This window comes from Spea bombifrons, chromosome 2 (assembly GCF_027358695.1).
Source record: "Spea bombifrons isolate aSpeBom1 chromosome 2, aSpeBom1.2.pri, whole genome shotgun sequence".
Classification (NCBI taxonomy): Eukaryota; Metazoa; Chordata; class Amphibia; order Anura; family Pelobatidae; genus Spea; species Spea bombifrons.
Genome location: NC_071088.1, coordinates 70,790,963 through 70,863,051, shown reverse-complemented (window position 1 = coordinate 70,863,051; position 72,089 = coordinate 70,790,963). Strand labels below are relative to the sequence as shown.

At 36.8% G+C, this 72,089-nt stretch overlaps 1 protein-coding gene across 1 annotated transcript; it reads left to right on the top strand.

The window, feature by feature from the left end:
* The first annotated feature begins 32,433 nt into the window (after positions 1–32,433).
* On the top strand, positions 32,434–52,347 carry RUNX3 (RUNX family transcription factor 3). The gene is made up of 5 exons (XM_053454712.1): positions 32,434–33,699; positions 36,229–36,385; positions 38,758–38,862; positions 45,083–45,247; positions 51,282–52,347. Exons 1-5 carry the CDS (start codon positions 33,442–33,444, stop codon positions 51,797–51,799), a joined length of 1,203 nt encoding a protein of 400 aa, XP_053310687.1. The 5' UTR covers positions 32,434–33,441; the 3' UTR covers positions 51,800–52,347.
* The last annotated feature ends 19,742 nt before the right edge of the window (positions 52,348–72,089 follow it).

Genomic DNA, 72,089 nt, shown 5'->3' with positions numbered 1-72,089 from the left:
GGTGGATAAATTCATAGAAAATTATATATCTTCTTAATTCACAAGCAGTGAGTCAGCTGGGCTTGAGTAAGAAAGTTTGAAAAGTAGACTTTGTAGGGTTGTTCATATCACATCATGTGATCTTTTTCTACCAATCTTATACTGTCTTTCTCTGTTCATTCTCTAGCTGAGTTGAGAGGCTTTGGGGCCTTCCCCACAACCACACAACCACAAACGTTGCACTGTTAAACATTTATAAACTACAATGTACATTATCCACATATGTATTAGTCTGTCATAAAAAGGTAAAGCTATCTCATTTTTTTCTGATTTTTAGAAGAACACTCTATTCTTTATTGAATCCATGTCTTCTTTGTCTTTTAATCTTTGGAAACAAACTATGTTGCAAATTAGTGGTTACACATTCCTGTGGCCATGCAAATTCAGAGACTCTCAATGTCTATGGGGAGCTGTCTCCTTTATTCCAGTCAATTTATATTTCCCCCTTCTCTCTGCCAGCTTGGTCTAAACCACAAGGAATAAACTGTCGCCTTCGACGAGGCCACCATGATGGATTCAAACAAAATCATTGAACCATTTGTTGCATTTTCCAATGGCTTTTTCCATGGTAAGTAAAGCACATGTAACTTGTGGGCACGTTTTTAGGGGCTGCAAGATAAATGATTGAGACTTCTGACTTTTGCATCAATGTATTTCAGTGTCTGAAGCTGCTTTGTAGATTGTGCCAGTTTGAGGTTTAGGAAGTGGTTGAAGGTCCAAGAGACTTGAAGCAAAAGTTACATTTTATTCAGATTTTGTTTCATCCACAGCTATTTTATTAATGTCAGAAACAAATCTAAGTAATTAATGTTCACATGCATTTAACCCATAAAGACTGGCTACTACACTTTGTGTAGCCCCTTTAGTATTTTTCCAGTCGATAACAAAGGTATTTCTGTGGTAGGTAAGGTAAAATGTTATATTATTAAATTAATCCAGATGATTAAGTATAGCTTAACACAACACAAATTGTATTACTTGATTTTGTAAATTATATAGCCGGATAAAATATGGAAATTGTATAAAAGGGGCAGTGGAAATAAAGGGTTTGTTGGCAGGCATGACTCATTATAAATACTGTATTTTTGACTTGTCCTTTTTATTATTTTAATATTCATTAATATAAGTTCCTTTTGTAAGGGAGGCTTTTTGGAAAAAGTACCTATCTTTCCCGCTTAGTGTTCAGTCAATTACAAAAATCATAAATCTTTTTTACTGAGAGAATTATCTTGGCATGTGAGTTATTATAAATCCATTTGCACATGTTTTACCTAATTTTCACCTTAACAATCTGTGTGTCTAGAACATTAACAGTGTGTACCATTAAAGCTGCTATTCTAAATAGATTATACAGTCATTGTATTATCTAGTATGTTATTATTATTATTTGTTGTTTTATATAGCGCCATCAAATTCTGTATCGCTGTACAATGGGTAGACAGGACATAACAACTAGTATGCAACATAACAAATTGACTTACAGAGACAACAGGTGAGGAGGGCCCTGCTCAAACGAGCTTACAGTCTTAATACAAGTGCCTTAGCAGATCTGTCATTTTTATTCTTTCACCAGAAGGTTGAATTACATAAAATACATAGAAATTGAATGAGCTTTTTCAATTTTTGTGATAACAGAGTATCAGTACCTGCCTTTGTATCAAATAGCTATTAAATGTTCCAGGCAAAAATTAAGAATGTAAAAATATAATATTGCATGACTAAATAATTATTTCTAGGCACTCAACAGCGTTAGTAATGATTTTCCAAAGCTACATTTAATCACCAATGTTATTTGTGTTTTCATAACCCACACAAAAATATCAGAACAATATGAAAGCATAACACGTATTTTACCCCTTGGTTTAGGTTTGGTATCATGCCATTTTGGCATGGATTTATTTTTTTATTCTAAAAACAGGCCATAGGATATCTCTGAGATAACATTATTTGTGGTTTCCCAAAACTCTCCATGAGGTTATAATCTACTGTAATATAATGTTATTAAAATAAGACCTAAAAATAGCATCTAGCACAGTAGTTTTGCTAATACTAAAACAGTTTCTTCAACAATTTTTTTATATGTTATGTGGTATTATCATGGAAAACTACTGGTCATTTTAGATTAACTATATGAATGACTGCCAACTAATAGACAGTATTAAGTTATGAAAACAGAGGACAACATGGCCACCCAATCTATCCAAGCTGTCAATGTATCAAGTGCTATAACATAATGAGTATAGCTGTAGCGCTGCAACAGAAAATTGTCTATAGGTAAAGGTGATTCCTTTTATTGGGCCAACCCTTGCACAAAAATGTGAAAGATAATTGTTCAAATTGTTCTTCTCAATCTATGTTACCTGTATGATAATGTAGGGATATTATAGTACCTGTTAATGGTATTTAGTGGTTAACACTTACAAGTGGGGCTACTCATTAAAACTGCTGGTTGACAATAAGATAAATGTATGAAACATAAAAAAAAATCTGATTCATTTTTGCAACTGAATGTACTTACTCCAAAACATTGCTGGTACGATTATGGCACCCAATAACAAGAGTATAGTACGACAAACCCTTGTCTCCTGTTGCTTTTTGGGAACATTTGTCTGGTTCAATAGTCCTAGTTAACTTTTTAAAATGCAGTTGCAATATATATGCATGTGTGGCATATTGCTTACTTATCAGGGGTTAATCTTTCAATATAGACACTCAATCTAGTTTCCCTTCTAATACAACAGACGTGTCATTTCAGCCACAGACCACAGCTGCCTATGTTAAACTTAATGTAAATTGATGACTGTTTTCATCATTGGTTAAGTCCTAACACCTGACCTTACATTAATTATTATCATTCTGTTTTTGAAATATTTTACTGTGGAATCCACAACACATTTTAGAGCATAAATCAGAACACAATCTTATAACTTATGTGTGCTAACATCTATCGATGAGTTGATTCATGCTTGATTCATTCATATTAATGTAAGTATAGATATGTTGATTGTGTAAATACTTATTATACAACAGTTTATTTTTTCAAATATTATCAAACTCTATATGGTCCTTTGTAAAAAAAAGTTATTGCCCCCTTAGTTACAAAATCAACAAAATTAATCAAATGTAATTAATATTCGGGTTCATTTTACTAGATACTAGGGCTGCAACTAACGATTATTTTATTAATCGATTAATCGGGCCGATTATTTTTTCGATTAATCGATTAATCGGATAAAAAAAAATATTTAATAAAATGCCCTGCACCCACCCACACTCTGTCCCATCAGTTTCCCACCGGCAATCATTCTCTCTCTCTCTCTCCTCTCTCTCTCTCTCTCTCTCTCTCTCTCTCTCTCTCTCTCTCTCTCTCTCTCTCTCTCTCTCTCTCTCTCTCTCCTCTCTCTCTCTCTCTCTCTCTCTCTCTCTCTCTCTCTCTCTCTCTCTCTCTCTCTCTCTCTCTCCTCTCTCTCTCTCTCTCTCTCTCTCTCCGTACGTACCTCCGCTACCGAATCCTTCCACTTCCAACGTGCAACCGCAAAACTTTATTCAAATCTTCATCGTACACGCGCGTCACATCCGTCATTACGTAACGTCAAGCAGACGGACACTACAGAGCTCTGCAGCAGAAACGGGGGAACGCCGGCGGAGGTAAGTGAAAGGAGCCGAGCGCTCCAACGACGAATCGATCACTCGATTAATCGATAACGGAAATCGTCGACAACGATTCCCGTTATCGATTATTATCGATTTTATCGATGCGTTGTTTCAGGTCTACTAGATACAATCAGGCACGATCGCTGCCAACCCTGTTGAATCTAAACAACCCTGTTGAATCTAATCATCAATTAAATGGAACTTGTCTTGCAACGCTAAAACATCTAAAAAAAAGAAGCCCATGATGTAAGAATCTAAACAAATTCAAGAACATTTAAGAAACAAAATCATCAACATTTATCAGTCTGGAAAGGGTAATAAAGTCATTTCTAAGACTCCAGTGAACTATGGTGAGAGCCATTATCAACAAAAGGAGAAAACTTGGAAGAGTGGTAAACATTTTAAAATCTGTGCTCCTCGGCTCACAACACATGTAATCCGCAGCCCGTCCTTCAAAATCAAACAACAGAATTTGGGTCCACATCTCCAGAGAAAATAATATTCAGACAAAGTGATGTTTGTGAATATATAAATATATAAAGTAATGTTTGTGTGGGATCAGTCAACCCATAGGCCAACGCCTTACGTTTCACACCTAAAGATATTGCTTAGTTGACTTTACTTTTTCTGAATATTATTTTCTCTGGAGTTGTCGACCCAAAGACTCTTTTGTCAACAAAAATCTTGATTAGTAAAAGGCTCATTGCCAGTTTTCTCAAATGTTTGCTGCAGTTGATGCTGCCAAGAGTAGCACAACCAGTTACATAGTTACATAGTACATAAGGTTGAAAAAAGTTCAGTCCTTCTACCTAACCTTCCTAAAAGAAGGCAAAAAAAAACCCTAATTAAGCTACTTTGAATTCTGCCATCAGGGGGAAAAATTCCTTCTGCGTGTGCGTGCGTGTTAGTGTGAGTGTCTGGGTGGGTGTGCTTTAATGCGGTTGTCACATAGTGGATGTGGGTGTGGTTTTGGTGGGCATGGTTTTGTTAGGGGCAGCATTTCATTCTTGGACCCAGGCAGCACAATGTCTTCTGCTGTGGCCACTGTGGTAGTGGTTTAATTCCATGCTTCATCTGTTCAGTAAATGTTATTTATATAAATTAATCATTTAATTAATAATTTAATTAAACATTTGTGAAATAAACATTCCTGCCAACATTATTTTTTGTGTGTGTGTTGGGTGGGGGGTTGCAGCTGCATGTGGCTCGTAGTAGTGCAAGAAGGCTTCAGCTTATTTGTGCATGGTGTACTAGGGTTCATCTTACTGCTTTTTTCGTACCTTTTTCATATGTTAAAATGAATCTGTAAATCTTAATTTATAACTTAACTTAATACATACCCCCTCCCTTCCACCTGTACCTCCTTACTACACCTGCAGCTTTCAGTCTTCTCCTGTGCAAACAGTCTCGGTTTCACTTTGGGATCACATAACCCCGCTGGTTCAAAATTGTTTATAAAAGGCCCTTCCGACCCTAGACATTTTACACTTGTGGATAGCAGCGTTTTAAAGATGTCTTCTATGTATTTAGCACATGTACAGATATATATTCTTTTTTCAGAAGGGCTTTGTTTTTAAATCATATTAATCTATTTATTCCACCATTTAGAATGAAAAAATACTTAAAAAGTGAAACATTTTGCAAAAAAACATAATGTTTTACAGTTTTATCTGTTACAAATTGTACTCAGCTAGTCCAAATGTTTTTGGATACACCTCATAGGATTTTCATTTATTTTGGCAGTAATAGGTCAAATACTAAAAGGTGTGCATGTGTGTTTGGATATTGTAATGTTTTCTATAACTCCAATAGGTCTAAATAGGGACACAAAACTATACAATTCTGAAAAGTAGATAACCCAGGGTATTGTACTTTGGTCATTTTGATATACTGATATTCACATATACACATACTCAGCACATTCAATAAAGGTGTCACTGATTCTCCCAACCCTTATTATTAGGGGAAACCCAAAGGCAATGCGTGTAATCTTCTACAAACAAATACATTAAATATTATTAACAATGGAGTATAATTACCAAACAAAACAAGCGGATTTGAAATGAATAACACCATCAAGAATGTTAGAGTGGCCTATGAAATGTATATTTTGGTGGTAATAGAATTTAGGTTTCCTAAGTTTGCTCTTAATATTATAAAAATGTATATCAAGTAATGCTGTCATTGGCTATGTCCTTCTGTGCATATTTTACTGAAATCATGAAATATGCACACATCATTTTTTTAAAATTTAACAAACGTTTGATTTAAAATAAAAAAACTAAAAAAACTAAAGACACTTTGGCTTAATATTAGCCATTACAGAGGTGATGCAAAAGGTTATTTATTGATATACATTTGGAAAGGAAAAAGATCTATCCAAATCTAATGGATAATTTGTGATGAGTGATTGGTAAATGAGTGATGGGTAAAAAAGATCCAAGCAGCATGAAATCTAAATGAAATCCTGAAGATCCATCTTTGGGAGTAACTCGTTTTAACCCTGGGATACTGTTTTTAAGATTCTGTTCCACCACCATAACCTTGATTTTGTTTTGTTGAGTTTTGAACTTGCAATTCCACAAGCAGCCAACAGTGTGTCTAATGTATCTAACTTTATCTGTTTATTGTGCAGCCTCTTTTAGTGAAAATGTGTTGGGCAAGGCTGGTGAGTGTACATTGGGGTAACTTTGAGGCAGGTGTGCTTTGTTCTACTATATTTATGGGCCACTTCAGGCCTCCACCGGAACCTTTTTTCCATGAAGAACAGCTGTTTTCTAATTCTTCTTATGAATAAATGTACTAAAATTGCAATTTATAAATACTGTATTTGCTCAAATATAAGACATGGTTTTAATAGAGGTCTGATCCAGATACCGCACAGTGCTGCAGGGGACCTGGATCCTCCTCTCTGGCAGCCAGTGGACCTCTGCGCGATGCACGCAGACAACCTCCGCTGCTGCCTGACATTTCCGCTAGGCTTCTATGACGGAGCACTGGCATGACGTGACTTTCCGGTGCTCAGTCATAGAAGCCCCAGCAGAAGTCCTGGGTAGCAGCAGAGGTTGTCTGCATGCATGACAAAGCCCCAGCGGAAGTGCCGGGCAGCAGCAGATGTTGTGTACGCGCATCTTGCAGATATCCACCAGCTACCCCCACTAGACACCAAGGAGTCTGGAGCATGGGGGCCAAGTCTGGGGATGCATTGGTAAGCCTGGGGGGGAGCAGAGTGGCATATCTGGGGACAGAGTGGCAAGCCTGGGGCAAATAAAAGGAAATAAAAACAAGAAATGGATTCTTCTCAATCATAGTTTTTGTTAAATATGAAAAAATAGTTTACATGTGAATTATTTACTAGTAAAACTATTTTTCCTAAATGGTAGTCTTATATTCAGACATTTTCTTGGGACAAATTTAGGAGGGGGGGCCATCTTATAATCGAACAAATATGGTATGTGAGAAGGTACTGCTACTTGACAAGCCAGTGGATTCATGGTACACGGTCAGTCATAAATGCAAAAGTAGTTGTGAAAAAAATATTAATGTATGGTTTTGTGTATTGTAGGGACAGGAAAAAGTAATTATATTACTTAGTCTATAAAATAATATTTACTATATTAAATAATCTGAAAATAGACTCGAAAAATACAGAAAAATCGGGGGGAAATGCTCACAGGTACACTTCTGTCATTCTTCAGAGGATATTCAGTAACTTCAGTTAGAATAATTTGCAATAAAGTGGTGATACATTTGTTTTAAAGCTCTTTTATAGTAACATTTTAAATCTGATTATTTTTTAAGATATTTATATGCTAGATAAAATGTTAAATATTTTTGTAGATATAAATGGGGGTGCTTATCCTTTGTTTTACATAGATTCTGTGCTCTGTAGAGACTCAATACAAAACGTGTGAATAATATAGAAACCTTCAATGTATGTTGTATGTAAGAAGCTGTTCTCAGAATTTTAATGGATTTCCCATTGCTCAGTGCATCATTTCCTTTATCCGTCTGACTCAGTTTCAGCAAAATCTGGGGGGGTGTTGGGACATTGACAATGCATCTTTACACGCTACCATGAATGTTTATTTAAATATACCTGGCACAAAAAAATACAAAATAGAGGAGCGCACACAAAAAGCATACAAGGCATAAAAACTGAAGGAAAATCTGACAGTTTCGAAAATACACATAGCAACATTATTGGGTAAAATCATGATACATTTCTTTGAGATAAATATATAGGAAACGGCAGAGCAAAGGGAAATCCAGGAATGGATTACAGCAAAGGGGGAACGGTAGAAAGGCAGGGGAACGGTAGCGAGGCAGGGGAAGCTAGAGATAAGCAGCTCCGCAGCCTGAATGGGGCCTGACTTTGCTGAAAGGTTTTGTTGGGGTAATTTTTTTTAATTTATTTCACTCGTTGCTGGTAATGTTACCAATATGACATGTTTTAAAAGTCATTATAAGTCCTTCAGAAAGACTCAGCAACTGGTCTTCAGGTATGACAGTATGGTCTCATTTGGTTGTTTTACTTGTGTCAGTTGTGTGTCATCTATACATCATGAGGATATACACAGCACTTGTATGTAGGTAGTGTGTACCGTGTTCTGACACCCAACTACCACCAAGACCCACCAAATAAGGGCACGGAGACTGAATTTGATAAAACAGGCCACAGCACACTTTATTAACAGAAACATAAACAACAAAACTGTGTTTTCCTTCAAACACAATGCATAAACTAACATGAACACACAATAAACAACCAAACAACAAAAGTATAACTTCCGCTGTCCCAAAACCAATGCTAACCACCAGTCGACCATAAGCTTGGTGCTCCACCACAGAAGCCCTGGCAGAAGTGCCGGCAGCAGCGAAGGTTGTCTGTGTGCATCCCGCAAACGTTCACCGGCTGCGGGATGCGCAAAGACAACCTCTACTGCTGCTGGCACTTCCACCGGAGCGTCTATGGTGGATCACCGGAAGGTCATGTGATGCCGGCGCTCCATCAAAGAAGCCCTCAGAGGAAGTGCCGGCAGTAGCAGAGGCTGCCAGAGAGGAGGATGCGGGTCCCCTGCAGCACTGCAGGGGATCTGGATCTTAGTCTTGTAATCAGACCTCTATTTGAGGTCTGATTAGAAGACGACCTCGAATATACGACGAGGGATATTTTTCAGAGCATTTGCGCCGAAAAAAACCTTGTCTTATAATCGTGCAAATATGGTGTATATATATATATATATATATATATATATATATATATATATATATATATGTTGTTTTGTAAAAAAGAAGTAAATAAAATTATAATCAAGCCACAGCATTTCAATCAGGTTGAAATCTGGACTATGACTGGGCCATATACAAGACCTTGATTCTTTTCATTTTCAGCCATTCTGTTGTAGATTTGCTGGTGTGATTGGAATCATTGTCATGTTGCATGACCAAAGTTTTCAAGCTTTAGCTGTCACATTTGACTCCTTTGGTATACAGAGGAGTTCATGGTCAACTTAATAACCGCCAGACTCCCAGGTCCTATGGCTGCAAAACAAGGCAAACATGGCAATTTGACTTGGAAAAACAATCTTACAATCTAGACAACGTTTTCCACTTTTAAATAATCTTTCTCACTGTAGTATGATGGACTTGAAATTGTTTGGAAATGGGCATAAACAATTGCTTCTCTAAGATCATTGCTGATGTATTTCCTGCTATACTTCTTGGCATTGTGTAAACACACACACTTAAATGTCCTTGACCAGGAACCGGCTAAAACTTCTGCTTTTATAGAGGTGTTCACACTTGCTGATGATCAATTAATCAAGGGCATGTGTATTTACTGTTTCACACACGGTTTCTTTATTTTTGTTGAATAAATCACGACACAGTGTAATATGTCATGTATTGTTTTTCATCTGAGTTTGTACCTAAATTTTAGACCTGCTAAGGAACACATGATTATTATCATGTCCCAATATGTAAAACCATAGAATTCTAAGAGATTATACATTCTTTTTCACACAACTGTATATATACATATCTATGTGTACAGTATATATATATATATATATATGTACAGTTTATATATATATATTTACAGTATATATATATATATATATTAATATATATATGTATTTTTATATATATATATATATATATACATGTAGACACTGCATGTCTAGTATCAGAGTCCTGCATTTTTTCTTCCAAATGTTAAAGTCACGTGTAACCTTCATTTAAAAGTTTGAAGAATCAGATTAAAATATAAAATAGCACTGAAATCTATATATTCATTGGAATCAAAACAATTCTAGAATATAACGTTCTTGCATTGACTGTGTCTGACTTTCTAATGACTTCAAATGGTTCCTTTTAAAAAAAAAAAAAAACATTGTTACCTAAAGAAACTGAACAAATTCAAACCATCCAATGCAAATGACTAAAGGAATGCTATAAAAAAAACATATAGACTTCTGCTATGTTACTACACATTTTAAATAATCCGATTTGTTGGCAATATATTAACTGATTGTATAGTGCACTGTGTCCTAAAATACATAGTACCATAGGATTTAACTGCAGATAAGAACCATTTGGCCCATCTGGTCTGTCCTGATCTATAAAATCTGATGGCAAAGAACCAAATAATCTCATGTATACTTTGCATTCATTGTCAGAGGATTAGAGCAAACATAGTTTAAACATTCTATATAAAATGTTCATGTTATAAAAAAAGGTGGTTTGGCCATTGAGACGCTAGAACAATTACTAAGAAAATGGTAATTTAACAAAATCAGATGTTTTTCACAATTGTGTTGAATATAAAATGATGTATATTCAGCTGCGTGACTTATCTTATCATGATATATGATTACACTAAAATACACTAAAGCACATTACTGTATCGCAACGGTTATAGTTCAGGTCTGCAATAAATAATGTAAGCTTGGTCTTTATGCAAATCAAGAATTCTAAAATATTTGGGACAGAACTCAGACGAATATAGAATACAAAAGAAGTTTCCCAAAAACACCCCAGTAGGAAGTGTTACAGCTGGGGGGAAATTACTAATTTAGTAAGAGAAGATTCTATAGTAGAGTGCTGTCAGATCCAGTGTTTCCACCAGCGGAAGTGGGTTTAGACAATGTAAGGTGTATTCAGCCGTCAGATAAAAGATTTACGTTTGTCCATTTAGGAACAGTGAACACCAAGCTGTTCTCAGAAGTAACCACAACGTCGCTCTTGCATGGTAAGGTCCAGACAACCAATTGCAGACAGATAAACGTATGTCTTTGAAAAAGGGAAGCGCTGAAATCTGCTTGGTGCAGATAAACACAATAAAATTCACCACAGTTTTGAGCTTGACACGCAAGGCTGAAAACCACTCTCGTTTTGTCTGGTCGAGTTCTGCATTTCCTTTGGCCTTAAGTCTACAGCTATATTACATTCTCCAAATGACGAGATATTACCGTCTGGTCTATAGTTTTGCAAAGCAATAGACATAAAGCGGACTCTCCTGTCTGCCCACAAAATTTATTTTTATTATTTTATGTTTCAAGTCTTTCATCATAGCAATCACATGACGGTTAGTGCTGTATATTCCCATTAACTAATTTACATGCAAAGTGTCTGACTGATGCACCCTCGATGTCTGGGCCAGGCCCAATCAACCAATTTAACAACCCGATAATTAACACGAAACCAAGAGTGGGGTTGAAAAGGTCAGAGACGATTTATTTATTTAATCAAGCTATTGCCAAGCAACTTAACAAAAACTAGCTGCGTTAACTGGGCAATGACTACCAAACTAAACACAATAAATAACATAAGTAACATAAATAATAAACATGAATAAATAACAACAACCGAAAAACACCCCTAATCTTACCAGGCTATCCAGGTACCACCAACACAGGGAGGACATACCTGTATGTCTAAACCATCAGCAAGGAACCTCACACTGAAATGCCACCAAATGCTCTCTCCCTAGAGCGTTTACCCCCTAGATGCCTAGTAAGCTTCTGCCCAGGGCTGGCGCCACCTATAGGCATCCGCGAACCGCTGGCCGCAGTCAATTATTAGAAGCGCGGCCCGCGGTCACTTGATGAGAGGCAGGCAGTCGCGTCATTCATGGCAAAAGGGGAGGGGCAGGCAGTCGTGTCATTCATGGCAAAAATGGAGGGGCTTGTGGGGTGGAGCCAGGGTGGCAAAATTATGTTTTGCCTAGGGTGGCAAAAATCCTGGCACCAGCCCTGCTATGACCCTCACTGTGACGAAATTAACTGCCCAACCAACATCACACACAATAGGGATGGAGAGTAGGCCAAACTACACGAGGTAGAGTGACACACAATATGGCCCCTAACCTAATGACACCTGCCCTTATATAACCTCCCGAAAACTGCACCCCCAAAAGTAAAAAAATGCCGTCAGGCCTAGCCCTATTTGGCATCCCAGGCAAGTTCCACTCTGGCTCATTCTGGCCCTGTGGGCACCATTACCAATAGACTAAATCCTAATTATCAAACCTAGTGAGGAAACTAATATAATGTTTCAAAATAACTAAGCAAAAGCCCAATGTCCCACTTTTCTGCAATATTGTTTAAGAGGTAGAACAATTACGTGCTGAAAGGTCACAAACTAGTTTTAAAGGCCACAGCTTCACTGAATTATATACATTTTTTTTTAGGTTATTATGGCGATCAGGTTTTAATAGCTAATAATTGTGCAATGATCATGATCACTCCCTGAGTTGCCATGGCGATTGCTTCATTTTTTACAGCTTTGCATCATAATTGTTTTTTATGCACAACTACTGAGGTGATCAAGTCTTTCCTGCTGACCCTTGCAGGACTAGAAAAACTCTAGTAGACAAAGGCCTAATATTGTGTGTATCCCTGCAAAAACTATTTTAAAAAATCATGAATGTGTGCTTTCGAAAATATATGTTGGATTTTTAAAGTCTGAACTGGCTTAACAAAGGAATGTTTTTATTTTTTGAAAATTAGATGGTTCTCTTACTATTTAGGCATACTCCCACCCGCAATGAGTTGCAAATTATACGTTTTAATGGAACATGTTGGCATATAGCGTATTTTCTGGTTGCATTGTCAGTGAATTAAGTTAAAAAATGCCAAAATTGCAGAAAGGGGCTCTGAAATAAAGGTGAAAGGTTGTAGTATAGCAGGTTAAGCCAGGTAGGGAGGGCACATCACACCCAGGCACAGGAAAGAATTGCTCTGCCCCCTACTCTGTACAGCTTCTTCACTGCTCAGTGCTCTGATCCCTGCATGTTACTCTGTGCACCACCTTCCTGGCTCATATACTCTAACACTATACACTGACACTGCAAATACAGACTCAGTCTAACACCATACACTGACACTCAAACACTGTACACTAACAAACACACTCTAACATTGTTGTACTCTCAACGCAGTCTTACACTGTACAGTGCCCCCCATACACCATTACTCTAACACGTACACTGACACACCACACTGTACACTAGCACACACTTTAACACCATACACAGTCTAACAATACACACTGACAATCCCCAAAAACTGTACAATGACACACAAACTGTTTAATACTGTATACCGACACCAACACACACGTTCATTCCAACACCATATGGTGATACCCCACAATCTCTAACATTGTACACTAACACACATACACTCACTGTAGCACATTACACTGACACATGCTCTAATACATAACTATAACACACAAGTACACAGTTTAACTTGTTCACTGTCACCCCACACATGCTTATTCTAACCCTCCATACTGACACACACATATTTTAATCCTGTACAATAACACCCACAAACACTCACTTTAACCAGGGATTGGCATAGACATGGCAGACATTTTTCTTTACAAATGCCTACTCATAGACACTCATACCCATACACACATACATATATACACACGTATTCACACTTGCCTTTACACATAAACATCCTGGAGCTACATGCGTACTTGCCCTTAGACACTTGTCCTAACATATTTTTGTTGTTAAACTATTGTGAGTCATTTGCAACAGGGCACATACAATTGGTGTATACAGAGAAATCCCTTAACATAGTAACATAGTTCATAAGGTTGAAAAAAGACCAAAGTCCATCAAGTTCAACCTATATACATATTGTGTCCCTACCGTGTTGATCCAGAGGAAGGCAAAAAACCATTATGAAGCAGATGCCAATTGCCCCATACCAGGGGGAAAATTCCTTCCCGACTCCAAATATGGCAATCAGAATAAATCCCCGGATCAACGTTCTGTCCCTATTAATCTACTATCCATAACTTGTAATATTGGTTGTACTGTATTGTTTTCAATATCAAATATACCTTAAACTGAAATAAACATACATTTTTAGACAATTGTGTGTATACAGAAGCCTACTTTTGTATATTTTGCTAAGAAAATAAAGCATGTACTTAGTGTACATATGTGCTGATTCTTCAAAATGCTCATTCTTTGAGCCAGACCACACTGCTTGTTCAGTACTAGTTATTTGGCATGATTTCAGTAGATGTTGATGTCTTTTAAGACATGATACAAATCAGACATGTCATTAAAAATATGAGCATAAAAATAACTTAAAACAGTTTCAGGACACCCACTCTTGTTCTCTTGTTGTGTTAATAGATTATAACCTATTTGTATACCCTGTGTTTTTTAATGGTACAATCTTGTCACAGACTGATCTGTACAGCTATATGTGACATATATATCACCCATTCTTGCCAGGGACTACCCTTCCCTCTGTTTGCACCAAACCTCATCCTTTTTACATATGTACAGCATGTACAGCCCCATTGCTGTACAAACTACTGTTTTGGTCCCAAGCCCATTTTTTTTTCTCTGGCATGTTGTTATTGGCCAATCCCTCAGTTTTTCAGCTTCTTCTGACTTGATACTTCCTCCCATTTCCCTACCATTGAAGGAGTAGGAGCTCCTTGTATTGCAAACCACCTAATTTCTTAAACCTACACATGTACTGTTGTACCTGATTGCTTCTCCGTGTTTTGAAATTACTGTCCTTTCTGCTGTGGATACAACAGATTCTTGAGGGGGAACATCCTCCCTTTTCTTTCTTTAGGATACCCATGTCTATGACTATAAGTATATAGAATTATCTGCCTAAGGATGTTGTATTATCTAACTCCGCGGATATTTTTAAGAAAGGTCTGGATGCTTTTCTGGTTAAGCATAACATAAAGGGCTACAACAGTAGTATTAACATCAGACCTTGCATTCCCTTGATTTTGGGTCGGTTAGAGGGAGATCCAAGAACTCCTCAATGGCCCTGCTTCTCCAGCGCCTTGCAGTCTACCTCTGACAGCTGACAGGGTTGCAGATACCTCAAATTGTGGCGGCAGACACCTGTGTCTTTGTACAGACACCTTGCTGACCACTGGTTGTCAACCCTGTCAAAGTGGTACCTGGATCATATGGACCCACTGTGTGACATACTCTGGGCCCCCAGGAGTCAATGGATACAGGTCAGCTGCCCCTTTTGCCCCATATTAGAGATCACCCTGGTTCTGAGTGTATTGTGAATACACCTATATGGAACAGCACCTTTAAGGGTTGAAGTCTCTGAAAAATAATTGATCTACTTAAAACTGTTGTTTTAGGGTAAATCAATGTTTATTGAGTATTCAGAGAAAATGAGACATACTGAAGGAAAAAAAGAGCAACCAATCAAAGCGATACATAGATTTAAAAGGTACCAAGCGTAGTACGCCAAGATGACCTTCAAAACAGGTAGTGTTACATATAGAGCAGACACAAAGCAATCACGATAGCCACTTGTAACAGTACAAAATAACAGGGGAACAAATTATTGCATGGCATGATAACCCTTTGGCAGAGTAGCTATTGGGGGGGTAGAAAGAGAGGAAAAAAGAGTAGTGAGGGTAGATGGGGAAAGGGAAGGAAAGCAGGGAGAAGAAAAAAAGGGGGGAGAAATAGAAGAGATAATAGCAGGGTAGATCCCCAGGGCACCCTTCAGGTGGTGTCACATCGAGGAAGGAGCAAATCTGCGGATCAGCGAAAAAAATCCATCCAATGGAACCAAGTTCTGTGGTTTAGTAACAGCATCAATAGCTGAATGTATCATCTCCTCAAGAGATTGCTTCTGCTCAACCCTCAGGATCCACTCCCGAACCATAGGAGGGGTCAACTAACCCCAATGCAAAGGGATTAGCGCTTTAGCAGCCGCCACTAAGTGGCGTACCACCGAGGACTTGTACCAGGAGATTGAAAAGGGCATATGTTGAAGGAGAAAGAATTCGGGTGTGAAGGAGATAGACTTATGCATTATTACACTTGCATCTCACATGTAAGTCGGAGGTATGGGATTCAGGATGGATAGAAGCAGGCCATATAGTAGGGAAATACCATGAGCAGGAGGTGTATCGGAAGCGCACAAGGCTTCAAATTTAGTGATATCCCTCAAAACCTGGTGCCTCTGCACCAGGGTCTGGAAAAAGTTACAAAGCTGAGGGTGTCTGAACCTGCAAGGGGAGTAGGGGGGCCTGGGTCCACCAATTCTCCACTGGCTTAGGGCCATCAGATGTCAGATAAGCACAAATACCTGCACCACCCTGCAAAGGTACTGTGGGGAACAGGTCAACACCCATTCCTAGGGGGAAATCTGGATTATCCCTCACCGGAGTGAGTGGGGATGGAATGGAAGAACGGGGGTACTCCGAATCAATGTGTGCCATACGTGTAGGATCGCCCGTATGAAAGAATGGCCAGAGAAAGGAAGGAAGTATGCGAATAGGAAGAGTCTTAAAGAGATATAATAATTGAGGCATAACATTAATTTTGATGGTATTGACTCTGCCTAGCCAAGAAACTGTCAACCTTGACCATTTGCAAAAGTCATCTTGCAAGGCGGCCAGCAGTGGAGTTGTAAGCATAGAGTTGGGAGAAATCGCTTGACAGCCAAATCCCCAAATATCTCAGCTTGGAGCTACACCATGCAAGGGGAAAGGAGGCAGCTAACGTATGATGGTCAACCAAAGGTAAGTTAACATCCAGAATCTCAGATTTAGACATGATTATCTTAAAAATTGAAAGAGCACCATATTCCTTGAGCTTATGATAGGTCCGCCCAACCTGTAAACCCCTGATGTCCGGGTTCATTCTAATGGCTTGAATGAGGCGTTCTAAGGAGAGCATGAAAAGCAGCTGCGACAAAAGACAACCCTGACGAGTCCTATTTCTTATACAGAAAGGTTCGGAGAGGGAGCCATTAATGTGGAGCCTCGCCGAGGAGGTCATATACAAGGAATGTACCCAGGTCAGAAAACCCGAGTCAAATCCCATGTGCCGGAGGGTAGTCTTCCCTGTCAAAGGCTTTCTCCGTGTCTGTGGATAGAAAGATGGTCGGAGTAGAGCTGTGCTTTGCGTAGTGTAACAGGCCAGAAATCCATCTGGTGAGGATGTATCAATGAAGGTAAAAGTGGGTTCATATGATTGGCAAGTATCTTAGCGGTCAGAGGCCATCTTCCCTGGCAGCCGGACACGCCCCCAAAACCTGTTCTTTTAAATGTCGTATGGTGACAGCCAATGCATTGCACATCTCTTTGCACTTCAAAGACTTTAACAATTCAATATAAGTTGCTAAGATAAGAAATAGCTTAAAGATTAATTTGATACAGGGTAAGGATGTCACCCTAAAAGAAGACTAAGGGATCTCGATATTTAGAGCTTTTTACGAGAGAAGAAACACACAATACAATTTAAAAATACAAATAAAATTCAGTTGTCCACGTGTGCAATTATCCACACTTTTTTACACTAAGCGCATGTGGACAACTGTATTATATATTTTGCCTTATGTAATCAACATACTGTTCAGATCTACAGGTTATCATGGTCAAGAACCATTCAAATAATTCTTCATGGCTCTAATAAGCTTTATGCCTGTTTTCAAGAGCGAAGTAGGGTCCTCTTTGCTAAGTTCTGTCAATGTTATGATGAAAGCATTATCAGTCGATTCTGGAAAGAGATGGCAGGATCAAGAAGTTAGCATCTCAGTTATTTCCACAGATTTGTTACTGTGAGGTCACCTTTTCTCTGGTGTTTGTGGTTTCAAATAACCATAACTGAAGGATGTGGTAAAACTCTAATTATACAGAGCAAATAATTGGAAGGGAGGCGGTCTTCCTGAGGCAGACACCATGTCATATCGAGAATATGTATTTTGTCATGCTGTTAAGTACTTACCTTTGATATGACATGGCACTTGTCTCCAGATAACCCCTTTCAAATATTTGCTCTGCATCTTTAAAGCATGGTAAAGATGTAAAGGCGTAAGAGGATTATTTTTCAGAGAAGGGAAAAGATCTTGAATAAAAAAAGAAATACTGTTTTTATTGTAATTTGTAAAATAGCGCGCTTGCTTGAGTTTATTGATTGTTTTTAGAAAAATAGGCATTCAAACGTTAGCAGAGATCAGATACCGTTTTCTAGCATGCTGACCAGCTGATCCCAGAATAGCTTAGCTGGTAGCATGCTGGCAGTATTCTGACACAGCTGTAGGCATGGAAGCAGGAAGTCCTATTCACTATTCTCTAGATAGAGTCTTGTGTTTATGTGTAAATGCAAGGAATCAGGAATCTTTCATAACACTTAAATCCAGAGAAATTAAACTAGAGATTTGAATTTAAAACTGAAAGGTAAGATAGAATGTAGAAGCCAGAAAAACACTACAAAAACAGGAAATGTTTCTACCCTGAGCACAGAAGTGTAATAAAACTCCTTGTGCAACTGCGCATACACTATGGGATCAATTTCCCTCTTTTTTCACCAGGATCTGTATCTCCCATGTGCAAATCAGTACTTGTTATTAACACTGAATTACATAACTGATAGTACAAATAATTGACTTGGCAGATTGTGTGAGGACCTTGAGTAATGTTTATTTCTAAAGCGATACATAATTTATGAGAAGATCTGATCCAGTGCATCGAGTAAGCAGCGTACTGTAGGTATAGATTGTATTCACCAGTAATGAAATTATTGTCATATTTTCCCTAATTCTGGAACACAAAAGTTTCTTGATTATTTGAAATGATGAGAATGCTCTTGTCCAGACGATAATAGAGGATAATGTGGATTGATTGATGTGGCAAGTCTTTAAGGGGGAATTGGCAAGAATAAATCAAATAACAGAATATTTGGGGTCCAATAAGCTGTAGATTTCTGTTGGCCTATAGGTGATTGGTACACTCTAGCCGTAAAAGTGATGGTTTTATGTAAGAAAGGCTATAAAGTGAAATTGATGGTTGAACCTAGTCTAGTTACTTCATAAATATCTCAGAATAAAAAATAAATATGAATTTATTTTTAAAGTGCCCGCATATTCCATAGCTTTATCACATGTTGGGCAAATATATAATCAAACAGGAATGAGTAATGCAATTTACTAAAATGTGTCTGGTAAGCATGATGGGACGTTATAAAGTTGGTATAAATCAACTATGATCTCAGTATTCTTATTAAAACTGCTTTGTAATATCAGTGGAGGGAAGAGTTCATCCAGAGCACCATTGTTATATAAAACCGAAAATAACACATTGCAAAATTAATGTTGAAACATGTCCTTTGACGTTTATAAAAGAGTCCCTTTAAAGCAACTCTCCTAAAAAAACATGCACCAAAAGGATTGTTGTTGGCTGTTTACACAACTTAGTATAGTTAATCGGATGTCAGAGCTGTTGACACAACTCCCAAGATGCTCTTTGTTCCTCTTAATGCAAGCTATAACAATAACTTAAACCATGCCACTATTTCTATTTTCCAATGTTCCACTAATCAATCCATGACAATGAGTCATACAGATCTAACGGGCACATGAAAAGGTTTCCACATGCTTCCGACTGTAAAATATTTGAAGCAGCCCATGAAATCCAACCAGACCAAATCAACAAATACATCCGAGCTACTACATAATTTGGGGTTTATGTTATGCCAAACCTGGGTTCAGTTTCAGAAAACATGCAGCCAACAAAATCCTCGATGTTTTTTTATTAATTGAATGGTGGTTGGACAGCCAGGATTTTAAGTTCTCTAAAGTGATTTTAGTGGAAAAGAAGCATCATTTTGAGTGTTGTATTCGTTATACAGGTGATCTATCTATCTATCTATCTATCTATCTATCTATCTATCTATCTATCTATCTGTCTATCTATCGTACAAACCTATCTCTTTTAACATTATTTATACATCTGTATCAACATACAGAATTCCTCACGTTTATTAGTGCAAGTTCTGCAGGAACCACAAGAATGACTTAGCCAAAGGTATGGCCAAGCCCACTTCATGCGTGGTGTCTTTAAGTGGGGTCATTTCCACACCTGGGAGGCTACCTGGAGCTATCCATTTTCTATGGGATTGTTTTTGAAAAATAGGCAGGGGAAGCTAAATGTGTGGGTGAGGTTAGCCTCTGACAACCTTTATGGTTTGGGAGTTGGAGAAAGAAGAAACTGAACTGAAGACCCAGAGAAGCAAGGCTTCAGTTGGAGACTCTGAGTCAAACCTGAAGACAAATTTATACATAAATGCTGGTAACTCTAAAGGGTTCAATTACTTTTTTTTGCCAATATAGTTTGTTGCTGAAACAGAAACCCAATCAGTGCTGAGGGATTGTGATACTTTAAGAAATCACATAGCACCAGGATTTTTTGACTGGATATCATCAAACATCTGTTTAGTTAGTAACCATTATTTAAAAAAATAAGTGTATCAAGAACACCTAATTCCATGATACCTATGTTTGGGCTACCATGGTAACTTTGGTTTCTACAATATAATTTATGGTGTTGTGGACTGTGTTCAAACTTTGATCTTAACAATAAATAATGAGTATAATGATGAAATTCAAAGTCAAGGCAAATTAATTCTGGATTGGTTTAGGTGAGCTTGGAATATAAACTGAATTAGTGTCAGGTTTATCAACCCAAAAGCTTCTATTCAATCACCATGACAAACATAACCTTTTTAAAACACAGAACAGCTATTCAGTAATGAAAATGATATGCAGACAGAAAACCAGTCACACAGTCCTGTTATATGCATGTTTTATTTGTCCAAAAATTGCATACATACATTAAAAAAAAGTAAATGCGTCTGGGTAGAACCTACTGTGTTAGCAAAGAAAAACATTTCAAACAAATACTGACTATATCTGCATTAGTGGTGAAGGAAAGAAACAGATTTATCCTCAAATTTATCCACGAAGAAACAGATTTATCCTCAAATACTCTGCTTGACAAAGGCTTCTATAGTAAAAACATTTTTACAGCATTTAAATCGGATGAATCAGAGGCATCCTATATAAGATATAAGGAAGCCAATAAAGCATGCAAAACGGTGATTAGATGGGCTAAATTAGAAAATGAGAGGGTGATAGCCAAAGAGAGCAAAACTAACCCCAAAAAATTATTTAAGTACATAAATTCCAAAAAAAAAAGTGTAGGTTCACTAAAAACAGAGATGGGAGTGTTGGTTAAGGAGGACCAGGAAAAAGCAGAAACTTTAAATAATTATTTTTCCTCGGTATATATTAAGGAGGAACCTATGGCAATGGATATACATATGATTACTGAAAAAAAAAATTGCAGTCAAACTGTGAGTGGATGGCTCAGGACAAGGTGCTGCAGCAACTAACGAAAGTTAATGTCAACAAAGCTCCGGGGCCTGACGGTATTCACCCACGAGTGCTTAAGGAGCTGTGTCAGGAAATAAGTGAACCTCTGTTTCTAGTCTTCCGGATTCTTTTCTTTCAGGAATTGTACCAGAGGATCGGAGGAAGGCAGATGTGGTTCCTATATTCAAAAAGGGTTCCAACTCTGTGCCCGGAAATTATAGACCTGTGAGCTTAACGTCTGTGGTTGGGAAAGTATTTGAAGGCTTATTAAGGGATAACATTCAGGAATTCATTGGGAAGAACAGTATTATTAGCAAAAATCAGCATGGTTTTATGAAACATAGGTGCTGTCAAACTAATTTAATTGCATTCTACGAAGAAGTAAGTAGAAGTGTAGATCAGGGTGTTGCAGTGGATGTAATCTACTTGGATCTTGCCAAGGCGTTTGACACGGTTCCACACAATAGGTTAGTATTCAAACTGAAAGAAATTGGCCTAGATGCAAATTCTTGTTCTTGGGTAGAACATTGGCTTAGAGGTAGAGAACAGAGAGTTGTTATAAATGGTAAATTTTCAAGCTGGTCAAAAGTGGTAAGTGGTGTTCCTCAGGGTTCTGTTCTGGGACCAATTTTATTCAACATATTTATAAATGACCTGGCAGTAGGCATTGAAAGTCATGTTTCTGTGTTTGCAGATGACACTAAACTCTGTAAAGTTATACAGGGTGAGCAGGATATTCCTGTGCTGCAGAGGGATCTAGATAGACTGGGGGACTGGGCACTCAAATGGCAGATAAAATTCGATGTAGATAAATGTAAAGTTATGCACTTCGGGGTAGCGAATGCACAAGCAACCTACACCCTAAACGGTAGTGAATTAGGGATAACGACAAATGAGAAGGATTTGGGAATTGTTATAGACAACAAACTAGGCAACAATGTGCAGTGTCAGTCTGCGGTTGCTAAGGCCAGTAAGGTATTGTCGTGTATAAAAAGGGGCATCAATTCGCGGGATAAAAATATAATTTTGCCTCTTTATAAATCAATGTTAAGGCCGCACCTTGAATATGCTGTGCAATTTTGGGCACCTATTTTAAAGAAGGATATCATAGCACTAGAAAGGGTGCAGAGGCGGGCTACAAAATTAATAAAAGGAATGGAGCACTATACTTATGAAGAAAGGTTAACTAATTTAAATCTGTTTAGTTTAGAAAAACGGCACCTCAGAGGGGATATGATTGTGTGGAAATCTGTTCATAAACAGGACTATGCATAGGACACGTGGTCATGCGTTTAGACTGGAAGAAAGGAGATTTAGACTAAAGCAGAGGAAAGGGTTTTTTACAGTAAGGACAATAAGGATGTGGAATTCTCTGCCTGCAGAGGTAGTTTTATCAGAGTCTGTACAGATTTCTAAACAGCAACTGGATGGATACTTGGAAAAACACAATATTCTGGGATATAATCTTTAATTATGGGGAAACAGCTTATTGATCCAAGGAGAAATCTGACTGCCATTTTGGGGTCAAGAAGGAATGTTTTTCCCTGGTTAGTGCAAAATTGGAAAGAGCCAAACTGGGGTTTTTTCAACAGCAAAAAATTTACAGAAATAGGAAAGGCTGAACTTGATGGATGCATGTCTTTTTCAGCCTATATAACTATGTACTATGTACACAATGTGCCATACAACAGATGCCTGGAAAGGTGATTGAATATCCCTGCTGTCTGGTGGTTACCATCTAATATTGTGCACTTTAATCTTTGTTCACCAGTGAAGTGAGCAGCACATTGCTATGCTGGACACCAGTAAACAGAGCCATATTTAAAATAATAGGACATGGGGCAAATCTTCCCCCTCTATGCGGCCTTAAGCCCAATTGTGTGTTTCCACTTCTTCCTTGACAGTGTTTATGCGGTCAGCTGCTATGCGCTAGGATTTTTAGCCATACCCTGGATCTGCATACGCATCCACCTGCAGACAATGGTGATGCTGTAGGAAATTTTGTGGGCCTTGACTAGGATGGCTTACCTATTTGCCCCACATTAAAGAAGGCATTTTGTGCATTTTAAAACTAAACCGTTTAAAGGGAAAAAGTATAAGTAGCATTTTTAAAATATTTTCTTATCTTCGTCATGGCTGTCAAGTTCATCTGTATCTAGATGTTCACACTTTGCTTACTTCTGCTATATGGAATGGTAATAAGAACATCTTAATCTCAGATATATAATTGATATGTATAAAGGGTCTCCACTTGGCATTACCTGTGTAAATGGTGGCGGAAGTGAGCTAAATATAACAAGACAGATATGAATGGAAAAACCTATTATGGATATGCTTTGAATAGTGAACTTAACAGTTTCCCGTAACTGTTCGTTATTCATTATGCATGACATTTTAGTTGATATCTCTTGTGTGAGATTATGGATCATTTAGTAGATCTGCAAATAACCAGAATAACAAATAAATAGAGTATTATTGGTTCAATTACAGCATTGTAATCCCAGATTCCAGAGTCTGGATTCTTTTATGTAGACACTGCCTATATTTTAGGGGGCTGGTCTTTGGTGGATTTAAGGGGGTGGCAGCACTAGGCCTGGCCTGCTAGCTAGGACGGCACAGGAAGCAGCACCATGGAGGCTGAGTTGATACAGACCTCTGTAGTGCAAATGGGCTGGTTACAAGGGAGATTCTTAAACTTCCCAACCAACCCAATCAGCAAATGGTGCACCAAGCAGTCTGATTGCCCAGTAGGATGATCTGCAACCAATAATGCGGCAGAGGGGTTGTCATACCACCACTTTAGCTATACATAAAGGAAACTATAAACCCTTGTTTGTGGGGACGGTTCAACAGGTTTGATGATTCCTCTGACGGGAAAACAAATCCACTGTAATAAAGTCCAAAATGGCAGTTCCCAGCAGGTGCTGTGATGTCTTGTGATGTCTGCAGGAATGTGATTCTATTTGTGTTACCTCTTCATAAAGATAACACATAAGCATGTACTACACTCACAGTACATATTGTCTTTTCCACAGGCAAATGTCAAGGGACCAACTAATCCACTAAGTGGTGTAGAATGGCCACTTTAGCCCAGTTTTTAGCTATCCTATGAATATGTGTGTGAGTACAAAATAGGGAAGAATGTCTAAATAAAAAAAAAGATTGCAAGCTCTTTAGGTTAGACATTGAATATTTATATGCAAACTGTAAGTGGCTTTAGATCCCACAGTCTGCTTTAAAGAGCTTACAGTTACTTTTACAGAAAGTCTGCCCTGCAGCAGATTTTTCACAGGTCCCCAATGGTTAATGTCCTCTGAACATTAACACACTGCTTAAAATTCTCTAAAGAGGCAGACCTAGTAACTACTATAGGTGTTGGAGTAGAATGTAGGGCCTAGGCAAACCTCTGTTTTTTATATTATAGTTAATATTTGCAGGAATGAAAAGCTGAACTAAGTCTTTTATAAGTAAATTGGGCAAGGTTTCAGCTCAGCTGTGGCTTATGCTCATGCTCCTAACACTACTTCCAAGCATTTGTCTTGAAACATTGACTCATCCAGCCATACTTACAAGGATGAGATCCCAATCCTTTGTTGTAGCCATCAGCCTAACCAAAAATGTATATGTTATAAACAAGAATTTTGTAATTTATACATCTGCCTCTACATATGCCCCCATACTCATATAGGAGCATGTTGTAAAGAGTAATTTGTTAATTAGTATAAGGCTTAATACACTAGTTCAGTAGAGGAGAAGTTATTATTTCAACATGTACATTTACCACAGGTGTCATAGGATTTGGCGGTTGATAAACGCTATATATTTTCATACATATTTGTTTATGTTCCCATCATTTAGGGTTCAAAAACAGTGTGGTTTGTAGGGTTTCAGAGAAAGAAGCAACCACATCTGTTGGATACAGCTGTAGAACAGGGCTAAATGGAAAATCTGTTATTTACGCTGAAAAAGAAAGGCATTTTTTTCTTTACATTTAGGGGGGGGTAACTACATGGTGATAAGGGATAGAGACTTCAAAACACTCCACCTCAAACAAATCTGCAGTGCAAGTGCTATTTTGTTTTATTAACTAAGCAGTAGTGAATCTTGCACATATGCTATTACACAAAACCAAGTAGGTAGGTTTAGTTATCCTTAATAAATCGGACAATTTTCTTTCTTTAAATTTTCCTTTGGTTACCTAGATTTTATGTATATTAATTTCAGTGTATCGATGCAGTATTTAAACGTCTTCCTCTTTTCGCTATATAAAGACAATACCATCCTTCATAGACTATATATTTATATATCATGTCCTGAGGAAAGTCAGCAATGACTGAAACGTCGACTTGACTTTGAATAAAGAGAAATTGTTAATTTAAAGACCTGGAGTGCTGACCATCTTTTGAAAGTGCTTTATATATATATATATATATATATATATATATATATATATATATATATGTTATTACATATCAAGGGGGTGTCACACAATGTTCCTGTTTCCTTTATTTGTTTCCTACTTGTAACTGTGATGAAATTAAAAATTTAGATAAGTATGTTTAATATTTATTTATGTGTGTTTGAACAGTTTTGACCATTTAAAATGGGTTCAGATGTTTAGCAGGGCAGTGTCATTTTAAAGGGATAATTATATCAATTATGCATTAGAGGGCATGAACCCCACAATTTAAGTGGTACTGTGAATTATTAATACAAGACATACATTCCTGACAAAAATATGGTAAATTATCATATTATAGAAAAAAATATTATGGACATATATACAATATATATATATATATATATATATATATATATATATATATATATATATATATATATATATATTCAATGTTAACTATTCCAATGGCTTAGGTGAGGTACTGCAAATTATTGAAATATAATAATAAAGCACAAACATGTCTTACAGCACTTTGTAGCAACAAATTACTTGAAATTAGCATAAAGTGGTGAAAATGGAGCTACAGTTATATGCACTAAATAAAACATATACAATACATTTTAACATGAACAATATATACCTAATGATCATTTTCTACTTGATGAACTTTTTAACTAAATAATACCAAAACGATTACAGGGTATGACAAACAAAATGCACAAACTATAGGTAGTTTCAATAAATAAATTTTCTTATTGTAAAAGCCATGGCATTAATTCCCTTTTAAGGTAATGTCCATAGAAACTAAAACCATATAGGAAATGAAAGGTCATTCGACAGCATGTGAATATTGTTTTTTATACATAGTGGGAAACATAAAATAAGATGAATTAAGCTAAATGTTTATTGGTGCCATATAGGGAATTAAGTACATATCATGAATGATAATTGCACTACGGATAGATAATTAGATTTAACCCTATTCAGGTATTCTGTTTTCAGTAAGCAAACTAAATTAATAAAACTATTGTTTGTGTTATTGTTAAGACCAATCCAAGATTTCATTTATTTTTCTCAACAGCTCTATAGCATGTGATATTTGGCAAAGTATCCTTCACTTTCGAGTGCCTCCAACATAAGTGTTCATGCGATGACATATAAAGTGGATTAGTCCATTTCTTTAAGTTACAGATGATGTTCAGTATTGATAAATGTTTAATTAATTTTGCTCTTAATCTGCATTTCACTAATAAGGAGTTGCCAATATAACATAAAATAAATCCTAAAATGAGGACAATGATTAATTGAAGCTCTATTTGGACAACCCTGACAATTATTATAATTAATATGTATTAAGTTCACTGTTTATTAAAAAAATCTAGAGGTCAGTACAGACAACATTTCAATAATATACTTACTTGAACTCAGTGGCTAAATCCATAAATATTGTCTTTTTTAACCCCTTAAGGAAATTGGGCGGTCCCTAAACCCATTGAAAACAATGCATTTTGAGCCCGTACATGTACGGGCTTTGTCATTAAGGGGTTAAATTATATAGTCAGGAAAACTCAAAATACTACAGATAGAATATAAATTCAAAATTGGGATGCCTATGCTGTTGAATATAGAAAAAGATGTACCCAGCTGGCACATACAGGGAGAATATTACTGGTACTGTAGACATGTAATGTTATTGTAAATTTGTTATACTTCTTGTTATCGTTTATGCTTGTGTTTTTAATAGTTTCCTATTGGAATGATTTAATGTAGGATATTTTATGTTATCTACCAAAAGTTCTGTAAAAAACAGTTGGTATTCCACAACAATATACATGAGGTATACAGTGATAATTGTACCTACTGAAATATCAACAATAACATCAAATGGAACAAAATACATGAAAATAAAGCCCTGAATACCTTTAAAGAGTATGTGAAGTCTTTAGGTAAGACTTTTTATTGGGCCCACGAGAAGAATATGTAGTCATATAAGCTTTTAGGACCACAGTGGTGTCTTTAGAACCTCTGAGATTTCAGGGATTCTGTAGAAGTTAGGGATTCTACATTTTTTTCTAGTATATTAAATCTACAGTATCTATTTTGCTTATTCAGGAGGGAAGAGAAACACAGGGCAAGGAAAAAACATTTCTGAAATCAAGGTGGAAAAATCTGTGGGTTTTTTTCACTAAGACATAAGTTGACAAGAATGACGCATCTCTGCTCCCAAACTTGGCAAAACCCATCGACATTTCCTTTCAAGTAGAAAAAGTCGATCTTCCATCATGTTAGATTCATGTGACTGCATTTAAGAAACCTGATGGCTCTTCTTTTTTTTTTTTATAAAGAAGATGCTTACCAAGATTAACCTGTCATGTTTAGTGTTTCATCTTTCTGCAACTGACTGACAGACTCATAGTTTAGCATATAAATCTCATCTTCCGTAAAGACTTGATTCCTAAATAAACAAATTATATAAAGACAATGCCTTTATTGGATAAGTGAATCCCATTAGCTTGCAAGCTTCCCTAATTGACTACAATTAAGTTAGCCAATAAATGTATTATGTTTACCAAATTTGTCCCTTTTCTTTTCATGGCTAACATGTTACAATTCAATACCTAAGCTATGTGCCAAACTATAAATTATATTATTAAAACTGTGTAGTTCAAATGTGCAAATTAATTTAAAGTGATATGCCTTTATTCTCCTTGTTTAAATCAATATTTATTTTTAATGTTTAAATCAAAAACGTCGGTATTTATATTTATTATCACACCGTAGGATATGACACTAGCACACAAGAGTTTCGTTTACTGAACATATTATACAACAAACTAGAAGTGTATTATGGACATTTTTTACCATTGGTTCAATATGGTTGCAGTGACAACTAGTGGTCAGAATTGGTAATTCAATTCCCCACAGAAAATCGTCAGTGCAGTTTTAGTGTATAGTCATCTGCTTTGAGTATGATTATGTATGTTTCAGTACCATACATACCATACTGTTTGACCTGAGGCATGTTGTGTTCCTATCTCACTTGGACTCAGTTAGACAACTATATGATTATATATTTCCTTCATTGTGAAAGTATTTTTTTTAGCAGGTGGATTACAAAAGGTGGAAAGATAATTTCATACAGAAAGCAGGTACACAGGGATGTGAATCAGGTATGATGTGCTTATCTGCCTCAGATTATGTGAATCATGAAAATATGCCTGAGTCTGTGTGATATAATGTCATTGTAAGCATTCATGTAGTTCCTTGCATTTGTGTAGGAGCTTGTCATCTCTGTATGTCAGTGTTTGAGTAAAAATACAGGTGCTGGTTAATGGGTGCATTTAAAGGAACAGTAAGACTTATGGGTTCGGTGAATCAATTGTGCACTAACCACAGTGCAACATTTCTCATTCTCTCATGTTGCTTGGTTCAGAAATTGAAGCAAAGCATAGGATTCCTGAATTATAGATGCATTAAAACCAGTATACTAAGATGGAACCGTTATTTATACAAAAAAGAAATAAACATCTGTATTATTTAATTTATTCCACTGATTGTTAATATTTATGCATGTATTTATGAGTGGACCTTCTTCTTTTTCTCTATTATCATCAATTTGTACGTAAAATCATAAAACTTCAAATAAAATGTAATACAATACTCTGTCTCATACTGACATTTTGGATAGCTATAGATGACCTATTGGTGGTGGCCTTGTGGGTTCACTGGTAGTACCTGAGTAATGCCTATGTGTATGAAACAAAGATGTGGTTTTCTATATTTTTTTAAACTTTAGGACCAGTTTTAAAGTTAAATTATAATATCAAGCACAACTTAGTATTGTCCAAAATGCAATTATTTACCCTTTATAGTTGATGGGCATCCTGCCATTATTACAAAGCTATTTTGTGTGTGTGAAACAGTCACCTGGTTTTCTGACACCTGGGAGGGACTTTGGGGCTGCTTTATCACAAATGTGAATTAATTCAATTATTTGAATTCCAGATTCCTTAAAAACTGTAAAATGTATTTTAATTATTGGAATAAGTTATGTGCAAAGTGTGTAGATATAACTTAATCAAAGATACAAGAAAAAATTAAACTAGTCTTTGGTGGAAATATGTAAAAAAAAGAGTGAACCTCTTTAGAAGAGAAAAGATTCTTTAAAGCATTCTTTACAATAGGTGGTATGTATATAATCTTTACGATTGCATATGTGGTCATTTTTATCTGTAATATTTATATCCAAAAATCCTTACACCATGAAATTAGATAAAACTTGAGTTTGTAAGGTCAGAAGGTTCTTTATCCATTAAGTGCAGGCTTGTGAGACGTTAACAGTTCTATGCATCTTATAATGTGACCTGTGATGCCTGAAAAGCTATGCGATAAAGAATTGGGCAGCTATATGTATGTATGTATGTATGTATGTATATATATATATATATATATATATATATATATATATATATATATATATATATATATATATATATATATACACACATACAGTATATATATGTGTGTATATATATATATATATATATAGATATAGATATGAAGATGATACTCATGATCTATAAAAGTAAACACACTAGCTTATTAGCTAATATATTATTTAGACATCAATTTTCATTTTTTTAACCAAAAATATTCCCGTCATTATGCTATGTAGCCTCCTCTGGATTGAAGGAAACGATTTATAGGTACTGGTTACAGACTTCCTCGGGTATACAGAGCTACCAAAACCTCAAAAGTCTCTTGATCATCATTTTTTACAGGAACCACAAATTTATTCTTCAGCTCAACAGAATAATAAATCTGAAAAGTTAGGGTTCTTGTATAAATAATCAAGAGACTTCTGTATATCCGAGTTTTAGAGAAAAGACGCGTGTTACGGCTGAGAAGGAGTTATTGTGTATGAGGACATCTGTGCACATAAAAAGACAACCCTGTGAGAATGGAAACATCCGCACATGGAGAAACTACGACTAAGACTGAAAACAATGCAACATTCAAAACATGTATATGTAACAATTTCTGCGAGAGAAGATAAATACATATTAATAATGTATATGTATATATATATATATATATATATATATATATATATATATATATATATATATATATATATAATACCTAATCCCCTCTATAAATTGAATTAAAATAATCAGGAAAATCGTTTGACTGGCATCTGGATAAAAAAATGTTTATTTATTAAATATATATATATATAAACACGTTATTCAAAGAATATAAATATATATTTTTTGCTTCACTGAAAGTTTTATGGGTTCCCACACAATTTGTCTATCCATGGAAAGCATGTCTAAATCTAAATATAACATATTAGCTTATATACATTATGACTTAATATGTAGCACACGTGAAATATATTAGTAACAAATCATGTAAAAAATAAAACTGGATTTCTAACAATGTTACAAAAATAAAAAGTATTCTTTTCAAAGTTAATGTTTGCATTGTTTTAATGACAAAGAACAGCTTTTAACTATTTGTTAAGATGTGATAACTTGAAGCTGATTTTTAGGTTAGAATATTGGGATATTATATTCAGGATGTTTAAAACCAATAGATAACACAGTAAATTACTTGGTAGCTGTTAATGAAGCTTTAAACAAGAGAAACCATTTACAAACCATACATAATTATACATTATTCGGCTCTCTGCAAACTATAACCTGCATGCTAGAAAAGACAACTGTCTTATTTAATATAATTATATTGAAGGTGGTTTTTTTTTAATTATTTTGTTTTTAATTCCATAATACAATCAAACCTTTGCACACTATGCCTGTTATGCTGAATATAGTTATTACTGCAATCAACTCCATATTACTAATAGAATAAATTAATAGATAACCAGATAAATGCATTCTCATATTATGAACAAACATAAATAGTTAAAAACACAGGTTGAAAATCACTTTTAAATTAATAAAAGCTAAGTGCTATTTTTTCATTTATTTGTATGTATTTATTGCATGTCTGTGTCTCATAGAAACCATGAAACTGCGAGTGTCTGCCTTCAGTCTGTGTGTTATTATTATTATTACTCACCGGTAGATATATTACTAATATATGTCTGCAGGATAAGTAATAAAGACACCTTCTCCTGAATACTAAGGATCTGTTTGTGTCTTCTTGAGCAGGTTACTGTCTCCTGATACGAGTGCTGTCACTTTAGAGTGTCTCTTGTTACAGTTGTGAGGTGAGGTCTGGTCACTAGACTCTAGTGGATATTTGATACAGAGGTGGTTCGGTTGAATGATGTATAGCCCATAACCTCAAGAACCCCACACGCAATCAATGATAACCCTTCAAAAATCAGGGAAACCGAGGCTGGGTAACGTCATTATGGGGTTTTATTAATTTCCTGGTCCTTGAGAAGTAGTTGGGTTTGTGATTAACTGTGGTAGATAATTACTGGATGCTGCTGACCACCAATATGATCTGCAAGTGGTTCAGGGTTGCCAATGGTAGGGGTGGGGGCTATCAGACACCCTTACCCCCCCCCCCCTTATAGCTATTGGACTGTAAATTAGGGAAGCGAGTGAGGATTGGACATCGCATGTGCCAATCACACACCCTTATCCGCCCCCTCCCAGTGACAGCTGTAGTGTAAATAGTGTGTGTGACAGTGCTTGTCCTTGCACTTTTCTCATAGCTTGTACAGTAGGCTTCAAGCCTCTGGAACGTCTTCATCTTCCATCACAAGATCTATCAGAGGGATATCAGTAGTAGAGTTTTGTAGCAGACATTGGTGGCACCGGTTCTCCTGTGGGTTACTTAACTGCTGAGGACCTTGAGCTAGAACACATCTCTTGGATTGCCCATAACTTTACAGGACAGATGCAAAAAAAACCCAACCAGCTCCACTCCCTTTTGACGATTTTAAGCTGACACAGCAACTCCAGCGAACAGCACGAAGATAAATGCAGATGTGTGGAAACTTCTCCTACTTTCTAGCTGCAGTAGTGTATCTGATTGTTTGTAGGGGATAGTATTTAGTGAATGCAGATCTTTGTTTTACTTGGATGTGTTTGAAAAACATATTGCCTGGTCGCTTGCCTTCAACATAACCAGATCTGATTCTAGAATCCATTGACTCAAGGGAGCAGCTGGTTGTGTGCACCAACAGGAACCACTGCACTGCTGTCTCATTTGCAAAAGACTGTGCTATGTGCAATTGAAAGGTCTCAGGATCCTGAGTTCCTGCCATCTACACAGTGGTGTGAACTTTTTAAACCGTGTCGTATGTATGTGGTTTTCTCTCTCGTTCTTGGTGTTGAGAAGGGTGCAGAAACCTCAGAAGACAACATAGGACGCAGTTTCTTCTTCTCATGCGCTCAACCCCCACCCTTCTCCACCACCCCTGCAATTCTCATAGCAGACAGTAACTTCCTGAGCCTCTGATCTTTCGCACGACTGTTTTTTTGAGAACAGATTAGTGATAAACTGAGCACATTGAGAAAAGCCTCTGCACGGAGAACTGCTCATCGCTTGCTTTCGTTGCTTTTGATAGGACTTGAGAAGAAGTTCAACCAGTGCTAAGTTCATAGAAAGCCTGTCCCTTGTCCCCTTATAGACCCGACCCCCGGAGGCTTCTTCTTCACTAACCCGTCTACTGTTGTAATGCGTATTCCCGTAGACCCCAGCACCAGCAGGCGCTTCACCCCACCGTCAACATCATTCTCCTGCGGAAAGATGGGAGACAGCAATGGGACCATCAGCTCCTCTGGCTCGGGCAGGGCAAGGTCAGAGATCCGGACAGTGGTGGATGTTCTAGCAGATCACGCAGGAGAACTGGTCAGGACTGACAGCCCGAACTTCTTGTGCTCTGTCCTGCCTTCTCACTGGAGGTGCAACAAAACCCTTCCCGTTGCCTTCAAGGTAAGCTGGGATGGGGTTTGGTGAAAGTGGTTGAAGAAGTCACTTTCTAGATACGTATGGATATTAGGCAAATAGAATTGATTATGAACAGACAGATTGTACTGCCCATTTAACACATATATAACACAGCCTTAAAATAACTGTAATGCATCACCATTTCTGTTATATTGGAAAAATGTTTTTAAATGACAAGACAAACTTAAATGTAATTCTATGAGATGATTATTTTATTACAGTCACGAATTGGCATAAAAAAACAGCATTTTTGCAATTACAATAGCAATATTTTAGCATCTTCACTAACGGCAAAAATCCCGAATTATAACATGCCTCTAAATTAGAATCCAGATTATTCAATTGATATAGTTAACACATGTAGTTAAATAATTATTTCAAAAAGCAAATACATGAAATTCTAAACTGTTTATCAAAATATAATAAAGAATGCAACATAGCCAGTTAGTTGGTATGATTATATGGTTTTGGTATATTTGGTATACCACTTCAGAGACCAGTAGCTTAACCACCAAGGTCACTCCTCCTTCCCTTCCTAAAATTACCATGTGCATTCATCAGAAAAAGAATAGATTTAAACCATAAATCTTTCACCACCAAATATTCAGTATTTCAGGAAAGTGGGTGTAATTTCGGTCCTTACCACCCATCCAAACCAAAATAACCTTATCTTAAATGTATCAAAAATTCAAAATAAGCTAATTATTGTATCACTATTATAATTATAAATATTTACAAAACATTAGTAGATTATGCAGCATTTTCAACAGGCGGTTAACCATATTTTATCATATTCTAAAATATATATATATATAGGCATCTTTGTTGTTTCTATCTTTATTATGCAGGTGAGAATAAGTGACTTATATATAAATAAAGAATTACAAACCAAAAATGTCTATTAACACATGTAGTTTGTTAAACTCGCAGATCTGAGGTCAGAAGCTAGGGAGAGTTCTAAAAAATCATACCACACTTCAAAGTAGAGTAATATCAGTGTCAGTCTTAACAATGAGCCCTTTCAATTATAATTTTAACTATATCTGGCATCACAATTTTATTATTGAACTGCAACACAGGTAGACGTTCTGCATTATATGCAGAATACCTGGGATGATTATTTTGCCATTATAAAATATATCTAATAATGTATATCCGTTCTTAATTTTGGAATGTGTAATAAATTATATAGTCCTTTCAGATGTTTTGATTATCAAGAACTAATGTAAATAATGTAACATTTTGAATACTTAAAAAAAAAACGTATTTATTGGTACAGTTTATCCTTTCAGACATACCGGTATATTATATTAGCGGTTTAGATTAAGTTCTATTTTATACCAGCTGTACAAACTATTTACTAAGTTAAATTTATAGAATTTTCACAACAAATATATTTATATGTTCTGGTACATATTACATGTGCACATACTGTTAATTACATATGGCACATACAATGTTTTTATATTTAATATACGTTAGGCTTATATTATACCATTATTATTTTCATTCATGCTACGACGCAACATCTTACAAATGGCATTTAACAAGCTACATGTAAAAAAGAAAAGAACATATTGTGGTCATAATATTTTCTGTATGATGTGACGTTAGATTATGACAAAATACTCTAGGACAAGATGCAAATAATTCATTCTACAGTTACATAATGTGTAGGAGTTATAGCTGCAGATGTCATATAAACATATATATATATATATATATATATATATATATATATATATGCAGAAGCAATCAAAGTTAAGTAGGAACTTAGTAATGGCACAGAAGACAACTTTCTTAACTGTGTTAATATGGCTTTTTCTTCCAAGTTTTGTTAATTTAATAATGCATTAAGGGGACAGATCAAATTAAGAGATAAAGATTATCACCGTTTTTCATTTACATTTTTCTGTAATATTTAGTAAGAAAATTGGTGGCCAACTACTACTGTTAAATTTATCCCAGGTACGCTAAATAATGCTGTTATTAGCGCATCTTTTATAAAGAAACAAAGACGAAACGTTCAAGGGGGGGAGAGTGATTTCTAAAAGGAAGATGGAAAACACAATTAAGGATTACTCATAATACATAAGTAAAAATATAAGAGGAAAACTATATAAATAGGAATAGGAAAAGAAAGAGTACAAATAAGTAATCAGTTTAATTAAAGACAGAAGTCAAGACTTAGGCAGATTATGCTATTAGTAACAAAAAAAAAATATTTTATTTATAAAGTTGATATAAATACATTCAGAGGGTTACAGGGTGGCCAAGTCATTTCTCTTATAGGCACATGGAATGTTGAGATTTAAAATTCATTATACTAATGTATGTAGACAATGCAATAGTTTTTCTGTCTACATTAAACTGTATGTAGTCCTAAAGGAATCCTTACATTGTTTCCTGTTTTAGGTTCTTTATGCAATGTTCCTTCATCGCATAGAAGGGAATCCGATTCAACGCACTTTAAAAATGGCCACAATACATTGATTGTATCATGTTTATCTCCAGGTTGTAGCTTTAGGAGATGTTCCTGATGGCACAGTGGTCACTGTCATGGCTGGCAATGATGAAAACTATTCAGCTGAGCTTCGCAATGCCTCAGCTGTTATGAAGAATCAAGTGGCTCGATTCAATGACCTACGATTTGTTGGGAGAAGTGGAAGGGGTAGGTAAAATTCTTTAATCGGCGAAGGTAGTTTGTTAGTTGAATATATAGAATTTTTAAATCACCTGAGATAATGGTAGGTACAATGAACACAGGGCTTTTGCCCGACAGTCAGGCCAAGCCTGGTCAGGAAATTGATTAGATAATGCTTGCCCTGCCGCAGCCTGCTGCTGCTCTCAGCTTCGATCAGACGAACCTTTAAACTAAATTTCTCCACAATTGCACTGACGGCCAAACAGAAAGCACAAGCTACAGTTTTAATGGATTCATTTAGTTGTATTAAAAACTAGGAAGGCAACAGATCCACTTTATACTTGACGCACCTGAACATATGTCTTTTTTGAAGACAATACTTGAATTTAATAATAGTCTCTTGGTAGCCAGGATCTTCCTAAAGATATTGTATCCTATGCAGTCGTCTCTACCTGACCATTAGCACTTTACAGAAGTTACTGCCATCACCTGTGCTCATGTGAGGAGTTGGACACGCTTAACATCCAGGGTGTTTATAAACTGTGACTTGTAGCGTACATTTATGGCCTTCTGTGCAAGAACACTGCTATAGAATTATGTATCTCTGTGCCTTTTCATGTGCTACACTGATCATGCTCAACATTCATCAGGTGAAATTTTGAAAACTTACTTCCATATGCTATAAGTTTCACAATAACCATAGAAACGTATTGGATGTTGTATCATAACTCCTCATTTAACACTGCTTCGTTATACTAGCTACTCATACTGACGAGTTTTCATGTAGAAACACTATGCAGAGCAAGGGGAAGATAGGAAGAACTAATATAATTTAAAGGAACAGCAGGAAATATTATTATGGTATCAAACTATTTGTCGTAAGTCTTAAAAAAGGATTACCCAAACCCAAACGCCAAAAGTAACAATCACAGAATAACTTCCTTAACGGTATAGAAGAAAAACCTGCTGCTGGCCACTTCTACCTGCTGTCTTGCTCCTGGTCTTCAGTGCATAAGCCGGTGTGTGCATGGGAGCCGGCTGAGCACAAGATGCGCGGTTGGATCCTTGCAGTTTAAAGTTTAGTGTCACTTTAAACTTATACTCAGATGTGTTGGTCAATATCAACATGGGGAGTAACTGTTCCCAATATTAGCAACAATTATGTTTTTTATGATTTACAGAAAAAAGTTTTTTTTTAAATATTCTACCACAATCTATAGTATAACACTGATTTCAAATTGCTAGCTAGATATTTTTGTTTATAGCTGCTCACTGTTTAATTATTATGTTTGTAAAAGAATCTTTAATATTTTTTAAAATTTCTATTGTCTTGCTTGTTTTCTCAGAGATGCATATTTTCTTTTTTTTGGATACATTTGCATATTGACAAATGGAAAATGTCTCCTTTTATGAATTAAGCTTCTATTCCTGCACTTAATTATGCTGTTAGATTTTTTTCATGCTTTCAAAACAAATTTTCAAACCGGAAAGCTGTACAATTACAAGTCTGGTTCCTTGAAGTACAGTGCATTTCGTTGATGCAAGTTCCTGTTCTTTTAAAAGTCAAAAAACATAAATTTGCTGCAATATTATGACCAGTGATCTGTTTATGAGAAGCTTTACCCTAGGCCTGGCGAAATCAGCTACTTTAACCCATCCCAATAGACCCACCAGACCACTTTTGTGGAGGGGGCTCCTGTTTCTCTGGCTACGTACCAGTATTTTACCTCTGAAGGCTGCACAGTATGAGGAAGAAATAGTATGAAGGACTATGCTAACCAACAAGCTATCCACTGCAATAAGCCAGTTACAAGGAATGCCTCTTATCTACCCAGTCAATCAAGGTGTGGCCTACTAGGAAGCCCAATTACACAATATTGTGATCTTGCCATGGTAAAGCGAGGCAGGGTCTGCTTTTCCCCAAACTTGCTGTCCTAGGTATAGGTAGCTTAGACCAGAATACACTGCTAATTATGGCAATGGGGTACACTGTTAGCACCTTTCTATCTCAAATTGGCCACTATCCCAAAACTCGAACACAATTTAATTTTATATTTTTTGTGGTGCTGCCCTAAAATGTGTGTGTTGTGAAAGACATTTGATCCTAAGTCCATACTCAAAGATCTCTGTACAAAATATTGGTACAACCTCCATCAGCTCTGTTCTGTTGGTCAAATGCACAGGGGTGATTAATAATATAATAAGCCTCAGCGCATGCGTAGATGAAACGAACATGGACGTTGGCAACAGTCCAATACCATGATTCTGTACGAACATATTTATTGGATGTATATTACAATTTGTTACCATACAGGGTTTTTGTTATGATGGCCTTGAATTAAAGTTATAGATAGATATTGGGAAAAAGACTAATAGATTTGATCTTTCTTACTTCTCAGGCAAAAGTTTTACGTTGACAATTACAGTTTTCACAAGCCCAACGCAAGTCGCTACGTACCACAGAGCCATCAAAGTCACGGTAGATGGACCACGAGAACCTAGAAGTAAGTTTTACAATTTTTCTAGCAATACTTCTTTGTAGTCTCAGCTGTGCAACTAGGCTTTTATCCTTTTTCGAGAAACCTGGAAAAATCTTAGAATAAAGAGAGGTTTTTTTATTTCTAAAAGAAAAAACATCAATAGTAGTAAGTGTATTGCTCTCTGCTTTTTTGTGCTTTCTGTACCAGTTTTTTTTTCGTTTTTAGAAATGGCTTTTCCATATTTTCCATAATATCTCAGACCTACAACTTAAAGGGACACTGACATGAGAAAAGTTTGTGTATTTAATAATACCATATACTAAATTTGTCCTTGGGTTATAAAACATTTTGTATGTGCATGTTAGCTAAATAGCAGCTGCATGTTAGCTGTATAATCTCACCAAACTAAGTTGGTGGAAGTTTACAGGAGAGTTGATTGGAGTGTTGTAGTTAGGTCGGTGAGTTGAACCTGAAACATTCTCTTGCTTTAGGGAATAACCCCATTTATAACAAACATCTTTTTATTCATGTTAGCATAGATGTCACATACAATGTATATCTTCTGAAATGTTTATAAAGAATCAACAAAAATTGTCTAAAATATTCTTTAGGAATGTATTAGAATACACAGAGCTTTTCTTTAATTTACTGAAAAATTAACTAAACACAAACAATACATACAGCAAATGATACACTGTATCGAAATATTTTATACAAAGCGAAATCTATATTAAAACATGTATGGAACATCGAAATATTGTTCAAATAGGGCACTAGAAAAATATTGTTTGCCTTTGCTTAAAAATGATTATTACTTTATTATTGGGTTAAGAAATGTAAAACAATATTTTTATTTTGCCGTCAAGAGAGCTTTCAGTAAATGTCCACTCTGGTATACAAAGGGTTAATAAAATAAACACAGTAGAAAATGAGGTTAGGCTTATGGTTTCATGTTATGAATAGAGAAAAATGCGCAGTATATCTTACTTATATTTCAATGTAAAAACTTTTTGAATTAAAATAATTAGACTTGATAATTATTTACAGGCGTAACATTTAGACATTTAATGTCATAAACGCACCTTTTTTTTAAAGGTTTTAAATTTGTGAAGCCACACACAGTCACATTGATGGAAAAATAAGAATATGAAAATATGTTTTCACATATTGGTATAAAGTGTTGACATACTTGAGCAAACAGGAAGAAATAAAAAATGTGAATTTCCTGTGAAAAGAAAATTGAATTGCTGGTCTTCATTTGGAATGACTGGCTTTCTGAATCTTAAAATATTATCTTTGCCAAACAGCTTGAGAAATTAGAAGTCGTCAAAGAAAACTATGTGGGAATTTAAGGACCTAAATAAAACACATTGGTTTTAAAAAATGTCTTCTAGCATCTTACATATTATTATAGATTAATGTGGACTTCCATAAAAACTACAGTACGTTAAAGCTTCGGGTATTCACTTTTCAGTGTTATACACTGACAAAAAGAGAAATAACAGTCACCTCCATATTCTAGTCTTGAATGAATTTGAGGAATAAAGATTAACCCTAATTTCGCAATGCATAATTGTGTTTGTTCTCTTTGGCTTCATCAGAGAAGGGACTGATCCCTTGTTCATACATGACTGTATCATGTCCTCTGGCTAATCTTAAATTATTATGTTGTCGTTGATAAACCTCTTTCATATGGTGCCACTACATACATAAATGTACATTTAAATACGGTGAATGCTTACAATACAAAATAATTTAGGAGCCCTGTTTTATTAATTGAACTCAGCTTCAAATTGCTTGGACTCACTAATGTGTAGACCATTCTTTTCTCACAATTTGTCTTGTACCCTCTGGAGTGTTTATAGAGTACAGTTTGAAAGGTCACTTAGGCGACCATTGTAGGAAATCATGAACCCTTAAGATTTGCTTGGCCCTGGTTAAATGTCAATTTGCCCTCTGTTAACAGGCAGCCCTTTATGGTTTAAAAAGCAGACTCTTACTTGGAAAAACATTTTCATTTTTTTGTATCCTTGTATTCATATCAATCCAGTGTTCATTGCCTGTCAAAAATGGTTATTATATACTTTACAAAAACATGTTTGAGCAAACCTTATGTGAAGATAAAATTACCAATTTTAGTTTTTATTCTGTTTTCATATTTTTCCTAAAAAAATCTGCTAGAGACATTAACTATTATTTACAAAGTATGGTTTCAATTCTTCAACATCATGTTTTAATAAATTATTATTATTATTATTGATTTTTATAGCACCATCATAATACATGATGTTGTACAAAGAGACCTGAGATGTTTTACCACCAAAGTCCAGAGCAGTAATCTGCCGAACATTGGGGGACTGCACTTAACTGGCTCCTTGTTGAATTTAATTGAGACATTCTTGTGACAATCTGTGTTCTAGACTTAAATTAGCATAACGAAAAAAGGAAGCTCGGGTTTGCTGACTGTGCAACCATTTAAGGTTTTTTGGTTTTTTTTAATTCATTCATTGGATGTGCCTTAACATCAGAAAAGTTTACCTTCACATTATTTCACTAAAGCTCTCCCAGCAAACTGGGCAACGTTGTTTTGACCTAAAAAAATATTATACTGTTGTTTTAACTAAATCTTTGTTATTCTGTATGTGGTCATGTAGAATAGCTCATTACTCCACATGTATATATGAGGGGAATGATTTTTTGCACAAACTAGTAAATGCTAATGAAAGAAATACCCACCTCTTTGTTTACATTAAAATGCCGTCCTACATCACATATATAGTAGTGGTTCCCAGCTGCGGTCCTCAGAGCTCAATAACAAATGTTTTAGCATATTCTAACCTCAACACAAGCAATATAGTCATTGGTTCCTAGGAATTCATTCAGTAAAGTGGAAGCGACACTGACGCCACAATATATTATGGAGGGCCAAAGTCAGTGAGCTTCTGCTGAAAAGCAGGGCTTAGTTAAGCGTTGTATAGAACGTATTTAAATTAGTGAGATTTCTTGAAATCACAGACTGAACTATGTATTATACAAGGCCAGCTTAGCCCCCCTTTTAAAAGAAATTAGCCAGAGATGGGCCTTCATAACGCATAATTGAATGGGATCGAATGGGAAAGAAGTTTAGCAACTGATTGGGAGAAGATTGTAGCTCGCAATACCACTAATAACTACAATTTAAATGGACACTCCAGCCATCATATGCACATGATAGCTGCATGGTCCCTTTTCATGTTGTCCATTTTGCACACTTCCTTAGTGGAGCTGTCAGAGGAAGTAATCTATCCCCTTAAGAGCTACTCTTCAAAAATTATGATTGGGATATTGTAATATAAAACAGTATAGATAAAATCTCAGTTCTGGAATTGCCTTACATCATGAATTAAATACAATGTGTATTGACTGTTTTGCTAAATAACGTTATTTACATTTTCTCCTTTATGGAGGCTTATTCTTAGTTGGTGTAAATGGTCCATTTGCTGGAGGGAAATGTTTCCACTGTAGCATCCATGAGAAAAATAATTTGGTGTGACCAACTCATTTCACCCTCTTGTCATAAGTTTTCCCACTTCAAAGGTGGGAATAATGATCTGTCTGTAGGCGATGAAGCTGACTAAGAACCTATAGCATTATTCTTTACAGAAAAGTACCACAGGAAAGACATACTACAGAAGCCATAATGCAGAAGCCTTAATGCAGTTTGTTGATTCTCCAAAAATAGTATACTAAAAAGTAGGACTTGCGATAAGCTCTTTTTAATCAGACATTGTTACTTAGAAGCTTTCAAGTACAAAACCAGCCTATACCATCTCAGATTTCTTGTGCAATACAGAATTTCACCCTTGTAATTCCAGGAACATAAACCAAAATTCACGCTTCATTTTCTGCTTTATTGACTTTCCTGTCACTCATGCCACGTGAACAATGTCCTGATATTGATTTAGTATTGTATTGTAACCTAATAATTTTTACTACTTATATAATGTAAACAGTGAGGCTTTTATATCAAGCAACACAAAACATTTTTTTTCAGGGATATATTTCAATAGAGATCATTATTTTTTTAAAAAAATGGTATGTGAAGTAATTTTAACTAGGATATCTTCTGGTTTCTGGAAAAAACAGTTTCCAGGAAAGGAACTCCATCTATATACCTGTGGGTCACAAAGGTTTCTATAAATAGTTTTGTCCAAGAGTATAGAATAGAGTAGGAAGAGTCCTGATATGACGGTTCTCTGTGCAGGACAGGTTCAGGCTTAGGATGGGTGTAGGCATGTGTAGAAGTGACTGCTTGCAGATGGCTGTTTGCTACAGCCTTGGCCTTCTTCTTATGAGCCATCAGCATGCCTAGAGTGGGGAACTTGCAGAGGATAGGAGGCTGACAGCGGATTGAGTCTAAGGAGACTGGCAGACAGCTGTAGAGTGAGTCTTGGGGATTAGCAGATGGCAGCAGAGTGAGTATGGGGGGACTGGCAGATGGCAGCACACAGACTAGGGGACTGGCAAACAAGGTCAGGTAAACCAAGGTCTTACACAGATGGAATTGCACGGGACCAAAGGATAATCGAGAAAATAATCACAATCCAAGCAAAGGTCAAAATTCAGATAATCCCAATCAGATGAGGTACAAAGAGCAAACACAGGAACGTAGTCAGACTCCAGGGGTCAAGCCTAAAATACACCAAACAAGCAAGATACTGACAGAACTGCAGGGGTAAGGAAGTACACTACTCCAGCAAGGGAGCCTGGGAGCACCGCTGTTATATAAAGGCAGATGATTCCCTGACAGGCCACAGGTATGTCAGGAACAAGTGACACCTGGACAGGGAGATCGGGGAGACAGATATCTCAGGGACAGCAGAGCCTCTTGGTGGCGAGACCAGAAGGTACATGGTCTGCCATGGTCTGGGTCTCTGGATTAAGTTCCGTGGTTCCTGCCAACTTGGTTTGAACCACGTCCATGTTCATATGTGCTTTGAAGAAGAATTGATAATTCTCTTGTAGCTTTATTATAAATGCAAATAAGGTTGATGCAGGGCATGTAATTCATCTAAAATGATTCAATTCAATACGTCTTATCACTTGGCACTTCTGAGGTCGTTATTCTCTCGACATGAAATGGAGTGAGAGACGATGGTACTACTGATTTGATCCCAAGGGAACCATTTGGACAAGAGCAGAGTGAATTCCTGCCTTTTGGCCCTGTCTTAGATCAGCATCTAAAAAAGTTAAAAGATTTAATGAGGTCATGATAGAACTCAATGAGACTTCTAAATAATGCAGGATTTCACTGTGACATCAGCATTGACATAAATGCAAGAGCTAAGACATAAACCCAGGCTATCCCTTGTTTTCACTCCAGTATATTTTGACCTTAATAATTGTAAAGTATATGCACAATGTGACAGCATAATGTAAGCACATACAAAAAAAACATTTTTGCTACATCAACCAGTGTTACTCTGTTTTATAATTCCTAGTGTGCACACACATAACACTTTTTTTTCCATAAGTGTCCCTTTAAGCCCTTGGGTGCCAGTTGCCAAGTTTAAGAAGATTCTGTTATATGTGCATGTTGTTGTGTCTTTAGTGTAAGAAGAGTAGATGATCTTAATCTTAATATAAACTCAGTTTACCATGAGCACCATCAGAATTATGATTTGTTCCCATATGCATACCAGATGCACTGTGACTACAATACATTTGATAATCCAGTTATGTAACTGTTCTAATTTTAGACATCGAAATGCTTTCAATTTAGGGAAATAGAGAAACCATAAAGAAGTCATTCTGATTTTGTGTCATTGTTCCCATGCATATACACTTTTTTTTAATTCATAATATTGCACAAGACAGAAGAGGACATACAGCAAATAGTAGCAGATAATAAAATACTATGGACTAAACTATATAAAATGACTCTATATTGCATTTACTCTGTTACAGTATGTCCAGAATTACCTAATTTCTACAATTATAAAACATACACCGAACAGTTATGCAGAGGTTGATGGCTTGGCATTGTCAGTATACCATTTTGCTATCTCTGGTGGAACTAATGTCCCCTCTTAAACATTTCCATATTTGTTACTGTGGCACTATTTCTCTTACTACTTGAGCTTATTGAAGTCTCCATTATAATGAATAGGTTTTGAGCCCTTTGCAATAATTCATTCAGCTATTAGCAATACATATTCACAAGGTATATATTCATATTAATCTATGGGTCTTCTGTGAGTTCCAGGGCACCGCCAAAAGCTTGAAGAGCAAAGCAAAGTCTTCCCTGACCGGTTTGGTGAACTGGAGCTTATGCGCCGACAAACTCTCAGGGTCCAGTCTAACCCGAATCCTCGGCCCACTCTAACAAACCCAAACCACTTCAGCAACCAGACTCAGACTCAAATACAAGGTAAGGAAAGAACATGTGAATAAAGTGAGAGGAAGTACGTGAAGCATGTTGTCCAGAGTCAAATGCATAATCTTTATTATTGAAACATTTTGTTGTGTAAATTGAATTGAAATAATCATGCACCAGAATATTTTATCAGGAAATGCATTACTTCATGAATCAATGAGAAAACTTATCACCACACAAATAGTTCTAAACTGAAAGGGAAGTTTTGATACCAGCCAAATTTTACCCAGTCAGATAACACCGTGCCCCATTTCAGTCACCAAACCCCCCGTTCCAGCATTTCCACACTGACTAAAAATAACTTTTTGTTACTCTATCAGTTGAGACATTAACAGCAGTTTGTAATTATAAACAAAGGGTTTTTTTCATCTTCATGGGAAATACCCCTAAGCAAAAGTTATTTGGCATGTAATCAATAGAATACTACTGAGTTTTCATTACAAAGCCAACATTATCACTGGAAAACTAAGCACGTGAATGCGTGTAGATAGTCTAAAAATGTGGTCATCGTTAGAGCGGCAGCAAATACTGTAGTTTGATAAATGTTTTCCATAATGCCCTTGATATGTATTACATTACTTGAAAAATCAAAATGGCATCATCAATTTATTATATTGATAGGTTGTTCCCCTGAGGAGCAACTGTTCACTTGTAGTTCACATAAATGATCCGAATAGACATTTATTTATTGTACATTAATGTTAACCATCTAAAAGATTCAACACTGTAGTTATGGACGAAGATATTTGGTATGGTAATATATCTGTGTTTTTTGTCCTGTCCTACCTAAGTAGTCTATGTAAACCCTAAAAGATGCTTGAATACAATTTGTAGAGATTTTCTGCAATAGCGTTAATCCAGTACCAAATACTTAGGGCATTTTCTGATATATATATATATATATATATATATATATATATATATATATATACAGGTTAGCCATAACATTATGACAGGTGAAGTTAATCTTATTATCATGGAACCTGTCAGTGGGTGGGATATATTAGGCAGAAAATTAATTTTGTCCTCAAAGTTGATATGTTAGAAGTAGGGAAAGTCTGAATGACTTTGACAAGGGCCAAATTGTGATGGCTAGACGACAGGTCAAGGCATCTTTAAAACTGCAGCTTTTCTGGGGTGTTCCTGGTCTGCACTGGTCAGCACCAGGAACACCCCATTTTTCTGGGGTGTTCCTGGTCAGCACCGAGGAAAGAAAAGCAATGAACCGGCGACAGGGTCATGGACGGCCAAGGCTCATTGGAGGGCGAAGGTCGACCCATGTGGTCAAATCCAACAGACGAGCTACTGTGGTTCAAATTACTGAAGCGTTAATGCTGGTCCTGATAGAAAGGTGTCAGAACACACAGTGCATCGCAGTTTATTGCGTATGGGGGTATGTAGCTGCAGACCAGTCAGGGTGCCCATGCTCACCCCTGTCCACTGCCAAAAGCGCCTACAATGGACATGTGAGCATAAGACTTGCACCACCTCACAACTTACAGGACTTAAAGGATCTGCTGCTAACGTCTTGGTGCCAGATACCACAGCATACCTTCAGAGGTCTGGTGGAGTCCATGCCTCGATGGGTCAGGGCTGTTTTGATGGCAAAAGGGGGTCCTACACAATATTAGGCAGGTGGTTATAATGTTATGGCTGATTGGTGGGTATATATATATATATATATATATATATATATATAAATATCTGTTATATATTTCATTTTTCTTTTGTACTCTTCTTATAACTTAGCTAATATTTATTTCATACGTGTGCGATTTCCTATACCTTATTAAAATATGTGGATAGTCTCCGGGTTTGACCTGGAGAACTTCGGGAGAAACACTGATTCTCCAGGTCAACACACGAATCATCCAGGTCATGGGACAGGCCCTCCTTTTTCCCCTGTAAATGGGGGTGTTCCCCGCGATCAATGGGAACGCCCCTGACGTCAGCAGGCATGTCCACTGACGTCAGCGGGAGCGCCTACTGATGTCAGTGGGCAGTCCTGCTGTGTCCCACAAGGGCAGGCTCCAGGTGCCAGAGCCCAGTAGTTCCCAGGTAAGTTTATTTTTCTTCCACTGACTGCCATTCTGTGACAGCTGGCCAAGCCATTCCTGAAACTCAGGATATTCAAATATAGACCAGTCTTTATAAAATAACACTTAAACATTACTGCCAGCTATGCAATATTTTAAATGTATTTACATGAGACAAGTTTTGTGGAGACATGCAAATCCTTGTTCTTTCTGAATAAAGGACGGCTGAACAGTATACAGCCTCTGTACAGTAATTGTGTCTGACATCTAGTAGCAAACGTAGGAATTTCCACTTACCCACAAAAATCTAACAACTTCAGACACAATGCGTGCCGTTATTTTAGCACTGATATCTGGTGTCAGTAAGGGCTGGAAATTTCCAGTGTCCTGAATCTAAATTCATGGTTAGAAATAAATATATAAAACAAAAGATTTCAGTTTCAAGGGCTTGGATATTATTTGCTCAATAAATGTCTTAGACCCCAAAGATGGGTTGGAAGTACAGATGGATGGTAAAAAGTAGAAATATATAAAATCCAGACATTACCAGAAAGTCGGTGAATATTAAATGTTTAGACTATATACACAAATGTGTCTGTCTGTATCAGCATGCCTGAGAGCTTCCAGTAGTTAATATATTAACCATATGAAAATCAATATATTTTGTATAATTGTATTGTTGAATCTTTAACCACTTTGTTACCAATCCTGCCATACGTAATGAATTAGCATTTGTCACCGGCATTGAACATGTTAATTAATTCCATCCATTCTGCCATTCAGCAAAGCATTCTGGGACCACAACAAGGCGAGACCAGGCTTTGGTTACTATCCAGCTGAATGGGAGAACTTAAATTCTTCAATATTCCTTTTCCTCCAGAGGTTTGAAAGGGTACAGAAAATAAACACAGTGTTACAATAACAGTCTGCCGACATCTCACATTATTAAAATATTTAACCCCTCAAGCTTTGAGGATCTATACTAGCTGAAGTTATGAATATATCCCTAAAACTCTAATAACTAATATTTTCCTGATTAAAAGACATGCTTTAAATGAAAACTGGAATTTCCCCTTTAATTACTGTATATGTAAGAATCGTGTAGCTGACTGCATTTGGAAGAAGTTATTATTTGAGGTGTAGCTGGAGAGACCCTACTTTTGATATGGCTATATTTTCTAATCATATATTGTACATTTTGATTTTTATGCTGTTATATTGACATGTGGATGTTGTATGACTACGTTTGTTAAACCCAGCTACAAAGCAGGAACTGGCTGAGGGCGCCAACACATGCTCCCTGTGCTGTGGCTATGTATTACATACCTTGGCTTACATAAATAAAGAGCTGCTACGTAAGTAATATTGCAGCATGGTAGAGCACTGAGACAGTGACCATAAAGAACAACAGTAGCTAGTGACAGACAGGCATAGCTGATCCTAGAGATTATAGCTTTCTAGTTAAACTATGTTTCCAGTGCCCTTGCCTGAACATTGGAAAGAATCTAGCACCAGCTACCATGTCCGCTCTGTATTCAGCCTCCATGTTTGCCTATATGGTAGGGTCATCATGGTAGGGGAGAAGTCTTGTTCCTGCACTAGTTATAAACTCAACACTTGATAAAGAATGTAATTCAAAATTAAGGCAAATAAGAGATAAAGATTATCTATTATAACCTTAGTAAGTGAAACCCAGTGGTAAGTGGTGAGAGAAGAAACATGTTTCAACTTTCAAACACATCCTGCCAAAAAAGTTAATGCTCTCCAAAGAATCATTCATTTAAATAGGTAACAAATCCAGATAACTGAGAAGTCTGACCCCTTCCTACTAGAGGGGGGGTCAACAAACATTTCATTTGTTTTCATGTTGATTGCTCAGTTTCTACCACTTCCTCGTATAATTACTGTTCATCAGTATGAGCAGAACTGAGTTTTTAGTGGTTGTTAATTATAAAAATAATTCTAAAACTCTGGCAGAATTATGGCCCTCTATCTCTACAATCGTTTACTGTCATTGGCGGCTGCTGTTTCCATAGTCGTTAGAACTTTGAATTCCCTTTCCTTGTTTTTCTATAACGTTTTGTTAGGGGTATTGCCATATGCCTGCCAGCCTGTTAATATGAAAAAAAAGTAATTTCTCACTTTTCCATTAGCCTTATAATATGATGCTTGGAAGCATGGTGTGTTTGTCCCTCTCTTATTACTATATATATATACATATATGTATAAGTTATAGTTATTGTGTTTTCCTTCTTCTCTTCTTCTCTTCTTCAGTTTGAATATATTTGTAAAGATAATTATCAACAATTAAAATACCAGGTCACAGCAGTGATATATCTGGCACGTAGACAGTATGACTGACCTCTGTGTGGCTCCTGATTTATATACATACCACATTATAACTTGTTCCTAACCCAAAACATTGACATTTCCGTAGATAGATCAGGTTAGATTTGAAAGTTCTTGGTCCCTGGGCTGAAGCTCACAATGGCTAAATTCTTATGACTAAATGGGCTCATTCACTTGATGCAGCAGCTGGTGCGATTTTCAGAAGAAAATAAACATTTCCTTGAAATATTTTGATTGGCAAAGAAAAGGAGATTGCAGTTCAGCACTCCAACCAGCAGGCTTTATGGTGCAGAAGACAGAGTTAGTGAGGAGTTAATATATTTTGTGTAGTATACATGAACAGAAAATTTGAATTTCTATATATTGTATACATGTTTATACACGCACATCCGTGTTTCCATGTAGAAAACACATACAAATAAATATACACATTATATGTACGTATTGTAAAAGACAATGTATATTACTGTACAATATGTATGTAAGTAAAGTTATCACATCTCCCCACTGACTATAGCTTTTGATTACATAATACAGACACGCTGCAAGAAAAAATAATAAAGCACAATCTAGTAACCGATACTACTAATGTATGTGTAAAATATATATAGCTGTGCACATTATAATAGTATATTTATAGTATTTATATAAGCGAGCCACGAAATTACACATGGAAGGTATTTTTATACAATAGAAGTTCTTTACTTTAAACATTGCAGATGCACATAATTAACCCAGCAAACACGAATTTACTATATACACAAGGACTCAAGGGTTAAATTCTCTGAATCAAAGTGGTGTTTGCATCTGCCCTTCTTACATTTGAAGATGAACATTGAACATTTTTACACAGAGGCGACCATTTATAATCAATGTACTGATGTATTTTGAAATGAAAGTATGTTGAATTATTTTATTTACCAAATGCAGCTATTTATGTAATCACTTTCACAGAAACCATTTAGAGACTCAGATTACAGTCATGCAGGTATTTTGTATCTGATGTGTTTTTAAAGCGAATTCTTCCACAGGGTAAAAAGTGCTGAGTTTGGGTCACATAACTTATATTACTAAACAAAAGGCTTATTTCACATCAAAATATTATGTACATACTCAATAAATTTATATACACACACAACTGGTAATGTATGAATGAGATGACTTTTCAAATATGATTTCAACATTTGCAAAAACTCAATTGTAATGTGTCATTAAGGTTGGCAATCAAATGGTTCTAGTAATTGTCCTTATGAAAGCTATTCAGAATGAACGTTCCTGTATCTCACTTATGATATACCACTGAGAAAACCACCATTAGGAATACAGAATGTGTATTCCTTGTGTCAACCTGTGCTAACGAGTATGGAAATGTGGTTTTGGCAGCCCACCTTGATGCGGTAGTCTGTTCTGTATCAGTGACTGTTTCCAGTGGTCTAACACTAACACCTCTGCTATCTAATGTAAGAGGCTGATTTATTAAGTCATATGGTTAGGTATTGTAGCATATTTCATGCGGCTCTTTGTGACACAAGTGCATGAATGTATCATTAGTGGCATGAAAATTATGATATTCTTAAGTTCCTTGTGGGAATAAACATTATTTATTGGAATTTACTCGAAAATATATTTTCTTTCATTTTCAGCAACCGATCTCAGCCCTTTCTCAGATCCACGACAGTTTGATCGCTCGTTCTCTGCTCTTCCATCACTTACTGAGTCCAGGTTTTCAGATGCACGCATGCATTACCCTGCAGCCATGTCTTCTGCATTTTCATACACTGCTTCACCCACAACAACTGGAATTGGAGGCATTAGCATGACTGGCATGCCAACAGCCACACGTTTTCATCACACTTACCTTCCACCCCCATACCCTGGATCCTCTCAAAACCAAAGTGGACCATTTCAAACAAACGCTTCCCCCTACCATTTATACTATGGTACATCATCTGGCTCGTATCAGTTTTCAATGGTGGCAGGAGAGCGCTCTCCATCAAGAATGCTATCTTCTTGCACCAGTGTGGCAGCTGGGAACAATTTGATGAACCACAACCTGGCCAACCAAGCTGATGGAGTAGATGCTGATGGCAGCCATAGCAATTCTCCTACAACTATGACCACAAGTGGAAGGATGGATGACCCTGTCTGGAGACCATACTAAATTAATTCTGAGCAAAACCGTATATTTATGAACCTTTTAATGCTACAAGAGTCTTGAATTTAATATTTTTCCTCTAACATTTGTCTAGAAATGAGTGTATGCTAATTGTTGTGACAGGCATCATAAAAAGACCAGAAAGTGAAATAAAGACATTTGGCCACTTGAACAAGCCCAACAACTACTCAAGGACTTGGCTATGTAATATTATCATCTCACTCTGAACAATGCATTGCCCTAAGGAAGTGAGTTAAAACAGGTTCCCACAAGTGATTGAACTGAAAACTACTCCAGTTACAGTATATATATATATATCTGGTGTTAATATGTTAATGAGTCTTTTGTTTACAGATAATGAAGGAATGCAGTTGATCTGGGCTCTTTCAGAAGGGTTTCCTCCTTAGACCTCCTCTCCTTAGCTTCAAAACAAGCCCTAGAATGAGATGGCTAAATCCCACAGTATTACCTGTATGTCTAGTCTGTTCTGAATATTGACTGGATGAAATCATGTAATTTATAATAGAATACATCAAGAAGAGCACTCTCAGACAAAAAAAAAATGCAGACAACCTACAGCTATTTTAAACAATACTGTGCAGTTTGTGTGGTTTAAGTATTTCACTGCAGTGCATAAGTATATTCACTTTTAAATGTTTCACTTAAGTGTAACAACACATTTAACAGATACCCTGTGCTAATGAAACAAATATCTGTGCTCATAAGATCATTAAAAGCTTATTTATATGATCTTCAATAAATTGAGATTTCTCCTATGGTCTGCGCTAATAAGGAAACCCATTTGCACATCTGGGAACCTCCAAAGCTTTGCCTCTCCCGTTCATTATAGGAGACAGGATAGAGATGTAACCATGATAAGCATCAAGGCTAGCCATATACAGAGATGATAACCTCATTAGAATTGAGTGAGCAGAGCTTGTGCAGGGAGTGGAGATGACCAAACACCTGGAGTACACTCACCTGGAGCCACTGAGAAGTCGAGTCTCTGGGTGAAACCCAGTAGATTTCTAGCTCTTTCTTTTGTATATGATATACTTGTATTTTTTTCAGAGAGAACCTCTGGGAACCTTTGGGTAAGGAGAACTTAGACATAGACATGGTGTCCCAAAAAAGTAGCAGCTATTGGTTTGAGTATACACCTTTATGACATTATTAAGAGCAAATGCAAACGAGTACTACACTCTCTTTAATTGACATATTTCTACAATTTATAAATGCACATACAGTTCTTGCATTCAATGGGCTTCTAGTGTTCCATAGATGCAGATTGTCTCCACCCATGTTGTGTTAACCTTACTTACACAGGGTTGCAGATGTCTAGGGACTGAAATCCCTGGTTGTCTACTAGTAATAGTAGAAGTTGTCAGCAGCACCAAAAAATCAATAGGTGCATGAGCCGGGCTCCACCAGGTCCCTTGATAACAAATAAGCAGAGGCGTGAGGTCTTTAAATGTCCACACACAGTCATTCGTCTACTAGGGCCCATTCTGAGTAATCTCTTGCCATGGATCAGAAGAAATGAAATCAGAGCTCATACTAGACCACCAGTTACCCAGGTCGCAGAGCAAACGTGCCCATTGGACTCAGGGCTCTTATACAGCTGTTCTCTCTTATTGCACCACTGACCATTCGTTTTAGTGACTTGTTTTTTTAAATCTGTGTTATATATTGTAAGTTGTAAATATGGAGTGGAACCAATCACACAAACTCTTTTGTGAGGCAGTTTCATGTAAACGCATTTATGTTATAATATGAGCTGGGGTTTATTTTTTGGAAATTAAGATATATTTAGATTTTAGAAGAGTTAATATTATTAATAGACCTGATAGTCTATTTTTTGCTTTGCACTGTCTCTGCTTGTTTTAAATATGCATTGTATTGTAGTGATCTCTATTGTTTTAATTTATGCACTCAGAAGTATTAAAAAATATTTTTTAAAATATCAGGTCTTTACTGAAAAGCATTTTTTTATGTTCAATGCAGGAATAAACCCTTTGTATGGGCTCAACCAAAGTAGTGAAGCTGTGGTGAACGTATTTATAAAGAAATACAAATGTTTTATACAGACCTTATGAAGTAGGAGCAAGTCCATGTGAAAATCTATTTTAAAAAAAAGCATGCATGAAATTAAGAAGAGCAGCTACCTGTATATTCACCATATCAGGAGCTCAACATGTCAGCTCCCTGTCTTTTCATCAAACCTGGGAAATATCCAAGTTGGCCACCAAGACTTTGGGTATTATACCTGATTACAGGCCTAAGGGGCAATGCATAATGAAGCGCCACCTGGCCTACAGTATCTTGTTCACCAAGGTTAATCATTTATGAAGAATTCTAGTATCAGGGATTTGAACTATCCAATATTCATGCAAACTCCCAGTTTAGTGAGTACACCCCTATGGCTGGATGATATAAAACGTGTATGTAATGGCAGGTAAAGTCTGCGAGTACCAGAAGGAAACTATGTATTAGTACTTGGCAGTCAGAGGTTTAAAGGCACATACAAATATAGTTGGGTTGTTGTCAAGAACAGTCATATGAGCATTTACTCATAATGGAATGATCACATACTGATTAGATGCACAAATGTACATGCTATTCATAGTCAGGGTAGCCATCAGATGGGTAAGGGGAAAAATGAGTGGCGCTCTGGGGGATTAATATGATGAACTGTGAAACAGTAGGGTGTTCTAAGTTGATACTACCCCAAAAAACTAATTCCAGATTCACATTTTAACTTATACTAAATATCATAGTAAAAGGGTCTATAGTATTTTACATTACACAATCACATTGCATAGGTGCCTATATTAAGTATTGTTGTGGCTTTTTACATTGAACATTTTGATTATTATTGGTTATATGTAAAACTGTAATAATTGTTTAAAAGTAAATGATAATGCAAAACAAATATATGTAACAAACAAAACAACGGTAGTCTTATTCCTGCAGAATTCAAGTAGATATTCCTGAGGTTGAATGTGCAAATTTTCTCCTTAATGTTTGGTATTTTGATGAAGAACAGCCCTGGAATTAAGAATTTATGATGGTGTATTAAATATATTATTTGTATTAAATATATGTAGCTGGTTATAGTTTTGGGGCAATAGACATTACAGTGTAGCGTTTTAGGTTGGCTTCAAGAAAAAGGTATTTGGAGCGCAGCAGGATAGACAGTGTAGCGAACAGCTAGGTAGTGGGTAGTAGGGATTCTGTTGAACAGGAACAAAGGTTCCCAGGTTCAGCATAGGAATGTTGGGATCTAGAGTTTGGATTACAGCTCATGATTCAGAATAAAGGGCCTGCTTTATTGGGCATGCAATATCATTCATGTATATAGTGCCCATGGTTCAGGTCATTGTGGATTGGGCAGAAGAAATTAAACTTAGAAAAGGGGAGGGTCATGAGAGGTGGATAAAAGGTAGAGTTTCACGGTGTTCAGACCTCTTTGGAAAAATCTGCCGCAAGCATTTGTTTCCCTCCTTCTTCTGTATTTCAGGTTAGGATTAGTGCTGGTAAATTTCTATGTTTTATTACAGTCTTAAAAAAATGCCATAATGTTCGATACACTGTGGCTTGTATCTCCATGCCTATGTGTCTCTTTATTTTAATATATGATTTACTTTTCACCAGTCATGCCTGAGACATGTTAACAATTAACATTTGAATACAGGTGGTTCCTCACAAGGAACACTTGGGTGGCGTGCTGGCATCATTTGTGTCAGTGTCTATTATTTATAAAATGAGGACACATATCTTGATATTCAACTCTGACCTAGATGCACAGAACTTTTATGAAGCCCATGGGTAAAAAAAAATTGTAGCGTTCATAAATCTCTCTTGTAAGTAGCCTGTATATATGCACTAAGCACTAATTGATCCATGCACCAGGCAAAAATAGTCAGTACCTTAAGTCTTTACCTTAAAAAACTGGTCCCCAACACCTTATTATTTACACCATAATGGGATGATACGGATGAGGCAACCATTACCCACCAACAGGGCAGGAGTGGGAATGAAAAGCAACCCTGGCACTTTAGGGCCAGTGGCTGTTAAATCACATACATGCGGCCACTGGTTGGATACGTATTTGCCCAGTCTGCCATATGACCAGTCTAGGCCTGTCAACCACCTCCTTTTACATTAGATCATCATGTCAAACCATCAGGCAGAAACTATTTCCATCTGTATATTATTTCCTCTTTTTTCTTCCTGGAGTGTGGAGTACAGTTACATTCTCAATGGTCCGATGGCTATTTCGGGAAACAGTTATGTGCCAAAAGATAAAGGAATTGAAGAAAACAGACATGTCTGTGCTCTAAGGTTTAAATGAGGTCCTCACAACAAATGCAATAACGATACCTGGGAACGCTCAGGGTTTCACCCAGAGACTCCGAATGGAGCCCCGCTTCTCCTGGTCACTGCAGGGAAACTCCGGGTAGCAGGACTGTCCACCAACGTCAGTGGGATCTCCTACCCGCATCCCGCTAGGGAGCTTTGGTAGCCGGGTATGGGAATGTATTTAAATATTTGCTTTGCACTGCAGTATAAAGGGTGCTTACTGAGATGGAATACCTGATAATATTTCTTATCCACACATGACCTTTAGGAGAAATTCATATGAAAATGATCTATATCTTGGGCTCCTCTCATGTACATTAACACTGTGCATTTTGCAAACTGAGAACTGCTATTACAATGGTTGATTTATTCAATACCATACTGCTAGGGCAGCCAGACCAGCTTTTTAAAATCAGCTAAGAGTTCTAATGGCCTTTTTTCAACTCTTGCAAGTGAGAATATGACAGTATGTACAATTCACATATCTATGTGATCAAGTATATATATATAGATATATATATATATATACAGTGCACACACTTGCCTAGTCATATAGAGGAAAGATACAATGATTAACTAGTTAAAAACAATACCACAACAATCTTATCTTTCGATATATTATACCCATACACACTGAAATCTACTTACTGAAAAATGTCCACATGGTCCAAGCATTTCTGTAATTTACAATGTTACAAAGGAAATATAAAGCTTGCTTTCATTAATTTATGGCATATTAGACATATCTATATCAGAGACAATATCAATCAGGGAAGAAAGAAGAAAATATGTTGTAGTCAAAAACATGTACACATGCTGTTCTACCATGATGCATCTGGAACCCATATGAAGGAAGTAATATTGTGGAATGCCTGAACTGCATTAGCAGATAGAAGGAAGCGGAAGAGAATATAAATTAAGCAACAGGAGGAATGGAGATTAACGCCAGCAATTTCATTCTAAAGACTATATCACCCATGGACTCTATAATGGCATTATTTTTTCCAGAGCTATATCATTCCCTGTGAATCATGGCTCTCTTAGCATGGGTCCTCCTAATAAAAAGTTATAACAAATGTTCTAATATCCTGGTGTCTGTAGTAGGTTAATTAATGCAGAATAGAAAAAGAACTGGTGCCACAGTAAGCATCAAGAAATGGGCACACTACAAGCAAAATTAGAACAATTCTGGGGCTAATGTTTGAACCAAGATATGGAAAAATTATACCTGGCTTTGCATGGAGCTATTTTCATATATATACTTTGGGCCCATTTTGTAGCTAATGGGTCCAGCAGCAGCAACCAGCAGGAAATGTGTGATGATGTCAGCACAAGGCTGTTGCATACTTTATGGTGACTTCATCTCAGATCACCACAACCCTGCCATGGCATCACTCAGTGGCTCTACAGCAGTTCATGTATTGTACCGACATGTAGTAGACTTTTAACATGGGGCTTTATTTATTAAAAAAAAAACAATGAAAATCAGCAGTAAATTAGATAATGGACGGATTTAGGGGCTATATTTTAAATAATTTAGAAAACGAGAATCATATATAACAAAATCGGACAAACAAATAGAGATGAACATTCAAGAAAGGTGCCAATCTTTCCATGGGTAGACATCCCAGCAAATTCACCCCAAGGTCAGATTGTGCAATGCACAGAGATATTGCAAAAAAATCCCAAGAGTTGCATCTCAGACTTTACAGGCCTCAGTGCAATTAGAAAAAGACTGAACACGTATGGTTCTCTTCTCTTTACAAAGAACATTACAGCAGGGCTTAGGTTTGCAAACTTGCATATGAGCAAACCACAAAACTTCAAGAATAATGTCCTTTGGACAGATGAGACGAAAGTGGAGATGTTGGCCCATAATGCACTGCAATACGTTTGGTGAAAACCAAACACAACATATCAACTGTCAAGCGCGGTGGTGGAGGGGTGATGATTTGGGCTTGTCTTGCAGCCACATGACCTAACAACTTTGCAGTCATTGAGTTTACCATGAATTTATTTGTATTCCAAAGTATTCTAGAGTGAAATGTGAGGCTATCTGTCCGACAGCTAAAGCTTGGCTGAAACTGATGCCAAGCACACCAGCAAATCTACAAGAGAATGACTGATCAAAAAGAATCAATGGCCCAATCACACTCAAGACCTCAACCAGATTGAATTGCTGTGGACCTTAACCCCTTACGGACCATGATGTTTTTTTTTACCTTTTGTACCCTTTGGGACTGAGGCAGTTTTAACACTTTAGCGCTGCTCGTGTTAGATGTAATTTTCTCCTCACTCATTTAGGGTACCCACACAAGTTATATATTGCTTTTTTTCAGGACAAGAAGGGCTTTCTTCAGATACCATTTGTTTTGATCATATTATCTAATTTCCCATAAAAAAAATAAAATATGGTGAAAAAACAGGCTTTTACCGGAAAAATCTTTTACTCATCAAAAAAAAGTAATGAAAAAACCCGCTAAATAGATTTTACTATTTGTCCTGAGTTTAGAAATACCCAAATGTTTTTATGTATTCTTGCTTTTGTTTTTCTGCAAGTTATTGGGTGATAACTACAAGTAGCGTTTTGCTATTTCAAAACCATTTTTTCCAAATCTGGTAATTCTTACCCCCATGGGCTATTTCGGGTATCTTTGAAGCCGGCAAATGCAATTTACCCCATCAAACCATATATTTTTGAAAACCAAACACCCCAAGGTATTTCAAATGGTAGTATTTTAACCATTTCTATGCATGAGATTCTACCACCAGCCTTTGCCAAAGTTTGTGGTAGTAATTTTGTATTTTTTTCACACAAATTGTACTTCGGGTATAAATTTATAGCTCCAGGTATACATCACTAGGGCTGCAACTAACGATTATTTTCATAATCGATTAGTTTGCTGATTATTTTTTTCGACTAATCGATTAATCGGATAAAAAAATGTAAATTTTTCATTTATTTAAAATAATTTAATAAAGTAACGTAGGATGTAAAAAACAAACAGCAGAATAAAAAAACTTTGATAAAAATGCATTTCTTGTTTTTATTTCCCAACCTGCCCCCCCCAGTTATGCACATTTGAGCCCAGGCTTGCCACGCTGCCTCCCAGACATGCCACGCTGCCCTCCCCACATATGCCTTATACCCCCTGATATGTCACTCCGTCCTCCCCAGGTATGCTGTATACCCCCCTGATATGCCATAGTGCACTCATAGGTTTGCAGACTTGTTCACAGACACAATACTTTTATAAATAAATACAGGATTAATCTTCACTGCCCCCAGGATTTAGATTCCCCTCAGTTTGCCCCCCCTTTACCTCTAACTGCACCTTAACTTAACCTTATTAAATTAATTCAATTAACCCTCAGTCCTCAGCATTAACTGAACCCTGAAGAGAAGACCCCATTAACCATAACTGCCCCTAAATTAATCCTGAACACCCCATCAACCACAACTGCCCCTAAATTAACCCCAAAGACCCCCACCAACCACAACTTCCCCTAAATTAACCCACAACACCCCACCAACCACAACTGCCCCTAAATTAACCCTAAACACCCCATTAACTATAACCACCCCAAAATTAACCCTAAACACCCCATCGACCACAACTGCCCCTTAATTAACCCTGAAGACACCATCAACCACAATTAACCCTAAACACCCCACTAACTATAACTGCCCCTAAATTAACCCTAAACACCCCACTAACTATAACTGCTCCTAAATTAACCCTAAACACCCCACTAACTATAACTGCCCCTAAATTAACCCTAAACACCCCACTAACTATAACTGCCCCTAAATTAACCCTAATCACCCCACTAACTATAACTGCCCCTAAATTAACCCTAAACACCCCACTAACTATAACTGCCCCTAAATTAACCCTAAACACTCCATTAACTATAACTGCCCCTAACTTTCAGCAGCTCAAATATTCATTTTATACTCACCAGTTAGATGAGTTCTTGAGCCATGTCGACGGTATAGGAGATGGGCGGGGCCAATCAAACAACACCCCAATGTGCGTTCAGCAACATCTCCCGAGTACAGTGATACATGCATGAGTTTGGTGTTTGAGGGTTAAAAGGCCACATTTGGGAAGTGTGCTTTTTTCCCCCATTTTGGTCAGTTTGTGTCTATGCCCTATCTTTGAGCCCGGCCACTCCAATTTACTCAAACCATTCTTTTTTTTCTTAAATTAGACACCCCTTGGGTATTTGGCTTTTTTGATTTTTGGGAAGATACAACGCTAATTTTAGCACTTGCTCAAAATAATAAAGTTTTTAAATTTTTTTATTAATTTTATACTTTTTGGACTTTTTTTGTCATTTTGCTGGAACTAGATGGTTCCTCTGATGCATAATTATGTTTAATTGTTACCACTTTTTTAAAGATTGTTTTCCCCCATTATTTTTTAAATATTTTACTAATCACATTGTGATTAGAAAGCTGGGCTCCATTGACTTGCATGATTGAATGCAGTACCTGTATTCAACCTGCAAGTGGAGCTAGAGTTCTCTTGAGGGTCTGGAGAACCTCTGGCGAACTTTTCCAAGTTTTTTTTTTTTTACAGGACACGGTTGTGACCGCTCTCTGGAACGGTCACAGTGCATCCTGGGGTGAGTGTTCGGTGTCACTGAATGCCTTGTGACCATTGAAGTTTAAACTCTTTTAAAACGGGCGTCTTAGAATTCTAAGAGGGTGCACTTTCTTTTTCACATGACTGTACACAGCCATATTACCTCTTATTGCTGGAGAACCTTGTCAGTGTTGATAGAGTTAACCTTATTTCACACTTCGATACTTTATATATCTTTATTACTTTCATCCTTTATGTATGCATCACAATGCCTTTTCCTTCCTATGTGTAAATGAGGACCTTTCTTACATCAAAAAGTTTTTCCGTCCTAGTTGTAAGTCCTATCCATAAGCGTAGCCCTTAGGTGACCTAAAATCCATTAATATCTATATCAGCCCTTTACTTACCTCCAAATGCCTGGAGACATATACACATAAAGAAGAATACACACAAAAAAGAAGCAGACATTAGAACCCCCACGTGGAAAGACGGAAGATGGAGCCCTATACATAAAAGACGAGCGAATCATCAGAATGACACACTCCTGAGGAAGCCACGGTGGCGAAACGCGTTGAGGAACTGAGGAACTTTTTTATCAGTATTTATTTAACTACATTTTATCTATTTTTTAATAATTTTGGGACTTTGATACATATTTTGAAATATTTATTTGTTCGGAATATTTATTTATAATCATGTACATAGATTGTCCCTTATAAACATACTAAATTATTTATATACCGTGCTTGGTCCCACAATAAATTGTGTCACGGATTAACTCTTTGAGGAGAGGGTTTCAGTGGTTTAATAAGACCTTCCACCAAAACCCCCACTGCACCTGCACGTAACACTTACCCATAAATGCTACATCCCATCTGGACACACTGGAAAACATCAGAGGATTTACATACTTAATTGTAAGTGCATCTCACCTCCTCTTTTTCCTTTTTGTGAAGTAACCATCCCATGGTGTTCATTTTCTGTGTTTGTGCTTTTTTAAATGCAAGCTACATACAGACCCCAAGAATTCTGTTGAAGGTTCAGAACATCACAGACACATTGTGAGTGTAATGGGAGCTTTTTTGATCAGATACAAGGTGTTACATTGACTTCTACACTATCAAGTTTTTCTTTGTGTTTTATTTTATATATATTTTTTGACCGGTTTATAAAATTTCAACACCTGGAAAGTGTTGTACAGGGTTGCAGCTGTATATCTGGCAAGAAGGGAAGTACCTTATTTTCTATACCTTTCACGACCAAACAAGCACTGGTTTTCACATTTACCTTTACACATTACATGAAAAAGCTGACAGATCACTGAAGTATGTCAAAATTAATGTTCTGACTAAAAAAAAAAAAACAGGTGCATTATACTGGAAATACACTAATCATTGTTTCCCACAGACACTGCTTAAAAATACATACTTCCAACATGCTACTCCCTTCTCTGAAGCTGGTAAATAGCTAATCGACACCAGATTCACAGCTCACTGAAGGTAAAATTATATTGTCTTAGAAATAATAATTATATTCATAAATCATCATTTAGTATGAAAAAATGTAATTTTTTTTTCAATTTTCACAGTTTTGCTTATAAAAACTACTACCATATTTAAATTTATATAATTTGAAAGCACAGGGAATCCAGTTTGAGGCATATTGTCATGTCCTATGGAGCTGACTCCCCACCAGCACCTTTCAAAGTTGGTTACATAAAAGACAGACTTTTTCACATGTGGAAAAAACAAAAAAATCTTGATTTGTATTCAGAAATACCCTGCTGGTACAGCAATACCCCACATGCATGGGTAAGTTATGTTTCTCAGATATTGTGGGGTCAAAATTGGATCATGCACATTTCTTTTTTCAAATTTGACACTTTACTGGACCCATGTCTCATTTGAGACACAGTAGAGGTTCCACACATGTTACGAAAACACGGTCAGTTAATGACCAATGACGCGCCTGGCACGTGAGAGTATTAAATAAGCTTAGATAGTGAGGCATTCAGCGACAAACACCCACCCACAGTGATTGTTCCGGAGAGTGGTCACAAGCACCACTGCAATAGATTTTGCCTCTTGCAAGATAGCAGTGCTCTTTAAATATTATAATAATAATGAATCTCTCCAGACCCTCCGGAGAACACTGGGCTCTCCCTGCATATCAAATAAGGGCTGAAAGAATTTAACCATGCAAGTCAATGGATTAGTAAAAAAAAAAATGGAAAAAATAAAAATGATCACAAATAAATATACCGTATATGCTCGATTATAAGACAAGGTTTTTTCCAGAGCAAATGCTCTGAAAAGTACCCCTCGTCTTATAATCGGGGTCGTCTTATAATCAGACCTCAACTAGGTCTGACTATGCGACTAAGATCCAGATCCCCCGCAGCGATGCAGCCCCCCCCCCCACTTACCGGTACTTCTGAGTCCCTGGTGCTTAGTCCAGGCAGCGTGTAGAGCTCTGCGCGATTCTCGTACACAACTTCCGCTGCAGCCGGGATGAGGTGCGGCTAGCAGCGGGGGTTGTCTGCGTCCATCGCGCAGACCTTTGATTCTGCCCGGACTAAGCAACGCCCCACACACTTACCGGTACTTCTGAGTCCCCGGTGCTTAGTCCGGGCAGCGTGTAGAGCTCTACTCGATTCGCGTACACAACTTCCGCTGCAGCCGGGAGGAGTCTGCGTCCATCGCACAGACCTTCTCCGGTTGTCAAGAGTTCCCCGGCCGCCCTGGTGAGGGGAACTCTGATCTCTGACAGCTGGGGAAGGTCTGCGCGATGGACGCAGACAACCCCCGGTCCTAAGCGCACCTCCTCCCGACTGCAGCGGACGTTGTCTACGCGAATCGCGTAGAGCTCTACACGCTACCCGGACTACGCACTGGGGACTCAGAAGCTCCGGTAAGTTTGGAGGAGGGAGGGGGAGGGAGTGGTAAATGGGGGCATAAAGCATTTCTGGAGGCAGAGTGCTCTGTGAAATGCCTTTTAACCCCCTTAATGCCACTCTGCCTCCAGAAATGCCTTTTAACCCTCTATACGCCACTCTGCCTCCTGAAATGCCTTATACCTCCCTATATGCCACTCTGCCCCATAATATGCCTTTTAACCCCCTAAATGCCTAAGGCAATTATGGAGGCAGAGTGGCACATAGGGGGTCAAAAGGCATATCATGGGGCACAGTGGCATTTAGAGGGTTAAAAGGCATCTCATGGGGCACAGTGGCATATAGGGGTTATAATGCATTTCTGGGGCAGAGTGGCAAGCCAGGGGGCAGATGTGCATAACATAACATAACATATAGTTTTTATTAAAAAAAAAAATGTTCACATAGTTTCCATGAAATAACATTTACTGGTAAAACTTTTTTCCTATAGGGTCGTCTTATATTCAGGCTTTTTCTTTTTTTCATAAATTACCGTATTTGCTCGATTACAAGACGAGGTTTTTATCGAGCAAATACGGTAATATTCAGATTTTGGAGGTCGTCTTATAATCGAGCAAATACGGTATATATATATATATATATATATATATATATATATATATATATATATATATATAAAAGAAGGTTTATTTTATGAGCACGTGCTAAAATCAGCACTGTAATTTCCCAATAATCCTGGCATGGAAAGATTTTAAATACTAGCATTTGAAATACCCACGGGGTGATTAGTTTTTAAAAAAAGTGTATGGTTCAAAGATGTCCCAAATAGGCCACGAGGGCAGGATGACCAAATTGAAAGTTCTAAATTGAGAAATGCACACCTCCCAAATGTGGCCTTTCAGCCCCCAAACAACCTGTCAAAGCCATGCATTGCTAGTATCATGGTACCCAGGGGATTTAGCTGAACACATATTGGGGTATTGTTTGACAGTGACATATACCAAGAGCTATAAATTCATACCTGAAGTACAATGTGAGTTAAATAAAAAACACACAGAAAAAGAATACTACAAACCTTGAGAAAGGATGGGGGTAGAATTAGCGCACAGGAAATGTTAAAATACCACTATTTGGAATACAATGGGGTGTCAAGTTTTCAAAATATATGGTTTGATTGGGGTAAATTGAATCGGCTGCCATCAAAGATGTTCCAAATAGGACATGAGGGCAGAAGTCCAAAAAACTGAATAGTGCATGCCCCAAATGTGGACTTTTAGCCCCCAAATAACCCCACATGCATGGGTGATATCCCCGTACTCAGGAGATGTGGCTGAACACATATTGGGGGTGACATATGTCAGGAGCTGTACATTTATACATAAAATACAATTTGTGTGGAAACAAAATATCCTTCTGGAGATGGGGTCTCCAGAACTATACGCCCTATTCTCCCTATTTCTGCTACTAATGCCTCTCCCTATGCAACCCAGCATCCTGTTTGCTTTTTTAGATACCTTATGGCATTGTCTGCTTACCTTTAAGTCACCAGAAATAATTACTCTCTCTTTCTTCCGTTGTCACTGACAGAACAATGCCAACAATGCTGTATTGTGCCTTGGGATTTTTATACCCCAAGTGCATTATGTTACAGTTAGCAGTATGAAACTGCAGCTGCCACACTCTCGACCATTCTTCTAATTTACTTAAGTAATTTGCCATTTTAGTTGTTCCACCTTGAAGGTCTACCCTGCAAAAATAGATACGATACCATTATGCCCTTCTGTAATATCAATAATAAAAATATTATAAAGCACAGGTCCCAATACTGATCCCTGAGGTACACTACTAGTTCCTTCCTCAGAATATATAACATTAAATACAACCTTCCCTCCACTCAACCATTGCCTTTTCCATTCAACTATTCTGGCATCCAAAGACTGCAATTTATTTATAGGTTTTCTATGAAGGACAGTGTCGAATGCCTTACTAAAAATCAAGATAGGCGATATCAACAGCTCCTCCCTGGTCTATCTTGGTTACCCAGTCAACAAAAATAAATGAAGTTAGTTTGACAGGATCTTCCTGTAGTAAACCCGTGCAGTTGCTGATCATGCAAACCATTTACTTCTATATATTTAACAATCCTAGCCTTTAGCATTGTTCCTATTAATTTGCCTGCTACCTTTCCTTCCTTCCCTACTACCTTGTTTGTGGAATGGTACTACAGTTGCCAACATCCAGTCTTCTGGAACTACTCCTGTCATTAGTGACTGGTTAAATAGATCTTCTAGCTGTTTTGCCAGGACATGTCACATGTATCCCATTAGTTGAATTTAAATATTGATTTTGATTTTAAGTTTTCACTCAGATGAGCTTCAGATGAGCTTGACTATAGTCGCTCAAACAAGCTCAACTATTTACTGATAAATTAATTGAAAATAAAACCAAGGTAAGAAATAGCAAGTTGTAATACAAAGAAAAAACACAAATCTTATTTAGCTAGGAGACAAGCAAGATAATACAGGTAAAAGGAGGTACATCAAGCTTGAGCAACAATAAAGACTGGAAGTGGTTGGTGGTTTAATTTTCCCTTAGCACCTGAAATGTCAAGTAATAACAGCATAGCTTTAAGGGGGGTACCTTTCCCTACAGTCTCTCTATATGCATCCTAGTAATAATAGGTGGCGCACGTCCCTTAAAGAATCTTTCTGTAGAGACGCACGTAGCAACAACGTATAGATGCAGCCTCCTTGTAGCAGAATTGTAATGCCAGGTAAGTTTGCTTGCCGGGTTCAGGAAACTGGACCTGGCACCTCACACAAGCATTCTGTGTATCTCTCTTCATTAGGTGGATATGAAGAAGGTTCCTTCCCAAGATTAGAAATGTTATTTCAATTTACTGTATATATAATTTTTAAAAAAAATACTTGCCAATGCTTAAACCAGTTATTAATATTTTTTTTCTTTTTATCTTGGATTGATCTAGAGACTTTTAAAACGATGGAAATGCTATCCTTCTGGTAAAGTGATGAGTAGGAGACTTGAGGAACTTCAAAGCTCTAGAAGTGGAATGTATTGAAAACAATTATTCTCATTAACCAATGCCTTTGAATGCTGTTAAAGGATGAGAAACAACCATGGTTTTAATTAAAGAAGCTGAAACAGGCCTTGAATGAGGTTCTAAAAATGCATTATGTGAAAAACAAAATACCAAAATAGACATCAGAAGTGAAACCCCACTGAGTCTTAAACTATTTTGGAAAAAACAGTTGATCTTAATATTTTGCATATCGTAAAACACACAGTTAAAATTTCATGAACATAATAATTATCAATAACTGATAATAATAATAAGCATTATTTTAAGGTATGTATGTACATTACAATAAAGAATTATTAAGTTAAGGATGTGGTTTATTAAAATAAACTGTAAAGGCTTGGCTGAAGTCAGTTCAACTAGCTTAGTTATTTACTAGTGAGTGTGTTAAAAACCATGGAACAGCAGCAGCAAATAGAATTGCCAACATAGCACTGCAAGAGGTGCACATTGTGATACAAATATTTATTTAAGAAAAGCATACTTTATAGTTTTATACATTTTAGAGGAATGTGTGTTGGCCTCCTCCCAACCTTGCACATCCTCCACTGCTATTGGCAAACCACTCAGTCTGCATTGCCTGGGGGGTCACCATCTTCAACCTCTATTGCTTAATGCCTAGGGGATCAGGGTGAGACATAACTTTTATCATGCATGTAGACAAGAATTACCATCATTCATTTATTTCTGGAGCTTTCTGGTGCTGTTGTAAAACTTGGTTACAGCCATTTCCCCTAGTACTTTCCCCTTACTTTTTATGAACACTTTGCATAAAACATGGTGGTAATATCCAGGCATTCAATATCAATACAAATACTGCTAGCGTATCAGGTCATCTTACATTCCTACGCATTTCATGCAGCTCATCAGTTTGATATTTCACCTTTGGCAGCTACATTTATTGTTTGCATGGGAAACTTACAGCTGATACGTATTAAACACTTACGCGTGCTTGTGTGTGTATATATACATGTATACATATATATATATATATGTGTGTGTATGTATGTAGACAAAGGCATTTTAGGTTAAGTGCCAACAATTATCCTAAAGCTATGACATCATGGGGAAATGTTAACACAATATATATGCAGCTATTTAACTATTTGTGATTGTGAATGTAGTTTCAGTTCACAATTCTTCTTCAATGGACCAGTATACAGATACATACTCATTTTTACTCAGTAATGGGTAACTAACAGCCCTTTACAATAGCTGCCACTTGGTTGGTGTATTATTTTAATTATGCATGCTGCCTGGTTTCCTTTGTCCTATCTGGAAAACTTGTCATTTTTTAACTGTGAATCCACACTTCTGTTGTTGTACGATAATTACTTGAATTGTTGTTGAGCAAGGTTTGAGGTTTTGGTCTAGGCTAAATTAACTCCATTTATAGTGCCTGTTTATACTGATTTCCCTCTGTGTCAAAAGATAAGCACGTAACCTTCCTGTGAGGTATATTCTAAGCAGAAGTAATATTCTCCATACAGTTTGCTATTTCCTATCCTGGTTCATCATATAAAATGTAAAATTAAATAACAATTGAGGATATATAAATAATCTTTAGTTATGTAAAACACATTTCCAGTATCATTTAAAAGTCCTATCCAACTTTAAAATATTAAGAATATAGTAACTATTACTGTTTAATCCCTTCACAGAAATAATAATTTCACCAAGAACTATTTTGCCGTGACCTCTGCATGGTTTACTGGTGAAGCAATGAGATGACGGGACACAAAAAAACCACGGAGAATCACTATAAAGGCCACAGGGCTCTTTACTATGCACTGCGACATGTCTTATTAGTAAACACAAACATCATAAAGCTCATAATATAACATTCACATCCGCTGATGGTGTCAAAAGCGAAAACAGGCCAACTGCTGGTGAGACATAGCGTCTGCAATACTATAAGAAAACTTCTGGGACATGAACCACACAAATGCATAAATTTAGGCCCAAGCATGGTAAGAGGGAAGGAAGCAGTCATATTGTTTATCGCCTGCACCACACTCATGTTAATGCAAGGACGATCCCTCCATATCTTCGACGAGTCAATTTTAATCCCTAGACCCTCTGTTTTTTCAGGGACTAAAGGGCCACATTGTGGAACCAAACATGCTCGAGAATCCATCGGACCTACAAACAAAAATAATTTCAATCCCAGTGGAACCCTAACAGGTGGAAGCAGTCGGGATGCACAAGCAGCAACCTAAAAGCTGATTCAATGTTAGTCTTGGCTATTAAGGCCCTTCCCTCACTGCCTAACCCAATGGATCACTTGATCAAACACAACATAAGAAAATCTGCATAATTTGATGGATATGCCATCATTCACTGGTTATCAGTGGACCCCTAATTCCAGGGTGACAAACTCTATAATTGTTATAAACATTGGCTGCGATCATTTAAAAAAATCCTACAATCACAAACACAGTGGACTCATGTAGATGTCAAAGGAGGCACATTGGACAGTGTTGCACTGAGCCTGATCAACAATTCCTAGAGTGAGATCTGATAGTGGTGAAGCTGTGAAAGTGGTCAGTGCAGGGAGGCTAATTTAGTTTCTAGTTATGTTATGTCCAAGTGTTATCTGGGAAAAAAAGGGTCTATGAAATAATGTTTGCGCGAGAGAGAGAGCACCATCCCAGGGTAGTTTCCTCCAATACAGAATGTTGACCCATTTAACATGCCTTGCGAAGAACAAATGAATGGCACCAGTACAGGGCCGGACTGGGAATGAAAAGCAGCCCTGGAAACATTTAGATGCCAGCCCCGCATATTTTATTGCATGGTCGAGCTCTTGTACCCACACACACCCCTTATACATAACCGAGTCACACTATTTGCTATCCAAAATACTAGAAAATTATTATTAAAATCCCAGAAAACAAATGTGTTAAATGGACCAAATAAACAGATTAGATATGATGGAATCAAAACATTGGCTACTGCAAAAACTTTTAGAAGAAAAAGTTCAATTTTATTCAGTGCAACAAAACAGTGATAGCATTATTCTTCACAATATTATTCAAAAGGAAATAAGAAACTTCAACAAACCTTATGGCCATTAATACCACACAATCATCCTAGCACTACATCACCAAATGAATACCTCATCCCAGATTTTAAAAAAGCATATAGTTGCATATGACTAAATTGAATACAACTTGGGCTGCCAGTGTGTAAAAGGTTCTCCGGTGATACCAAAGGGCAATAGTCCCCTGTATAATGAAATCAGGAATTGAGTTTCACAAACTCCGAAGAACCAACATCCAAGTTTCTGAGACTAATTCTTTTTAACTAGATATGTAGATTGAAATAATCTAATCTGGATAAATAAAAATTAAATAGTTCAATTTATTCCTACAGTATGTAAAGTCCTAGGAATCTTCAGCTTCAGAAGAAATAGCTGCAGGTGCTGTGCCAGAATTTTTGCAAAATGTTGACTAATATGGACTAAAAGCTCCCACAATTTTTGGGGTCCTTCTTCGTTTGGAAATGACCACCATATTAACCGTACAAGCAGTGATCCTCCAGTACAGAGCTGAACTTGATAAAATAGGCAGAAAGTGTGCTTTAAAACTTATACAGAATGATAAGGATAGTGTATCTGGCCCAGGGCACTTCACAGTTTGCAATGTTTGCAGTAATCTGGTCTTCCAAAAGTTGCGACTGGCTCCATCTGTTTCTCAACATTTGAATGAGCAGATGGTAACATTTTTTGTTGTCTTTATGAGAGTTAACTTTAAGAGAAAGAATGAAATGACAGATCTGCTAAGGTTAATTTGCTTATCTTGCTAGAGAGGAGCTTAATGTTTCTGCATCATGACAACGGCCCCAAACATACAGCCAAAGTCATTATTTAAAGCAGAGCAAGTGGAAGTGATGGTATGGCCCCCACAGAGCCCTTACCTCAACATCGTTGATGTTTATTTTAATCTGTAAACACAATTGCAAAGGTTTATTTTCTGGATTTGGAAAATGTGACAGATAACCATTAACTTTTTATTTAAAGGTGCACACACAAAGTTATATATTTATAAACTGTTCAGTATGGTATTTTGTGTGTGTATATATGTATATATATATATATATACTGTTAATATAATTAAAGTTGTAAATATCGTCACATGTATTACAAAATTGTGTAACCCCAATTTACATAATGTGTTTTTTGTTTTACACATTTTGTGTCATATAAAGATTTTACATCTTAAAATTAGAATTTAGACCTAAGAACTTTTCATTCCATCATCTTTTCCTGTAACCCAATGTGATGCAAGTGTGACAACCGTGCGTATATATCAAATTCATTCATACTCGCATGCATACATCTCTGCCCTTAAAAAGCAAGTGTTGTCTACAATTCCCCAAACTAAATACTAAACTGTAGTTCATAAAAAACAAGATTATAATCTGACATTTCCTCTCACGTCTGAATCTCAGAAAAATAACCTAAAATTTGAGACTCTTGTTTTGAAGAGCACATTTTTAAAATTCATGCAAAATAAGGTATTTCTTGTTTAAAGCAAACAATTTCAGAGTCCTACTTTAAATAATGAAAATAAATAAAGTGAAATAGGTTGGCTTTAATAACAGAAGAGGGACCCTTTTCAATGCTAAACACAGGAATTCATTCTATAGGGGCCTAAGATTAACACTATACTTTAATAGGAACATGTTCTGAAAGCACGAAAAGGACTGAAGGAAAATATTGGGAATTTAAAAGCAGAAGAAAAGGTAACAAATAATATTTTTTCGTAGTCTTTTTCTATTTGTTTAAAAGGGGCATAAGGAACCTTTTCTGAAGGATGTCAGCTTGGAAATGCCAGCATAACACAGTAACCCTTTGTCCTTTTATAAATGGAGACAGTGTATGTCAACGATTTTTAGTCCCCGGATTGCGCAGTAATAGTTTTAATTAAGTTTGCTGTAAAAACACAAGTGCATTAGCCAGTATCAGAGAACTGTAGGGCCGTTAATCCTTATATATATATTTCAGATTGTAATACACTTGATAGAATCAACATGTACAGATGTAGGTTAAACAGAGACTTCAATGGTAGAGTGTCGCCTCTGTAAGCACTATTAATACTTTGGAAATGCAAACAATTGGTTAGTGAAAACAAAGTTATTTTATTCATATTATAACTGCACTGGTGGCCCATAAGAAAATGGTTTATCTTGTACTTATTCATAATATTGAGATTTAATTTTATAGGCAGAAGAAAAAAATATGTAATTATTTGTTGTGTCTGTGCTTATCTAGATTAACTTTTCTAGCTCTGTACACTTAACAGTCTAATGCAATACTGAATCTGTGTACACATCTGAGTTAACAGTCCA

Excerpts from the sequence above, each read along its gene's own strand:
- RUNX3 (XM_053454712.1), top strand. The coding sequence starts at position 33,442 with ATGCGTATTCCCGTAGACCCCAGCACCAGCAGGCGCTTCACCCCACCG. Across the intron at positions 36,386-38,757 it reads TGTTGGGAGAAGTGGAAGGG|GCAAAAGTTTTACGTTGACA; the intron begins GTAGGTAAAATT and ends CTTACTTCTCAG. Across the intron at positions 45,248-51,281 it reads GACTCAGACTCAAATACAAG|CAACCGATCTCAGCCCTTTC; the intron begins GTAAGGAAAGAA and ends TTTCATTTTCAG.